Genomic DNA, 72089 nt, shown 5'->3' with positions numbered 1-72089 from the left:
CAATGTGGCGTTCAGAAAGCAATTAAAATTTAACAGTCTCCAGGCACTGTGCAATTAGTTTCATGATGAAACACTGGGGAAATATATTGGTATTTTCAATCAGTTTGAAAATTACACCATTGACAAATTCCCTGTAGTTGTATACTACTGAGATTGAACAGAGAGTGGAGAGATAAACAAGATCTAGATTTAGTGCTTTAAAACATGTCGCAAGTACATGTACATAATGCTATCAACTCTACGTGAAAATGAACATATACTGTTGTAAATATTCCCTTGATAGGTTATCATATTCAATAATATCAACTGGGCATGTCAGATACAAACTAGTGCAACAAGCTGCATGACCATGTACAAACTTAAGATACCGTGTAGTGGGAATGATATTTCAGTGTACTAAATGATAAAATCCAGTTGGTTTCTGTATAATAACTTTGGTTGGAGGTGTTGTATATTCAAATTATGTGTGTAGATAATTTAAATGGAGACCTCACAATAGAATGCATTTAGGGCAAGGTCAAGGTTATTGTCAATATAGGAAAATGGTTTTCTTGCAATAAGTTTAGCTTGTAACATGGTGTTAGTTGGAAACTGTGTGTGTAGCTAGCTTATCCACAGACCTAGCTTGGAAATGCATTTGGGATCAAATGTTCATGTCAAGGTACTCAAAATATCAAATCTTACCATTCAATAGCTTTAGTTGGGATGAAGATATTGCACTGAAAGTGTGTGCATGTTGTATACATGTATACTTAGCTTTGGATTGCATATGGGCCATTAAAAAGGTTAAGGTCACTGATTAAAAAAAAAAAGTTTCTGCTCACTAAGTTCAGCATGCGAAGAAATAATATACTTAAATTTTGTATGTAAGAAGCATACATGTATTCCTAGGACTGAGAACTTTTCGGTCAAGGTCACTATTACTATAAATAGAATAACAGTTTTCACTCAATAACTTCAGTGTTATGGGGAATTGTGTTGATCTAAATTCTAATGCTCCTTGGTTGCTTACAATATACAAACCTTGCTTGAAACAGCATTGTTTACCAGTCAGTGGGATCAAGGTCAAGTCATTGTTACTTAAATAGAAAAGCTATTTCTTCTCAAAAAGTTTTTAAGTCAAAATAGAGCCCCCATAAGAAACTTAGCTGCAGAATTCAAACTTCTTTTATTAGCCGGATTTTTTTCGAAAAAATCTCGGCTTATAGATTGATGTTGTCGGGCGGGCGGGGGGGGGCGGGCGGGCGGGCGGGGTGGCGGCGTGCTCGAAAATGTTAAAGTTCTTATTTCATGGTATAACTTTGGTATGCTTGGACCTAGAGTCTTCAAACTTGACATGAAGGTTGGCCAGGATTAACAGATGACCACTGGTCATTTCAAGGTCATTCATTTGAAGGTCAAGGTCACTGTGACCTTCAATATAAAAAATGTTAAAGTTGTTATAACTTTGGTATGCTTGGACCTAGAGTCTTGAAACTTGACATGAAGGTTGGCCATAACTAGTTAGTAACCACTGGTCATTTCAAGGTCATTCATTTGAAGGTCAAGGTCACTGTGACCTTGAATGTAAAAATGTTAAAGTTCTTATTTCATGGTATAACTTTGGTATGCTTGGACCTAGAGTCTTCAAACTTGACATGAAGGTTGGCCAGGATTAACAGATGACCACTGGTCATTTCAAGGTCATTCATTTGAAGGTGAAGGTCACTGTGACCTTCAATATAAAAATGTTAAAGTTGTTATAACTTTGGTATGTTTGGACCTAGAGTCTTGAAACTTGACATGAAGGTTGGCCAGAACTAGTAAGTAACCACTGGACATTTCAAGGTCATTCATTTGAAGGTCAAGGTCACTGTGACCTTGAATGTAAAAATGTTAAAGTTGTTATAACTTTGGTATGCTTGGACCTAGAGTCTTGAAACTTGACATGAAGGTTGGCCAGAACTAGTAAGTAACCACTGGACATTTCAAGGTCATTCATTTGAAGGTCAAGGTCACTGTGACCTTGAATGTAAAAATGTTAAAGTTCTTATTTCATGTTATAACTTTGGTATGCTTGTACCTAGAGTCTTCAAACTTGAAATAAAGATTGGCCAGTACTAGAAGATGACCACTGGTCATTTCAATGTCATTCATTTGAAGGTCAAGGTCACTGTGACCTTAAATGTTAAAATGTTAAAATTGTTATAACTTTGGTATGCTTGGACATAGAGTCTTCAAACTTGACATGAAGGTTTGCAAGCACACTTAGATGACCACTGGTCATTTCAAGGTCATTCATTCTAAGGTCAAGGTCACTGTGACCTTGAATGTAAAAATGTCTGGATTTCTGTGTAGGTATGTGAAAGCAAAACAATAAATAGTATTATTTCATCTAAGTTTATTTTCTTACATTTGATAATGAAATTGATGGAAACTTCAAACAATATGTTACTAATTTGCTAATAAAAAAATTGAGATCAAACTTTCCTAATTGTCAATTCAAGTTCATATTTGTGACCTTAAATGTTATTGTTGTTCATGTATATGCATGCATTCAAAACATAACACAAGGTTTGCTCATGCCTTGAAAAGTACTTACATTTCATTTTGACCTTTGAACAATATTTCAGTAATTTAAGTATTGCATTGACAAAAACACGAAAGGTACTTTCCTGTCATTTAAATCAAAAATCCGGCTTCAATGCGGTCATCTCCGACCGCGGAACTCTTGTAACATTAGATTAAATTAAACCTTGAAGACCTGGTGTATAGACTTTGCCATGTTTAAAGTATTCTCCATTATTTCCTTGGCCATCATTTCTACAACTAATCAATACATCCTTCACAGATCAACAATATCCATGCAGACCTTTAAAAAAAGATATATATCTACATAGAAAACTAAAAATCTAAGCAACTTCCTAGTTCAAAATTAACCAATTAAGGGTTTGTGGACTTGCAAGGTTTATTTTTTCGGGGAAAGGAGGCGGGGCAATTCAAATGAAAACTTGTATGACACGGGGTTATTTTTTCAGATACACATGATTACTTATTTTTATTGTACTCTGTTACAAAAAAATAATATGTTTAATGCTTAAATACAAATGTTTAATTAGATAAATATTAAACTTGCTTTGATAAAAAAAAAAATTAAATGTCTCTAAATTCTGTCAGCTTGTCAAGGGTCATTTTTTCAACTGAAGATTACATTCAAAGGGACATTTTATTGAAAATTTAGTGAAAAAGTATGCACCTTTAAAGAAGAGAAATCAGGCCAAATTTTGGCTCCAAATTAGCCCTAAAAATATCACTGGCCGGTACTACTTTTGTTCACTGTTGTTTATCTCATTCTAAACCTGAAAACAAAATACAGACTTAACAACATGGGTCATCTGGTTTGAAAAAGGACGCATTTTGTGTGAATTAGATAACAGAATGGTGGAACAAGATTACAAAATAGCAAATCGGGCATAATGAAGCATTAAACTTGGCAAAAACACAGTCGCTTGCTTTCAAGAAAGAGTAGCCTAGCGCCAACGACACAGAAAATGAGAATAACACAATTCCACGTTGCATCAGTTGAAACCATACAATGAGTTTTGCATACTCTGTTATCTTGTTGACTTCCTGCCTACTTGGATACTGGAATGAAAAATCACTTGTTTGTGTCCCTCGGAGCACAACCGATAACTTTGTTCCACCAAATATATTTTAACAAGACATGAATATGATAAGATATGCTGTGATTAGCAAATAAAAAATATATATTATCACAACAGGATACATAAAGAACTACATGTAAAATCACTTGACTTCATTTCACATTTTACGTAAGAAAACAGATTTGTACCCATGGAAAGCTGATTAGGAATCAGTATTCATAAATATACTGAACAATTGAGCCACATTGGAACAAATTTAAAATATATATTATTATCAGACATAGAATTGTATAATAAAAATCAATATACAAGTTCATTTCAGCTTTTTTTTGTCCAATGGGGAAAAGTACCGGTACCAGCCCAATTGGGGAAAATGTCCGCGAAAAACCCTGAAATTGGGAAATTTCGCATCGTGAAGGGTTCATTTTGGGAAATTGGTGTATTTGGTTTTTTGCTCCCAAATACAAAAAATTTATAATTCAGTTTTTTTCAAGTTGTCAATATTATTTTTACTTAGGTTAAAGGTACAGAGCTGCAAAGGGAAACTTACTTAATGTTGCATTTTATTTATAAAAAATATATTTATTTTTTTGGAAACCTGGGAATTTTTTTGACAGCAATTAGAAAATGTGTAGTTTTAACCTTATTGGGAAAGTGCCTTTTTCCAGTACTTAATAAAGAAGGAAAATAATCGCTGCATTTGTATTATCATTTGGGTATATTTAAATAATTCTATGGAAAAGAGCAGTGAGGTTGTTTAATTTCCAAAGTTTAATTGTCTCACTCCCCTTACAGAAATTGTGTTAAGGTGGGTTCCCACTGCCGATCCGATCAACTTGATCATCCCGATCACTGGTGTCCGAGTACTGTTTTTCTATACTTATTCTATTAACAGGGCACTGCGGTCTATATTTATACTGAAATAATGTAATTTATTTGGAAAAACAAGCCAGCATTAAATTTACAATATGTATTTTCTCACATCATATAACCATTTTACAAAAACAATTTATTTCAGATAGGGTGAAATATTGTAGGCCCCTCTCAGAAATGATAATTGCAAACTGCCAACAGTGAAGCACTCAGACAAACTGTAAAATAATAATTGTTACAGGGGTCTTGGGAGTGGGCAAAGTGGGCGATTTGTTCGCCCAGGGAATATTAATTTCGCACATTAATTTCATGAAGGCGAAGTAACATCTCCCACTTAAAATTTACTTTGTGCCAGACAATGACAGGAGGATTCTCAGCCATAAGTTGCACCATTTACAGGTCATCTAAAGTTGAACATTCAAAAGAACAGTCTGGAGCTTTTAGACTTCTTGAAATTGTTCATAGATGATGCCTTGATTAATTGCCTTGTGCTGGCTACAAATAACTATGCTTAAACAAAGTTAAATGGCCCCTTATAAAAACAATACTCAAGAATGATCAAATGGGAAGAGGTAACCTACGCCTAGCACTGGCAATAAATATGGGGCTCATTTACAGGTCAGATTTGAAATCTCTGCTGTAAAATGAGATGCATTTTAATTTATAACAAATATTTGTAACAAAATATTAATTTGATTTAATGTTGAATTGCTTAAAATTAACAAGGAAGTAAAAAGATTCTGAACATTACTGGTTTGTAACAATTGAAGTTTATTTGATACACCTGTTCAGGAAAAATAATTAAAAGTACCATCATTATCAACAATCAATGAGAAATAAGAGAAATTTAGGTTTTATACACTTATGTCTTATTGTATAAAACAAGTGAAGAGTTGATTGAACGCTGAACAGAAACCACTTATCCTTAAAGTTGCCGCAAAATATACGTAAAACTAAGATATATGACGCAAATGTACCATTTCTCCCAAAGATGTTACAAATTCTCCCTATTTTGGCTTTAGGAAGAAGTGACTTCTCCCTAAATTTTGAGCCTAGCTAGACCCCTGTAATGTTTCTAAAGTTTCTCAGCCTCTTGTAGTTTCCACAGCAAAATTATTTTGTGGTTACCAGTTCTGTGATTTCCAAACAGTATCTAATCATTTTCAACAACATCTGTTACTATGATAAGCGTATTACGCTGAATCAACAGTACATTACAAGAATGATTTCTAAAGTTTACCAGTCAGCTAATAAAAAAGTGTATCCAAACAAATGTCCCCAGATAATTGTCCCTAATTGTAATGGTCGGATTGTGTACATGCAGATCATGTCACAATTGATGACTGGTATTGATGAAAGTTAACAATAGAAGTAGTACGTCCCAAAAGTGATAGTAACAATTATAAAAGTATGACTTCTCTCTGTGTTCATATTTAACAAAAGCATTTTTTTCCTTGTAATAAATAAAGACATTTGAAAGTGTTTCACTGATGGTAGTTAACATTTTGTTTATAGCATTAATGGTGTAGTTTTGTTTATCTTTTTTTAAATGGTTACTGGGAGAATAACACAAGAACTTGCTTTTCTTGCAGTAAATACCCAGGGTTAAAATAATGGTTTAATAAAAAAAAATTAATATATAAAGTAAGTGTCAGCTATTTTTTTCCTTCTTTATAAAATACTGGAAAACATCACTTTCCCAATCGAGAATAAACTAAAAATTTCCCAATAACTGTAAAAAACAAGAAACTGTCGGTGATGCTCCCCACAGGTTTTTTTTGTCACAATATTGCACTATATATTCAGATAAAAGGAAACGTCTTGAGGGCACAGTAGTTGGGGGGACAATTATTTTTTTATAGAAAATTTCAAAGGGCCATAACTCTGTGAAAAATCATCCGACCAGAACCCGCTGATAATATGCACATCTCCCCTTGGTAGTGAAGCTTCCCATAAAGTTTCATTGAATTCCGGTCATTAGTTGCTAGACTATATGCTCCCCCCAAAATAAATTAAGGGGGAGCATAAAAATCCCACTTCAAGTCTTCCAAAAAAACACATTTTTTTGTTAATAAAAATGCAACATTTGGTGCAGCTTTATGGCTTGAACCTTAAAGCAAATATATTATTGACAACTTGACAATACTAAGTTATCAATTTTACAATATTTGTTAGCAAAAAATAAATTACACCATTTTTCCGATCTGAAAACTTCACGACCCAAATTTTCCCAATTTCAGGGTTTTTCGCACTTTTTTTTCCCTATTGGGCTGATAGAGGTACTTTCCCAATTGGGCAAGAAAATCATTGACATATTTTCCTGGCAGAATAATGATATGAATCCAAGTTTCAAACATGTCAACGGTTCATGAAAATGTGTTCGGTTTATGCAAATGAAAATGCTGAGTATTCAAAATATGCTAATTTATTCATCAACTAACTCTGGAATCATTGGTAAGATAGATCTCGTGTCTAATAAACCAATCGTGCCACACTGACCTTTTCCCTAAGACTGTAAGATAAATTGAATTGTAAATTTAAAACTTTGGCTTTCAAATTGATTATGTTTTTTTTTATTCATTTTTTTTCTGGTTTTAGCATTCATTCACAAACAACATGCAAATGGATGTCGATGGTAACAGGTATTGTGTTTGTAGGTATGTACTCATAAAAGCTCAAAGCATTCAAGCAGAACTACACAGTAAAACTGCATCACAATATTCCAGATTGAGAGCTAAATACAATCATTTATTTTTAATTATATTTTGTTTAATTTCAACTTATTTTGCTAATGCTATAACAATATGTGAAGAGGGTGATAAACACTGCTTGCGATGGTTTAAATGGTACAACTAGTGCACTCAGTGCCTTGATTTAAATCAGGCGCCAATCTGAAAAATAAATAAAGTAAGTGCAAATAAAATAATAAAATATTATAAACAACAATAACATTGTTTGTATACTTACTGATACACAAGCCAACCAGTTGTGTATGGAAAGCCACGTTTTCTTGAACGCGTTTAGTAATCAAAACAAGTGCCAAATCTAAATTAAATAATGAAGTTTTTGTAAATAAGGGAAGTGAATGTGGTAAAACAGTATTATGTTCAGTCATGAGTTATCATCCTTGGAAAAACTTGGAAAAACTTATAAGCACGAACTCTTTTTTAAGCTTTGTTACTAAAGACATACAGTACTTGTTAATATGCATACAGTAACAGCGTTTTATTTGTTGCTCTTAAATTGTGTTTTTTTTTAATCCTCCTAGTCTTAATTCCTTGAAATCTGTGATATATTCTATGTTAATCTGTGATATACAGTATGTCTTATGTGTCTTATATGTGTACGTGCTATTGACCTTAAATTTATGTAAATAAATAAAAAAAATACATAAATAGACTACTCCTATAAATATGAGGTCCATTTTGTTCCTACGTCAAGAATTATGGTTGCTATGGCAACACAAAGAATAAACTATTCATACCCGTAGCCAGGGGGGGGGGGGTGCGTTGGGTGCGTTCGCACCCAATCTTTTTGGACATGTAAAAAAATTGTACTATAAGTTGCATCCAACTTTATTGGACGAAAAACGGTTATTTATTTTTTCCATGAACCAAGTGAGTCTTCGTATTTATTAAAAGCGTTAACATAATGTTTTATTCAATATGCAACCGACAGGTCACCATATAATTATTTTTTTTTGATTAAGTCATTTCCAAGATAGCGCGTGATTTTTATTTACAAGTTTTAACAGTAGAATTGCTGAAATCAACAGAAGTTGTGACAGCAAAATTTTAGATCTAAGAAGCTGGTCCCCGCAAAATGGAATTGGAATCTTTGTTAAAAATATATATTTGTTTTCTGTATAATGCAAATTTATTAACCGGGCTCTCTTATCCGTACACAATCGATACTTATTTATAGATATTTGATACTAAATGATTGTTTTGTATTTTTTGTCATCGTTATTAATGTCTATAACTGTAAAAGATATCATAACAAAATGTAGAAGCCTACTTATTGTGGGTTGAAATACCAGCTCAAGAACATTTTTTTGACAATGTTCTAAATGGCTGGAAAAAAAATTGATTAACTTGAATAAAAACATAATCTAATAAAAAAAGAAAATACATTTTAGATGATAATTAACGGAATGTTATGTCAGCTTCCGAAAACTTAAGATACAGAAAGCTTTTTGGTTTCACTGGTCATACAAATTGTGTAAAACCGCATTTTTTTAGCATACTTGTATGGGTGCTTTCTAAATAAGCCTTGTTCCAATATCCCATTACCCTCGTTACAACTAAATAGGATATATTCAAAACAAATAAATAATTAATTCTTAGCATTGGCTGCGTCTCTCTTCCAGACAGTTGATGTTATGTGCCTTCAACTGAATCTTTACTTGACTGAAATCAAATAACACCCTTCGACTATTGCTGAAGACTACTGAATCACTTGGTAATAACTTTGCATTATACCACGATTTATAATAAGAACGCATTGTGCACAGTATTTTCGACAGACTGAGTTGTCGTTTTGTTATATCCTGGTACAACCATTTTCGGATCCCTTAAAGTGTTTTCCAGCAAACAATATCAGCTATGCTCAAGACGTGATAACTTTTTTGTAAATATTTATGGGCAAATAAGTACATATATTTTCTTCAACTTCCTGTTATACATTGTTAAGGACTTTGAGACCACAGGGCCAGTAGTTTGTGGTTATAGGGTCTTAATGAAGCCTTGAGTGTTGTATGTTTCTGAAATTCGTTTAGAAAAAGGTAAATCATTTGTGAAAAATAGTAAAAAAATATAAAGTAACCATATATACCATTTTGATTCCTTTATAGTATTAATGCACATTGAAAAGACCCAGTTTTGTTAATCGGTGTTTGTTGTACAATACACTTTTAGCACGTTTAGAGCAATGCTAGACCTTTGGTACTATCCATCGTAGCAGACAAACAATTGTTTTGAAAAAAAGTCAAATAATTCCATTTTATTTGCTCGATTTATAAATGGTAGAATGTTAGAATGGTAAAACACACCAATTTTATCAATATTCCAAGACTCCAATAAATAATGATATTTTATACCGTTCTTATTGTTGATTTTACATTCTATACATTTTTTGTTGCAAATGTATATATAAACAAAGTGTGTGCGCGCATGCTAATGTTGGGTTAAACACCGTATAAAATGATGTATTTCCGTGACTGATCGAAAAAGGTGGTTATTGAAAAATGTTGTGGGGTATACATGTATGTCATATCGTATTCATGTCGATCAGCCACTGAGGTCAATGGTCAATGAAAGTGAAATTTCATATAAAATTGCTCTATAACTTCAGTCTCTAAATACAGTTAAAAAATGACCAGAATGAAGGAGTTTAAGTTTCATTTTTTTAAATTGTCTAGGGGAAGAACCTCCAAAGCCCCCGATTGCATGAGGAACATCCCCTCCCGCACATACCCCCTTCGCCACTTCGTTGCTCAATAACAATCGTCGATGGCAGAAATTCGCACCCCCTTTTCAAAATCCTGGCTACGGGCCTGCTATTAACAAATAGACTATAAATATTGCTGAAAATAGTGGTTCCTGCGATATGTTTAAAAGTTCTTCATATTTTTTCATGAAACTTGAAACATGGATAGATGGCAATATGGAGATTATGCACTTCATTTCATTGTATTCCTACGTCAAGAATTCTGGTCGCTATGGCAACAAAAAGACTAGAAATATTGCTGAAAATGGTGGAGTTTCACCGGTAGGGGACTTACATTGCTTGCCTGCTTGGCAATGGTCTTGTTAAAAATTTATAAAATATGAAAAAATATTTATAAAAAAAAAACAACATGAGCAAGAGTTTAAGTCACATTTTGCTTTGTAAATTGTATTCGAGCATTTTGCGACGTATTGAATGAATATGATACCCGATATCAACATATCACATGGGAATTGCAGATCACCAAGCTGTCCTGACAACATTAATTACAAAGTCTTTACTCATATTACGGGTTTGTATTATTTCTTCTTTCTTTTTTAGTACAGTCGATTGGTGTATAGCGGATTTTAGTGAGTAACGGATAGTTTATAAGTTTTTTTGCAAAATACTTTTATTTATGTAAAGATTTATAGTGTTCTATGAATTGAATACAAAATGCCTATCATTGTTCAGTCGATTCATGTTTTAGTTGACGTGTGCCAATGTTTTACTTACAATTATTTATTTTTTCTAAAGCCAAACAAGGTCACGTATGTACGCACCGTTTTTGTGACGAAAGGAAAAGTGAAGTGAAGTATGGTTTCCTGAATTTTGCAGATTTTGTTTGGTAAACATTATGTTCATTGATGTAATATTGTAGTATAATGTGTCCTTTCTAAAAGTAAGAATGCTCAGAAACCAAATTGATGCGTACCACATAAAATAAGCATGAGAGCTGCAACTCGTGATTTAGTGAATAACGGACATGTGGCGACACATATTCGGGAATGTTGGGATTGTCTCAAACTAAATGAAAACTCAATTGAAGTTGTCCAATACACATGTGGGTAGCTCGTGGCTATGATATTTATTAGTAAAAACATCATTTTGAATGAAAAATAATAAAATTATAACGAAAAATCGATTTCTCTGAAGTTTTTACTATCAAATATATATATAACAAGGTATTCAACTCAAAACGACCCGAATATAGGGTGCATCGCTTTGAACAGCCATTACTTCATCAATTGTGCAGCGATTTCCATGAACTCGGTCTTATTAAACGCAGACATGATGTTCCTTTTCTGGAAATGTACATATCTTGCAATATGTTTTACAAATGCTGGGTAAAAATTCAAGAAATAACACGATACACATGTAATCCGATAAAGACCTAAGCGATCCGGTAACTGCTGAATCAGTTTACCCTGAAATTTGCGCTGTAAACAAAAAATATTTGTCGGAATTTTAAAACCGCTGGCATGTTTCAATAGGAAAGACATTTGTCTTTCGAGCTTTAAAGGTTTAATTACTGAATGCATGGTGTTTACGTTGAAATGAGACTCGAAGTCCTTAGCTATCCGTTATACACAAATCGACTGTATTAAATATCATTTTTAAGTCAAATGAACTGTGTCACAGTAAAAGAGACATTAAGGCGATTGTGGCCAGTTTGGATCCAGATCAGCCTGCAGTCGCTTGAAAGCTGTTTGCTTAAAAGCGGTTTACCATTATTTGCATTAGTCAGAGGTTAATTCCGCCACGCCAGGTCAATAAATACGCATAATATCTATGAGTTAGCGATCGATAGTCGCATAATTTGGTATAAATAATAATAATAATGTTCAATAAATACGCTCAATATCTATTAGTTAGCGGTCGATAGTCGGATAATTTGGTATAAATAATAATAATAGTAATGTTCAATGTAAAATATCTCTAAAAGCAACAGATGTAAGGCGTCTTCTGATTGGCTAACACTCAAGGGCCAGTAAAGACTGAACGACGAATTACAATTTTGAACATCGAAGTACAAAAAAATGTACTTCGACGTACATATTGTAGGTCAAAGTGCATTTATCTTTTTGCCTACTAGGTCTTGTTGACTTTCGACCCAAATGGTACGCCATAAATGTGTATTCATACTATTGGCTTCGAGGTACTTATCCGATGTTTGAAGGAAAGGGCCAAGAATGTGCGATTGTGAGTCAAGTTCCCAAGGGGTACTACGTCCCCGTACCCCCAATTTTCTTCCGTACCAAATTTTTTTCGTATCCAATTTTTCTTTCGTACCCATTTTTTTGTTTGTTCCAAAAAAATGTTCGTTCCCAATTTTTTTGTACCCAATTTTTTGTCGTACTCTATTTTTTTGCGTAACCAAATATTTTTTTTGGCATGATTTTTTCGTTTCCAAAATTTGTGTACCAAATTTTTTTTTCGTACCCACATACACAATTGTGATGATGTAGATCAACTTAAATTGATGCTTTTATATATCCATCCTCTTCAAAAGCACCGTCACACCAGTTCTGTCAGTACTTTGATTTTGTTCTACAGCCCGATGCCAAAGTTAACAACATTGTCTACTCCGTTCAAGGGTGATCGCCTCATAATTCAAGCCGACAATTCAAAATTTTAAAACATTATCGTCTGCAACATTATTTGCCAGAAACATACGTTTAATAATAAATGTTTAATATAGATATCGAATTCGGTGCTCAATTTATTAAATTGAGTATTGGGAACACGGATGTGTTATTGCTATAAATTCTTCAAACGCATAAAATGTAGCTATTTTCAGCATACATATTTTCATTTCATTGTGTGTATATGCCTATAAATGTGTATATTTGCTTCTTTTCGTTTATTTACTTTTGTGTGCATACTTATGTATGTGTATATGTAGATAAATTTAAATTTTGCTTTTTTGTTTATGTACCGTCTTGTGCATAACATTATAAATTCAAATTAAATTAGGAAGAATAAAACTATTTATAATGCGGCTGTCGTGTTTTATTCCATTCAAAAAATCTAATTCTAATAAATATAACTTACGAATGAATATCCGAGGCATCAATATTGTACGAAACAATGTCCAGGCTGTCAATACATGTAAGAATCCCTCTCCGGGCTTTCTAAAAAACGTTGTGTAATGTCAATTGTTGGTATTTAGCTTCACCATCAGAGGACCACAACTAAAGTTTGCGTATAATATAACTTAATATTTTCATCCACTGAGATCTGATATGGTCATACACAATGTGTGAACATTTCGTATACATTTCTTGGGAAATAACCTCATATCAAAACATTTATTTGACATGTTTTGCATTTATGTCGCTCACCTGAGACCCCGTCGAACTGAACTGTTCTGAAAAGTTTATGTTATAATCCCGGAAACATGTAAGAAGTCGGTTTTGATGCATTTAGAATAAAAATTGAGGTAAGCTCTTTGTGATGTTTTGAATATCATTTGAAACTAAAGTCTACTAGAAAATGAGTCTTCTAGAGTTTTCACTAGCTTCTTACCTTTCATCTTGTTTTTTACCCAAAGCGATTCAGTTTTTAAGTCTGCATAGATAGCATTAATACAAATGTTGTGACCGAGTTTCGTGGAGATTCATAGCAGGTCTAAACCTTTACAATTGCTTATACGTTATTTATTTGATCATTAACGTGTACAAACGTTGAATTTTATGTTAGGGTATTCGTTGTGTGTTTGTTTTTACAAATTTTGGATACTTATGTTGAAAATGTCAGTGAACGCCGCCTGTTTTAATTAAAATATGTTTCTTACAAATGCGGAATCACAGTCGTTTGAGGCAAGTATGTGGAGCGATAGCCAGTGTTCTGACAGTTATATTTGCTCAGCCTTGACGATAACTTATTTCTGTAATCTTTATTAATAGAGATTGAAGTATTTGAAAAGTATGTTCACAGAAAATCTATGACATTGCAGATTCATGTAATGTCTGCCTTTTATTTAAGTATCATGCTAATTACCCAAATTGAATAATATGTCATAAAATATCATATGATTTTAAATAACTCAAACATCGGTTCAACCCTTTTTATAATCCCGCAAAATGAAACAAAATATATTGTTTCAGTTAACCCAACATGGAAGGCTAAATTTGGCTCTAAACCAATTAGCAATAGCATGCATGCAGAGCGCATTTGTTTGAGCTTTTTTGTATACACATGTACGTACAATTTTAACGCGAAAATAAATATGTATATCCCTTATCAACCCGATTTATGTTACTTTCAACAGTTTAAATAATAAGATTTTAAAAGCATACTGCAATAATTAAAATCATTTGGTGGTTTTACATTAGTATATGCTTCCAAATCGTTCAATTTCTCTATATGTGCGTTTGGTTATTTTTTAACTTAACATTGAATAATACAGATAATACTATATTTTCTCAATCGTATGTCAACGAGGAATGATACATCGAATGTATTAACAACTTGATAATAGCATAAGTAATTAAAATTTACATCAATGAATTTGAACTTGTTTCCGCTGACGCGTTTACTCTTATTTGTTGTAGTATCAAAAAACTGTGTCGTATAATCACATCTGAACAGATTTTGTTTTCAAAATATACCTAATTGCGCATAAATTAGTTTTTACTGTGCAGTAAATAATCGATAGCATAAACACTTATTGTGTTCGTTTTCTAGCTGAACTTCTTCAACAAATTTATTATAGCTTTGTTTTCAAGGTTTTATATGTTAAGAAAATATATTAAGATCGCATGTGCACTCCCTTTCAGATTAAGACTCTATGTGCGAATTGTTATAAATTAGAATAAGGACGTTGTGCCAGCTGATAAATATGTTCTATATTAAAATCATGTCGTGTCGAATGAAGATTATTATCTTTAAGTGTTTACAGTGGTTATCCCGTGATCAAGGAAGAGAAATAAAGTCAGACACTTCTTATATCGTACGTTTATAATCCTTTATCAAAAGATTCACACGTCTGAAATGCACCTCCCAAACATTTTCTGATTTCAGTCGGGCGCATCATGGGATGTTTAACACTCTGTTTAATATTGGCCGTTTTCAATGTTCAGCAATACTTTCTTGACGTAGACAAGTCAAACATGTACAATGAGCAAATTTGAATCGGAAACAGTTAACAAACGTGTTGAAATATTTTGATAAGATTTATTTAAAACCATCTGCATGTGGGAAAGTGCAATATATGGTTTGTTAAGAAAAAGCACCGCGTGGCATTGAAGAAATAAACACCCCGTGTAGTAAACTTCATTCATGTCCACCATACAAACATACGCACACGCGATCGCACGCACGCAAAAATTATTACAACACATTTGTTTTTAAATTGTGGAGTCATTTTATGTATCATCGTCATCTGTGAGTAATACAATTTATTCTTAAAAGAAAGATATAATAAAATGATGGAAATGTTAAAAAAACCCTGGCAAGAATGGTTAGTTCTTAGACTTATTGGCTAGAACATCAAAAACATCCGTTTTAACGCATAGCACAATAAATTCAACACTTAATTTAAAAAGTCTATGTAATACAGTAGAAAACACTAATAAGCTTAGAAAAAATGACGTTGTTTTGTCAACTAGTACCTGGTACTTGCTATAATACTCAAACAAACAGACACAATATAATTGACACTTGTATATCAATCTTATCTCTCTTCATACCAGACACGTTTCCACATTGCTTATTTAAAATTTACATGTGCTATTCTTATTCAATTTGTCAAATTTTAGTCTGTTTTTCCTATAAACGCGGTTTTCAACTGACTGTTTTCTCCAATGAGGTTTATTATCTCATTTATTTACTCTGGCTATACAATCGCCAAGGAAGAAAAATAAATAAATATTCGTTCGTTATCGTACTTTTTTATTGCTTTATCTGTATACGAGTTGACTTTCCGAAATACACCTCACTATATGTTTTGTCATTTACAGTGGGACGTCTTATTAGATATTTTGGGTTCACTTAGTTATTGATAATTTACAATCACCTACTAATAATCACTACCTAACGCTGATAAACAAAACTTGAAAACTGACATGTTTGAATTGGAAATCAATTGACAGAAATACAAACAGTTTAATGTGAATTTTTTGCAATTCTCTCGAATCTGGGTGTACTCAAAATCGTATTTATTATGCTATAAAACATAAGAAAACGTATTCGATCTAGGGCCACTGCATATTTGTTTGTGTCTTCTAGTCTATACAATGTTTACTTAAATACAATTATATTCCTGACTAGCCCATAAATCAGAATAGTGTAGGTCCTACATTAACTGACAAAACGAGATTTGTCTATATATACCCATACAGGCTACCTACTCACAAACATAAAATTAATATTTCATTATAACGTTAAAACTGATATGAACGATACACTTTTTTTAAATATAGCAACAATTATTTAAGCGGAAGAAAAATATCAAATATTGATGAAAAAAGGAATCATTAAAGTTTAACAGAATTTCTTCAAAAATCTATTAAATAAAGTTTACAACATTTTATGTGTACATTATTATATTCAAAACACTTGTTTTATTCGATTGGAAAAAATAATTATGTTCATTACATACCCAAATGGGAAATCTGCAGTATTATGTATTTTGCCTTGTGTTTTCGTCCGACACGTTGGCACACTATTGTTCCTATCACACAAACGATGAAATGTGTCTGTATATGCTTGATACATGTGTCGTTATGAAATTTGTTAAACATTTAAATCAAGATATATTTAAAATATGTACTTTATTTGATTTTTTATACATGTTGTCTTATAAACGCGAGTGTATAGTCTCGATATGAAATACGACCTCAACGAGGATATGTTTATGTACGAGGCATATTTATTTTTCATCGGCAATAGTTTTCTGTACTTGCGTAATGTCTATATATCAATTATGAGTCCACAGAAAACTCCATAAGTCCAGATTCATCCGATTATAACTTGAGTCTAATGATTTAATCATGTCCAGCTGTTTCAGAAAATTCTGGGAATTCGCCGTTAGCTTTAGTTAACCAATTTCATAGGTTTCACTTACTCAGGAAACGTTCAAGTAGTTTGACTCTCATGACAAAACTGAAAGTCTATTATTTAATTGATGTGTCACACGCTCAACAAATAACTGAGTTGTACAAATATTTTTTAAATAGTGTGAGTCGTTTTTCGTCATTTCCCATATCCTGTTATATTCCTCTAAATGATCTCTTCAAATTTTGTATTGTCAATTCATGATTTGAACGGTATTGTGTAATAGGAGCGTGCAGAGGATTCAAATCGGCATGGCATATAATTCATAAAAAACTGGGAACGCAGTGTGTTGCAATATCAGTTACTACACCGTTACATATTTATACACAACACTGCTCGTAAGTATTTATCCAAGTAATTACCATGATACGATTTTGAAGTTCACATAAAGGAAGTGAGCCCAGCTTTATGCCTGTTTTGATCTCATCATATCAATCATGTTTGATAAATATTGATAGGAACATTTATTTAAAGCGCGAAAACAAGGCTAACAATGAGCTTTGGCATAGAGACATCGGAATTCATCGCCGATATCGACATAACACATAGCTCTGAATGGTAAAACTGTTATCTCGAGCCGTTTATACATTTCTGAAAGGCTAATCTAAAAGGGGAGGTAATTGTGTAATAATCAGCTAAGATAGGCGCGGTTGGATTTCAAGTCAAAGCAAAAGGATGCATGCGGCCTGACAGGACATCGAATTGTGCTCGTACTTTGTATTTGTGTTTGATTTGCCTGAAAACGTAGGTACATATGTTATGTTTCAGACTCGTATTACTTCAAATGGAAATAATCATTACGAATCGCCCATATGCGATTGATTTATTATCATTCTGTGTACAGAGGTCTAAATTTAAATTGCTAGGGTTACCATTGTTTCAGTTTATAACACTTACTATTGGACGGCACAATTAAAAGTTCACTTAAGATATATATATGTTAATTTTATCGAAATAATAATTATCTTAAAATAAATATTACTACTACTAATAATAATGTAAATAATAATTATCTTTATATTTAAATTAATTTATAATTCTAATGGTTGAAATATATGTGTTCACTTGTTTAACAAATCGAACAGTTTCAAATAATACTTAGTTGGCAGTGTATTAATTATTGAAATATGTTTTAATTCACGATCATTATTTGAACTACCCCGGTATACACATTTCACATTCTAAATTGAAAAATTTAACAATCTGTATTTTTTTTTTCGTAAGTGCTTTTTGTTGTTCAAGCCTTGTGGCTGATGACAGAGCTTTACTTATGCCGTTCATTCAGACACTAGTTGAGTGAAAATGCAAATTGTTTAATTTGTATGCAATTGTTTTACATTGCGTCAAGCGGATTTATCAAACGTGAAGTTGGTATTTGCGATACACACTTGTCTATCGCTCCTTGAGTGTTTATAGGCAGTAAGAACAAGCACATGTTAGAATTATCAAATCGATAAAATGTAAACCCTTGGACACACAACCGACAGGTGTGGCTGTACATTTCTTTCATCTGTTTTATTATACTTTGATCTCGGCGACAACATCAACCATGCTTCGCTTTTTGGACGTGCGTACATGTGCTTATTGTTTCCCATACTAAATGTTAATACGGCATCATGTTTAGTTTCTAAAATTATGATCCGTGTTTATTTATAAGTGATGCATTTAGTTTTTTATGTGTTAACATCGATTTTACAAATATTATATAAGCATGTATTCTAAAGCTTGTGTCTGAAATCAACGCACATGGCAAACGTTTTTTTAATAACAACTTTTCACCTGTAAAAACTAATCAATAACGCCCTGGTTACAAAATGCTCGAGCTGATAAGGGTGAAAAGTAATAAACGTTCATCTTAAACACACGTCAATTTATTATTAAGGCGGTGGTCGATTTATTGACGAAAATGCAGCACTTTACACATTACTCGAATTTGTTTAAAATGCATTACAACATTATGTTTGCTTTGATAGTACATTTTTATAATTCACTAATAATACTTAGAGAAATAGATATAGTCGAGCTACATGTGTGCCTATTCTGTCGTAAAACTTCAATAGTAATTTACAATGGCCTGTTTGATAAACAGCGAAAACACTTTCGCAATTCTTATATGTTTGGAGTATTAATAACACTACTGTCTTCTGTTGTCCACATGCAGAGATTTGATGCATTTGAGTTGCGCCATGCGATAATGGGCCTTATTTCATATGCGGCTAAAGTAGCTCCAGACCATCCAGCGCATGCGCGAATTCTGGTCAGGAGTCCTGACTTAGCAGGCTGGTTTGAAGCTACGCTTGTCGAATAATGCATAAGGCCCATTTTCTTATGAAGTGGCTCAAAAAATATATGGAACAATATCCAAAATCATAAACATACCGAATGGTCATCCAACGTTTAATAAAAATTTAACGGTATGTTTTAATTACGTGGCAAATATTTTTACCGAACATTTGAAAGTTAATTTCAGTGCGTGGACATTTAAATATGTTTATGGGTGTATTTAAATTATTCAGAGCTATGTATCAGCTCCAATGTTGGCCATCAAACAAAAATAAGAGCACTTCACTTGACAATGCTAGATAACACTGTTTGTATCTCAGCCGAAATGTTTTATTGAGGACCGCATTCGAATGATATAAATGGGCTGTTCAAACGTGCACGTGAAATACGTGCTAACTGAAATGCGATGCAGTTGGCTGTCAAGATAATTTGATAGTTTGATAAGATGTCAATATCAATAAATGTCGGCGGGACGGCCTCTTGAAAATCTTGTTTACAGTGCTACAAGGAAATAAAACGAATAGTAAAATAAAATGACAATCAAACCATTTTAAGTTGAGTAAAAAGCAAAAAAGAATGAATAAGTAAACAAACATGTGAATTTGAGGATTTACCTAATACCGCAATTGTTAAAATTGTATATAATTTGCTTTATGCCGCTATCTGGATGTACTGTACCGAAATCGGATATAACTTCAAGTAGGTTGGATTGGTAAGTTTATTAATGAATTAGAGATACTGATGTATTCATTTTTGTATATTTTTATAAATTATATTTGCAATCAAGATCTCCGCATCTTTGGCAAAACAACATCCGTAGGTACTAACAACGCTACCTCATGTACTCATTTCGACCAGATAATTTAGTTGATACGACATGCGATTTTAGGAACTTTAATCTATTTTTTTTTCGAATCCCCATATTTGATGGTAAGCGTCTTCAAAGACGACATCATTCATAAGTATGTAAACTAAACGTAGCACGTTTTGAAAATGAATTTCATTTAGCCGTAAGTACCCGTGTATAAATAAAAGCTATTGCATTGTAGCAAATAATAAGAAACGGGTTGATCTCGAATACTGCCTTAAATACAGAAATCTGTCGTAGTTTAAAATATTTTAATTTGCTGAACCTACTTAACGAATTTTATATAAACGTAGTTGAGCATTAATATTTAAAGATTTATTATTATAAAGAAAGTTGTCCGATAACCACTCACACACATACACGCACGCATGCACGCATGGACGATAGTTTTTGTATCACTGACCATAAGATATTATACAATATCATGATGGAAATATTTATCTCTATAACACGAAAATTAAATGTTTTTTTTAATTTTCCGTAAAAACAACACTCACAATGACACGAGTCAGGAAATACCAGATTTCAGTTTAAGACCTTGAAGTACATAATGTTAAAAAGCGAGAAAAGAAGTTCAAATTTTACACTCTATTAAATTCGGAAACATATAATAGAAAGTCGCGCATTTGCGAGAATAAGGATTAGGTGTATGCTAAGCGACATAAGACCCATGATAATTGCTTTTGTTTTACAAGACATGATGTACCTTTCCCCGAAACGGACTCCAATTCTTCCATTTTGTCTCAAGCCAAACACATTTATCACTAAAGAGTTAATAATAATTATGACTAAAATAAATAGGCACACACCTTGTATTAGCACGTCATTTATCATAATGTACAGTTCAGTGTAAACAATCAATACAGGAACAAGATGACGTGTTAACATAAATGAACATATCATGAATTAGTAAAGCACTTGATTGAACCGAACGTGACCAAGATACAAATACTGTTAAACGAAACAAATATAAGAAATTAAAACGTGATCGCTTACATTCGTTACATACACGCTGATGTCGGAAAACATGTTTCTGAATTGTTCTTTGGGAAATATGTGCTATTGATTATATCAGTACAAATACCACACTGATAACGTAACCAAAAGAGGGAGTTTACCGGCCCGTCAACAGAGAATAAAAACGATCAGTACACATTGACTGATAAGGCACACAATACGCAACAAAGATAAAACACTGCACCCATGTGGGGCATTATAAACATGTGCTTCTGCTTATCTGGGATCACTTGAGTCACTGTTGACTTTTGCTTGACTGGAATGACGTATAATTCAGTATGGAAATCAATATTTATACATTGACATTTTTATGTGTTTGACAGTTAATGTTTTTTATGGGAATATTGATGTAGATTTACATGTTCTTAGCTAAATTTCTTGACTTTTGTTGATTCTTATAGTTGGAGTTGAATCGCATGTGTACATAAAGGTATATATAACTTGTTTCGTTGGTATTTCTTGTGATAATTAAAATATCGATATTCAAATACACATTCAACGAACATCGTTTGAAAATTATGTGGTAACTTAATTGAGTCTTGACTAAATAGTTTGCTAAATTTTTAGTTGGAACATCGCCTTCAATAATGAATCATCATAGTCATGTGTGCTTTTATGAAATCAATGAATATGATAACAATAATTCTTCAAAAATATATACATTTATACTTCAGAGTGCAATTTACTTTTAATAGCTTTTTAAGATCAACACGTAGGATAATACGCGTTGAATTGGATTTAATAAATCAAGTTTTTAGTTTAGATAACATCTCTATTTAAACTTTGTTTTCATGACTAAAATACTTTAAACATAACATATTTAAACGGTTGTCAGATAAACAGCGATAGCAATTATTAAGACATGAATATATTTACTTTCTTAGAGTACGTCTATATACTGGTACCTTCTCTAGAGATGCCTTGTCGTTGGTGCGTTTTATATAAATAATTTTTCAAAGACAAACATCTCAATTACAGTATACAATTATATATATATATATGATACTTCTTTTTCAGCAACTATGGTTAGTTTTAATGCAGTCGTGGTGGCCATGTCAAGTCTGTTCGTACACATACCCGAAGGTAAGTTAACGAACTATACAAACTCCTTGACTACTCGGATATTATTTGGTGCTTTATTGACAATTAAATATTTCCGATAAAAAAAACACACGAATTTGGCAGTAGTAGTGAAATCTTTATGATCAATTGCAATGCTGTTATAACTTTAAAGTATAAAATGAAAGTGGATACTGATCTTGAGTAACATAACTCCTATTGCGTAAATATATCTGGTTAAACCATATACACGTATGTGATATATATATATATATATATATATATATATATATATATATATATATATATATATATATATATATATATATATATATATATATATATGAATACTGATATTCGCAGCAGACACGCCGCGTTACAGCTTAAAACTTCTGTCTTACCGTGTCTCTTTAATGTATAAACTATCTGCAAAACCCTTATCATCCAGAACATAATGTGCAAATCGAATACCGATTATGGACTCGTTCATCGTATGCTGGCATTCGTCATAATAACAAAAACTGAATATTGATTAATTAATATTCTTTATTATTCGTTACACATTAACTCGCCTAAACATTAAACAAGAATATGACATCTTTTTCAGGAGCAATTTATAATTGTTCAGACATTTTTCACAAGGTTGAGGTCAATGACACAACACCCATTGGTAAGTAAATTCGCACACGTCAACTAGGAAATGCCTTTTTATTTAAGCTTATAATGTTATAGCGTGTAAACATTGTGCGTATAATTTGCAAAACTTGTATATTGTGAACATTTCAATAAATAGAATTTTGCAATTTGACATACAATAGCGAAATTCTTTTCGATTTATCGTTTTTTATCTGTCATTAGAAAACGATCGATTTTAAGTTCAGTAGCCCGTATTATGTAATATCCTCAAACATTATTGTATTTTCCGGAGCATACAGGCTTTTTCAAATAAGCATACTGGCTTACCAAATAACTATCTACTATTGACTATCTTAGCATTCATTTTCTTGAAACCGATTCTTGATATGTTTACATGATAGTTCTTTTGGTCATATTTACTCAAGACATGAACATCCCATCGCAATAGACATACAGTATACAGTTGTAACTATGCACAATATAATGCCGTATTTTTCAGGGCATGTAATGGTTACTGCCACTGGAAATATTACACAGTATAATGGATGCGGAAACTTTTTGGAACTATCGAACGGGGAACTTGTATTGAAATCAAAGCTAACGACGCTTTGTGTAAGCATACAATTACACAATTAAACTAATCATATATAACTTGTGTAATAGTATGGGAGAAAAAGCAAATTGTTAATCCCTAGAAAAGTGATTTCAACCAAGGCCATAAGCGCTCATTGCTATTGAATTGTAAAATATAGTTTAATTAAATACCGCGTACATATACTATTTTGATTCTAACATGAATGGAAAAATATTAAACTGATGATTTCATCATGTAAATTATAATAGAATGTGACCATACAAGAATTCTTTCTGGATTGTTTTCGAATTGCTTTATTATATTTTATTAGCGCTACTTGTGGGAAAGGACACAACTAAACACTGCTCGCAACAATTGTTCACTTGATCTCTTTGTTGTATTTCCATGTTGCAGGCAGACGAATTGCCTCTATGCCGATTTGATACAAGCGACTGTTCGAAGACGGTAGTGTATACAATTTAGAAATAATATTTGTAGGTCATAGTCTGTTGTAAAATAATAAACGGTCGGAAGTGAAGATTGGCAGGGTTTAAAGGAAGAAGAGTGCGAAGCACGGCTGATTTGATTCCACGCATCTAAACGGCCGTTGGTAATATGACAAAGAACTATTACCAACACGCATAATTAAGATTATAATACGGCTTTATACTGAATATTAATTCAAATACGGTTTTTTCAACGTACTATTTTTGACGAAGCACCGCGCATATTTTTGATCTACGGCTGTACCATCGATTACTTGTACTAATTTCGATTAAACTCGTTAATTCGTTGGCATGCGAGTGCATGATCTATATGCACGAAAAGTCGTCTTTTAAAGACAGCCTCAGCGAGTTGCCTGTCAGAAATTTTGCATTAAATTATATATAATAGCAAAAAACCAGTTCATGTTGATAATACATGTTGATAGTATGATCTTAACATTATCTATATTTATGTATATGTATTCATTTGTGTGTTCGTTTTTCTTTAGAATATTCTACTTCTACTGACCATTGTGCGAACCGCATATTACAACATATCTTACAAAGAAGAGAATTATAAAGTATCTATAAAAGAGGTAAAACGCATTGCGAACACTTTTGCAACTTAAACGACAATGCATTAATCATCCATAATCTAACTTAAACCCTATGAAAAATGGTATGTAACTTAGATTCATTCGAATTTAAGTACCCAGCTTAATTTGTAATTTATAATACATCAGCATATTATCGCAGTAGTTTTTATTGCATTTAATAGATAAAAGTCTATATCAAAGGCATAACTTTTATCCTTTCTTATTTTTATGCTCGGTTTATTTGAAGAATACAAAAAATGCAACATTGCTGCAAATCGGTTCCGATAAACTGGGAGTAAATCTCGCGATTGGAAACTGTTATAATGGAGATGAAACCTCGTGGGAGCGTCAAAAATCATTCGCACTAAAGGTACGTTTATTCCAATCAACTAAATGTACTAGTAAAGACATTTTCCAATCAAAATAATTATTTAATGAATATATTCGTATAAAAACAACAAATGAAAAAAATAATATTGATTGATGCATGTATGTCGTTAAAACAAAAGGAAACGTTTTGTTCAAATAAACATATAGTATTACTTAGATTGCATTCATGTATTATTTATACCCAAGTCATGAGTATAACAAACTTTTATATAACTGCACTAAGTGCTTCAAAGAGGCCTTTTCACAGATTTTGGAATGTTTTGAAGTTTGTCATTAAATGCTTTATATTGATAAATGTAAACATTGGATCTAAAAAGCTCCAGTAAAAAATCTAGAATAAAATTTAAAAAAAGTAAAAAAAAAGTAGACCGGGAGTAAAAAGGATCGAACCAGTGACCCCCCGAGTCCTTGAGTAAAAACCAATTAGACCGCTCGGCCAATCTGCCAAATATGTGTGAAAAACGTATTTCATACTTTATATAAGCAATCTTCGTAGATTCACAAAATTAAACAACAACAGAACTCTCCAAATTATTCAATCGTTTCGCGTTGCAACGCTTTATAATTTTAAGGTTTTTTAATCGTCAAAAGATGCATATAATGGATATATTAGACCATGGTAAATGTTCAGTATTACTGTTTCCTCACAAATATCATAACTAAAACGAAAATTTGCGAATCTGTAACATCTTTTTTCAATTTTGTCAATTTACCAAAACGTGAAAAGATCCCTTTAATTAAAACGTGCTCAGTTGCTTTTGACGTTTTATTTTTTATTTACGCTAACATTTCGTCAGACTGAATCTGTGCCGTTTTTCTGGTCGGCCTCAAGAAACAGAAATTCCTTATATACATATGGCAATATCGATTATGAGAAACGCACTGAATATGCCCTGACAATCGAAGGAACATATGTGGTAAGTTTTATTTTGTGATTGGAATTATTTTGTTCTGAAATGAATAGGCTGCGTAAATGGCGCGTATGAATATTTCAAATACACAAATTAAGAGTATATAAATGATCTAGTGATATTTTGATTTAACAAACTGTATGTATAATTTGACCATCTCACGATTAGAAGAATTTCATTGGTTATCTAAGTTGATTAAATTATTGATAATTAAGTTAACAATTCAACCTATTTTCAGTGTTGGTTGATCAAGATCTTTATGACAGACACATGCAATCTTGGTACGCTAATTTCTCATTACAGGGTATAAATGGTTCAGCAACAACGACGATCTTTGTGGAGATCATTGACGAAGATGACCAAAATCCAACATTCAACATCACCGACGGTATTGACTACAGACTGGATATCGCTGAAGGGGTGATGTTACTTATAGACTTGTGTGAAGAACTTAGATTAAAAACAAAAGACGTAATGCTGCTGGAAATTTGCCGATCAATTTACACTTGTCAATAACCGCTTATAACGTTACACATCTTGAGCATTTTGTCTACCGCAAACAACAGACCGTTACATTTACTGTAATCATGTATTTTCGCACCTGGTTTGCTTATGTCTATAAAAACCGTGTTTATAATTTAAATGATTTCAAATATATCGTCATGGTGCACACATTGTTGTTAGACAACATAAAATTGTTTACTGTTGACTTAATAACATTATTTATGATTGATTTAATAACATTGAAGTACAAATATCAATTCGTAAATATGTGGTCGTTCCGGATGTTCATTGCACAATTCCTATTGACGAATAGTTTTCAACATTTATTGATTACCAGTTTACATAAATAAATATTGTTCGATATCTTTGTCTTTTCAGGACAACGCGACAGTGAATAGACCATACACTACAACGCCGGTTATATCCGCATATGATCCAGATTTCGGCATTAACGCAACCATTAAATACAAACTAAGAAGTGAGTGACACGTGTTTTTTTTTCTCTACTAACGAACGCAATGTTATGGGGTATGAATTGTAACATTGTTGGTTCGTTTCTTAGTTGGTCTCGTGGCTTATTTGTGTTTCAAATAAGTTCTTCAATATATATTATATTTACATTAAACTTCGCACGCCTTATGTAAAGACGACGTGGTAGGGCGTGACGTATTAATGCCCGTTAACTTCATTACGGTCATCATAGTTTTTCCGTAGAACAACGTTATTAATTTCAGGTTATAAACCTGAACTTTATTAGTTTCAGGTTATAAACCTCGAACATTCTTTTATATAGAGATATCAGTGAATACAAATCTGATATTTCACTGTTTCTAACAGTGAAAAATAACAGTGAAAATTATCGATAGTTTTCATTGTTTGACCAAAACTTTTTTTTAGATATCTTTGATTTCCCCATAATCGCCCACCAAGGGCGACTACTCGGCATTGATTGTTTATAAAAACATACGGATAAGCTTCCATTGAACATACATTTAATAAAATTTCGGGGCAACCAACGGTAAATTATATTGTCTGGAATGACAAACATACAATCATAATCATTTGTAAGCATAAAATAAAAAGAAAATGTGTTGAATTTGGTGGAATATAGGTTTTAATTCACTCGTGATCATATAAAAAATATATTTTCACTCATGGCTGCGCCACTCGTGAAATGATCATTTTCTATGATCGCTCGTGAATTAAAATCGATATTCCACCAAATCCAATACATATCATCTATATATTCAACATTAATATAATTTGCATGGTAAAAGCTTGTGTTTTTGTTGTAAAATAAGTGTAATAAAACACAAATATATTTGTATATGAATGCATGTTAAAAGTACAACAAGTACCGGTACATGTATGTATCCATCAAGTAGCTGTACATAAAAAACAACGTTTATGGACTTTTGTATACTATAAGAAAAATGTGTATGTAAGTATGTAATTTGCTACGTATGTATGTTATACTTGTCGTGGAAAATAAAATTTGGAAAAGAAAAAAAGGTGTATTATAAAGATTATGTTGTTGTTTATAATCTCATGGTGCAGCTAGAAGTCTTTTGTTACAGCTATTACCCCATCTGCTGGTGCTTATCTTTTTACTATCGACCCTGACAAAGGGACAGTCAATGTTGCGGAAGTATTGGACTATGAAACGCAATCGAATTACCGACTCATCATCGAGGTAATCGTCGTTGTTCAACAAGGTGGTATTGATGCATTCAATACAGTTCTTTTTCAGACAACATAATTATGGTATCCGTTCTATCATTTTGTTTTGTAAAAACAAACCTGCTGTAACTCATTAAACAAATAACATGATGTGTATGTTTTATGAATTTTGAGAATATGTACTGAGTTTCTTTCATATTTTAAGACTCCGTCATGTTGTATTGAGCATGGCATAAAAAACACCAATGCTCAGTTTTATCAAATATTATTGAGATTGCATATCAATACAATACGAAATAATAACACAATAAAAACATTGTTTACTTTATTTGAGTATTTTTTCCAAAAGAACATATTTTTATTGTATCGCAAAATTCTTTGAATTCATGTTTTTGATAATTCCAAACTATATTTTATTTATACTTTGTAAATTCATGTTGCCTGTTTGCCTGTTAGATTCCCAGAGGATGATGTTCTTGTGTTAGTGAATATAATAGTTGCATTTTATTGTTAAGGCTTATCAAGTTGACAACCCACAGTCGCGCACCGCTCAAGCAACTATAAACGTTAACGTCATAGACATAGATGATCACAAACCATTTTTCCGACCGGATGTTGACGAGGTGGTGTTATTAGAACATTCAGCCGTTGGTACACACGTGTATAACGTGAAGGCCTTGGATACCGATGCAGTATGTGTATTGTGTTTACGCAACCTTAGAGAAGGCGGCACATAGCACATTTGTATCGCGTTTTGAATGTCCATAGACTCTCTATTGACACAAATTGATGGATTTCAAGTAACAATAGTAATTTGGCAATAAAACTGCTTTTTTCAAAGCCATAATTTGATTATTTTGCATGGTGTTTCAACCTTGGCCAGAATTTTACAATCATGAGATCTCGTGTTGTGTGTCACACCTGTCTACCTTACTCTATGTTCAAGGTCACACCTGCAGGTCAAAGATCAAAATTGGCCTTTTGTCATAAGCGGAGATTTGAGACACAAATCAAATGTGTTTGGTGGGGGATGATTGGCATCTTTTTCCTCTGGACTAATGTTTTGTTGTGTATTGTTTCTCTTATTAATTTACAAAGACATGTTTATTTGATTCAAACTTGTGTTTCAAAGTGTTCTCTTAAAATGTATCGACGTCTTATTTGAGGCTTTTATACAGCTCGTGTTCCTACCATGTAATATCGATATTTCTTTTTCGGCGATGGACATTACACCATTCATTTCAGGGAGAAAACGGATTCATTACTTATCGGATCATTGGCAAAACCGAGGCGTTTGAGCTTCTTAGAATTGACAACATTTCGGCAGCATTGAATGTTAAAGATCCGGCGAAAATTGATAGAGAAAACCAGGAAAATATTACCGTTATTGTAAGTATCAACTGGGTTAATTTTTACATGTTTAGGATGCTAGTTAAACATTTATAGACTTGGAAACTAAAAGCAACATGAAGAGCACTTATATATGCATGCATTACGGCATAATTGCGTTTCTTCATTGTAACATGACATTAATGTACTTATTATTTACTAATTTGTATGTATTTTTCTAGATTGAACCGTTAACACATCATGGTGAAGCAGGTCAAAACAACCTAACAGTGAACATTCGTCTAGAGGATATCAACGACAACAATCCGGTTTTCGGTATCCCTGATCTGTCTGAGTTCAGTTTCACGTATGTGAATCAGTCTGCTGGAACGTCTATAGGAAAGGTAATACATGTACTAAAGACAATTTCACCAATGTCCATTCTATGCGAATTAAACATTCTGTCATTGAGTTGAAATTCTAAAAATGCCTTATCATAATGCTTGACTATGTGTGAGCTCTCATTCTTTACCAAAGCTTTGAAGTCCTCAGTATATTGCGTTCCCATATTCTTTCAAGATTCACAGTCTACTTCTTGTTTGTGTTTCCCTGTTGATCAATATGAAGTTTGGATTACTAACTATTGTTTCGGTTTTCGTCCTGCTGTTTTTTGTGGTTTTATTTCAAATCGGCATCCAGCAGATTTATTTTTTGATGAACTAACTTAAATCCTTATGAGTTGTTGATCGTATAGTGACGTTTGCTTTAACGAAACAGGTTGAGGCAACTGATAAGGATACTGGCGATAACGCTCTTCTATACTATGAGATAGTTAACGGGACAATGAACGCAGGGAATTGTAATAACGAAAGTCCATTTATTCTCAACAAAACAACCGGGGTTATTGTTATGAGCAGAAGTAATCTCCCATGTGATGGATACCGATTTGTTGTTCAGGCTTGTGACAATCCTAATAATCCTATTGCGAGGTCAGTATCATCAATTGGTTTCTTTACATTAAAGATAAACATGTCATTTTCAAAAAATTATACATCAGAACAGTATTCAATTTCATGGTGAGAAATGCTTTTAAATATTCGATCAACTGCAAAACGCATATAATTGGATGATTTACAGTTTTCATAATGAACAAATATGCACATTAATGTAAAAAAGTATTTCTTTGTTTATTCTACTTACGTATTTAATGTTAGAACGTATCGCTTCAGGCGATGCTCAATTACTACGGTTGCGGTTGCTAGGATAGCCAATGCGACTGTGGATAACCCTCGTCAGGACATAAACGTCACGGAATCCGTAACCATCAATACTTACGTCGCTCAACTGATGGTAAATCTAGAAAAGCGATGTCCGTTGAATTGTTCGAAGTGTCTTTAAGTGTTAAATTTTACTGTTTGATTCATCAATATTGCTGCATGATGAACAACTATAATACATAAGAGCTCAATTTTTCACTAATTTCTTTTATAAGAATAATACCGTTGCCAATTTACACAAGTTACATGTTTGCCTTCGTGTTGTTATTATTTGTGCATTTATTTTTATCTGACAGTTTTATAGCAATACCATTTGCAGAATATTTTTCTGATGTCTATTGATTGATACATTTACTGTACGTTTGTCAGTGTGAAAGTTTCGTATTACGTAATTAATGAATGTTTAAATGTTCAGTTAAAACTTACTATTGGTCAAGAATGTTCAAACGCTTAAAACTTGTATTTTACATTCGATCGATAAACAGCAAATTCAGAAAACGAAATACAAACAATAATCAATACAATGATATATTTTAATGTTATAATTACAACATTCTTGACTTTATAAATAAATAAATATATATATATATGTATTATGTTACAGTGTGGTGGCACAGGTTTGACGTATAAAGTAATACCCAATATAGCTGCAGTGCCGTTTGGTGTATCTCCCAGGTAGGTCTTGTATTACGTATGATTAATTGTGTCGTGATATTGGTAAAGATGAGTACTATAGCATTACACCAGCGCTTTTATAGAATGACCATACTTACAATTTGACAACATGATATTGTTCTTATCATTACTACAAGTTCTTGTATCTGAGGCAAGTGACCGATCGCCATACGTTTAGACAATGACAACAACACAAACTGGTGATACATACTTCTCAACAATTATAGTAGCTTTATTTGTGCTCTGTTCTGTTCAACTTTAACACAAATAAATAGTTAAAAAGAATACGGTTACGATGAGTGCTTAGTATATAGAAAAAGTTGAAATCGGCTGATTCATAGGACAACTTTTGAAGGGTTGCTTATTCTGGTTCGGCCACTTCGAGAAAATATTCTGAATCATTCTATACTTAATATTAAGACACACAGCTGTAACCTCAATCCACATTATTTCTATACTTACTGAAGCACTTTAAATCATTTGGCAAATTACAAAGAAGGTGCTTCATAAGATTAATAAATTGTGCTTTTAAAACGTACGGTTAAGATAACGTGTTTCAAGCATTTAATATTTGAGCATTGTTTCTTATCTGTATACAAATTAGAATAATACGAGTGCATTTGAGGTTTATTTGAATATTATCGAGATACGAAATGTTAATGCAGCGAGATAACATAATGTTAAATGAAATAAAATAAATACTGTTAATATTAATTATCAAACATCGCTCATTTGCATTTTGGCAGTATGTATATGAGTGTACTATATATATATATATATATATATATATATATATATATATATATATATATATATATATATATATCAAATTTATCAAGTATTAAAATTTTTGTAATTAATAAAGTACCGTCGCTTTTAAATATCGAGTATATGTAAGCTTAATTTGCTTGTTTATTTGAATAATTAAAGTGTCGTCTGTTTATTTTTGCGAGCTAATTTATTACTTAATTTCATTTGATTATTGTATAAAATAAATTCACAGACAGAACAAAGTCGTTAATAAACTTCACGAACGAAAACACATTCACGACTCGGCTTACCAGTACACTAAAGACCCCATCACACTAGGCCTCGTTCATGAAGACCGCGCTGCGTCCTGTTACTGTTATAGGACGTAGCGAGGACGGGGTAAAAATTGTTAAAAAATGCGTTTCTCAATTTATTGATACGGCCATACGACATTGCGCTAAGTGCTATCTACGTCCAGCACGTTCCCACTATGTTCTTACTGCGCGTGTATTCAGGCGGGTACCACGTCCAACACATTCTTGCTATTCTGTAACTACGCTCGTACTAAGTTGCTACTGCGACCGCCAAGATAGCACTGCGTTCTTACCACGCGCCATCACGTTCTCACCGCGTCTGCATATAAATACTGCGATTCGGCTCGATCGGCGACTTTCTTCTGAGTAAAAGTAAAGTATATTACATCAGAAAATATGCCGAGAAGGGAGGGGGCTGCAAAGCAGCTACGAAAGCAAAACCGAGAACTCAACGAAAATTCAATGAAAGAGGAAAGTGGTGATCCGGATTAGCCTTTGCGAATTGCACAGGCTGATCCAAGGCGGCATTTTACGTAGGTATCACTAAAACAGCTTTTTTCATGGAACGACGCAGTTTTGTTATACATTAACTGCAGTATGACCTATGAATGAACAGAGTTAGGATTTTATAAATTAAGTCGTACATATTTATGCAAATTATATTACATAACCAATTTAACAAACCATAATTTAATTACCAATACAAAGTAAATTTTACACATCACATAATGTCAAATGTAATCATTAGTAAAACCAGGAAAACATTTAGTTATCAGTCTTAGTAGGTCCAAAACTCTTATCCAACTCTATTGTTTTGTTACCATATGTTCTTCCCATGGCATCGATCCTGCTCGACTTTTTAAGTACAACTTCAGATACTCCCGTTGCCTCTTCCCTGCTACAGTATCCCTCTTAGGTCCGTTGATTGCTTCAACTTCATGCATGTTTGCATTGGCTCTCCAGAGGCCTGGTACTACATTATGCTGATCATCCTCCGCGTCAAGTTGGGCATTCTGCGTAACGGGATACCGTTTTCTCATTAGATTATGAAGGCATATGCAAGCCTCGAGTACAGTTCTCACTATGTCAGGTCCTTGCATCATTGTGGTCAATACTATCTGCCATCTCTGTGCCAGTATACCAAAAGCGTTATCTACGACACGTCTCCCTCTTGAAATTCTATAGTTGGTTATAAACTCTTTCTTCAAAGTCCTCGGTGGGAATACGGTTTCATCAGGTGGGTTCGTAGTTAAAACGCGTCATCACCCAAGATAAAATATGGCATGTCCTGATCATCATTGGGTATTGGGTCTGGATCTGGGAATTCGATTGTTCCATTTTCCAAACACTCCTTCAATTCGAACTCGTTGTACATCTGAGCGTCAGACATGGACCCGTATCCACCAATATCTGTCCACACAATCTTACAATCGGCGTCCACCAAAGCCAGAAGAACCACCGACAAGAAGCCTTTGTAATTGTGATCCAATGTTATGCGGGCATCTGATAGCCACATGTTTTCCATCAATTACTCCACAGGAGAGTGACACATTCCACATTGTCTGAAACTCTTCCGCAATAGTGCGCCATTCTACTTGTGATGTTGGGCATGATATTACCTCGTCCTTATATTCGTCAACAATTTCCCGGCACACTTCAAGAATAAACAAAGATATTGTGTTCCTAGCAACTCTTAAGGCGTACTGCAAGGACAGGTAACAGATGCCTAGTGTCGTAACGTAATCGCAAGTTTCAGACCTTGATTCAGCGCTTTTCTGCAATGGGTGTCTGTCTTCTGACATCTTGGAGCAACTTGGTTGAGAAGCTCATAATTTCAGAAGGCATTCTAAGAAAATTAAAGAATGACCGCTGATCTTCCATTCTTAATTCCGCCATTAGTCGGTCATAATGGCTGAATTGCAGCCTTGTTTCTGCTGAGAGCCTAGGCCGCATCAAGCAAGACCTGGGTTGTCTTCTATTTGCTCTCTACCCTCTCCTTCTCACAAGCAATAGTGCAACCTGTCCATCGAGAAAAGCCTGTTGTCCAGCCAATACAGCAACATGCTGGAGACGTTCTTTGTTGTCCATTCCATATTTAAATGGAAGTGAAAGTGAAATGACTCCAGTTTTATACTCGACCAACAGAACGTGGCATGGTCGTGGCTAGAGCCTGCTTCAAACGTACATTAGACGTTATAAGCACCGGTAGAACGTACTTAGAACTTAATGCGGTCTTTTGAAACGTAGTAGGGACGTATATTTGTAGCTACACTAGCGTGAAAGGGTCGTAGTGAGAACCCGATGGACGTAGCAAGAACGTAGTGACGATCTAGAGACAACGTGATGCGAACGTCACACACTCGTCCACGTCTGCACTACGCGTGTATTGCGCCAATGAGGTTCTTACTATGTTTAAGCTACGTCATTACTACGACCTTACCAAGTTCTTACCACGTCCTGATTTGACCACGTCCTCGCCACGTAAGTTTTGAACAGGTTCAAAGTTCACCCACGTCCTTCACGTCCATGAAAACCGTACCACGCGCAAAGCCGTGTCTACTGCGTCGTTGCTACGTTGTACACGTTCGCACTGCATCCTCTCATATTTTTGACGTACTGGGAACGTGGCCTAGTGTGACGGGGGTAAAAACAAAAACTGAATTAAAAGATCGCGAACGAATAAAAATAACGTCTGCATTATTATTGATAAAAAATCAATGCATCATTCTGATGCTTTGCTATGCAATCACCCTAGCTAAAGCCCCTAGGGACTAGCTCATGCGCAGCAAACCTAAAGATGTGTTTGTTTGTAGGATAAACAACGATAACAATAATAATACATGAATTATTTAAGTTTAACTACTTAAACTGGCCTATTGTTTTTTAGTAAGGTCTTTAAATAAGAGCATGCACTGATATTAATAGCATTATTACGTATATGACGTTGTATTGACTTTTGTGTGTTTTAGCGGAATTTTGAAGACGACTGGAGTTTTAGACAGGGAAAACATTTCGACGTATGAATTTCTGGTGCAAGTCTACCAGTATGGGCAGGTTGGTAAATCACTGATCACATGCTGTTATCGTGTTCTGCTTGTAGCACATACATACCGGATACGAATATTTTTCCCTTATGTATCAGCACGTCGTGAGTAATTCCATTTCCTTCCTATTCTCTGAGCGACAAACCAGATGACGTTGTTGGGTTAAATAACATGACGTTACTGATACATACTAAAAGCCAAAGGCTGGCCTACAAACTTAATTCCTGAAATAATTTAACAAAAGGATTGCAATGACAGTGGGTGTCAGAACATTAGCACGATCCTCTGTATGCATAATTAGCATTTTTACATATTGTGTAACATAAGCTTTATAATTTGATTTATGCGATACAGTTATGTTTTTGACAACTTTAGTGCACGTAAGTCCATACAATTGTTTTTTTTTCTTATGTTTATTAAATAAATAAAACCATAGACGATAAATTATTTTATGTGTATTATGCATTAGTCATTTACAAATCATTAATCTCAGGTGAGATACGATATATTCCTGTAGTACTTTTTTAACATACACTGTCATTATTGCAACGACATTTTGCTAAAACGTTTTGTCAGTTTTCTAGTGTTTATTGCATAGGAACACAACAATATTTTAACTCTAATGTAGGTCAAATGCAACTTCAACATAAGTATAAACATCCTTGATGTGAACGACAATGCTCCTGAATTTCACCCTGACACGTACATACTATACGTTGGAAACCCCACTGAAAAGGGGCTAATCGTCGGCAGAGTTCGTGTAAGTATGGTGAAACATTTTGCTAAAGCTCATTGTTTTAAATTATAGTTGTTTCTATTATGTGAGGATTTCAATTTGTGTTTGAATCTTCATTTACTATCGCAAGTATGAAATAATGTCTCAAGCATAATGTTGTCATTGCATATGAGAACGGTCAAATTTTTCACAAAAAAACATCGTTTGTTACTCTTACAACTTACTTTTGCAAAGGCGGTAGAACAACAATTTCTTAAACGTACATTTAAGTTGATTGTTCTTACCACAGTCATAGAAATAACGTATAAAAATTTCGCAATTGTTTTAACTCTGATAAATAAGATTGTTTTCAGTTATAGACTATTGAGATATTAATGAAACAAGTTTTTTTTTTTCATATAACGCAAATTATATTATTAATTGTTTTAGTTGGATCATTGAGGGTTTAATAATATTTCAGGCAAATGATTCTGATATCGGCGACAACGGATTTGTGAATTATTCGTTCAAAACCAAAAGGTAAGATCAAAAATAAATATAGACATTAATTTCTAGAATAATATGTAACTGCCCTCTCTGCATTTCAAGCTCTTTCATACACATATTTTTTACATTATCGGTTTGTCGCAAAAATATGAGAGTAAATACTAATCCCCTGATTTATTTATAGATATTAAGGAAATGTATTAATACTCACAAGTAATTTATTGTTTTGTGCTCATATGGTAAAAATGTTATTTCACTGTGCGAATTGTCGAAACCGGATTTTCTATCTTTATGTTCATGTATTGCTGTTATTCAGCGGTCAATCGTACTTAATCAACGGTTCATCCGGGGAAATCAGTCTTGTTAGTCCAGACCATGTCAGGGATATTGAGCAACTTGTGGTCATTGCGGCAGACCAAGGAACACCAAGATACGAGGCTTCGGCTGTTGTTTATGTAAGCAATCTTCAGTTTGAACTCATATTTATATAGAATATTTATTATAAATAACCTCAATCGAGCGAAGATAAATATCGATCTTCTATTGAAACTATCTTGTTTATCACGCTCGAATATATACACTTGTATCGATACTATTCTGTAAAAAAGTTCAGACAATTCATTTTTGGTTCAAGCTAGTATACCCAAAACAACGTCTTAACTATGCTAAAGTAATTCAAAGACTGTGTACCATTGAGCAATTAAGTAAACAACCTCTTGACATAATATTGCATGTTATTTTATTTCAAAATGGATGTTTTGCCCATAACAAGAAATAAATAAACACAATATAAGTGAAACAGTAAAACTTCGCTTGCCAAATCAAAGACCATTTGCCTTATTTGTTTCAGATCATATTCACATTCAGATCATAGTCAATGACTGTTTCATTATTTGACTTCTATATGCATATTGGTGACCTGACATTTTCGGATTAATTATTTTATTCTCTCATACGTATTAGTTTATTAAAAAATAGGTAAACAAACAGTTCGGCAGGGTAGTGATACTCATAACGTATCCCAAAACTAACTCTTTTCAAGGTCCTCAGTGGAGATGCTGGTACAAGCTCGGTTCCACTTAACACGCCTCTGCAAAAAGGACAGATAACAAACAAGAAAGAATCATTTGAAAGGTAAAAAGGATCGATATAAACAATTTGCATAATTGTGTATATGTATATGACATAATTGTTAAACAATATTCTTATGAAAAGTAAAGGCATATTTTCGTTGACGATAAACTTACGTTATAAATAAAACATTTATGGTCAGAAGTATGGTTCAGGGCAGTGGATCATTATGCTCGTTTAATTGCACGATAAACTAAGCAGTTTGAAAGCCAATGCCATAAATAATAGTTGATATTGTTTATACCCTAGTATTTCTTTTTTGTTTTTCAGAGGACTTTCAGAGATATTAAACCAGAGTGTAGTCATTTCGCATGTGGACGCCTACGAAAAGTCTCCGCACAGGTGAGTAAAACATTTTCTGTTATAATTCAATTATATACTTGTTTTTACCACTCTCTTGCACATATGATTGGTTTACGTACTAGCTCAAACGCCTGTTTAAATTAAAGCAAGAACCGTTAAGATTGCAGCATAAATAAGTACTGAAACAACACTTACGTTTGCTTAAATAACATTTGATGTCAGTGATTTGACATTTAAATATTCTAGCATTCCTATAAGAACCTTTGAGATTGCAATATTTACGAGTACTGAAACATCGACTGGACTTCCGTTTGTTTTAATGATATTTGTTGTTCGTGAATTGACTCTATTAAATATCGTTTTAAATATATAAACTAAGAACATGCATTCAGTTGTTCAGAAAGTGAAAGAAATCCAAGGCATTTTGGAAAACAATTTCAGTTTTATTTATATTTAAATCGCGTTAATTCATGGCGAATTGTGTGCCTTTAAATTGGTTTGATCATCATTTTTTTCTTCAACTTTATTTAATCATTGTTTTACGATGTCAATGGGATGTCCCTTGTGTTTTCTAGGTCTAGAATCTTCATCATTGCTACAGAGAAGTCCGTCGAAACCAGCACATTGGTCAGGTATAAAGACATGTCGTTTATGTCATTGTGTGCGTGTTAAACTGACACATGATGTAAGATTGTTGACAGGACATGCGATTGAAAATCGTATTTTCATCGCAATGTTGGTGTAGATTTATTTGTTTTTACTTATAAAACGTGTGGTTTATAATGGATATGATGTATGTGTAGTGATCGGGAGGTCACGTATTCGATCCCCACTGTGGGATCATTCTTAAGATCTACACCAAAGGCACCAAGCACTGGTTCTACCCAGGGCCCAAGACTCCTTGTATACTAAAAGTGCGTCGATGCTCCAGATGAACCCCAAACTAAATAGGAAAGACGAGGAAGAAGGAAATATAACGAAATATTTGCATGGAGTTAATCCTGAATCAATGACCTTATTTTTATTTTATATCTCGTTTTAAACGAGAAATATATTTTCTTAATACAGTTATAAAACAAACCGGAGTGCTAAAACGTGATTTTTTTTTCAGACTGGTGTATAATAACTACGAAGAGATACGGACATTATTCTTTTCTGCACTCGAGACTGCAGACACCAAATCTTCCCATTCGGACCTTGGGGCACCAGAGATAGGTCTTATCGTAATGGCGGTTGTGATTCTCGTGGGAACAATTATTGCGATTGTCTTCATAAACAGGCAGTTTAACAGGTATGAAGTAATTTTATGTCGTTGAAACACTGCTTTAATACCGAATGGTCACATTATGAAACTGACCATTTGCACAACTGTTAGAAAACATTGATATTTTGGATGGTTAAATAATTTTCGAAAAGGTAACCGTTTTAAACTATACATAATATTGAATTGATCATTATATCATAATAAAGAGCAGAATTGTTTAATCAGACTTAAGCATGTCAAGCACATCGCCATTAACAATCGTATACAATAACAGCATGAAGTAAATACAAAACATTTAATAATATCGAAGAAAGATCAATTTACAATATTAGGAGTAAACATGTTATCGTGTTTTAGTGAGAATGTTATAACATAATTTCAAACGTAGTTTGATAATTGCAGCACTCATTATATTATTCTGCAACAAGTTTCACTAGTGAATAGAATTTTTATCTCAAACTTCATATGGAAGATATTACTCGTTTTTTATGCATTCAAACCTTTGAGTCTTTTTAACAAATAAACATATATTAATATGAAGTCATATGATGGGCATATATAACCGCATAAATCCAACTTTATATTTGAATGTTACTTTCATAATATCTCTTGAGCTGTACTATGACGAATAGAAAATAATGAAAGTCATGCATGAAAAAGAGGACACACGGTACGACATATCAATACCATTGTGTGCATAGGATGCTTCAAATGAAATTATAATTCTCCTGTTATCACTGACATTAAGAAAAAGTATTTATTTTCACAACAATGACATGGAGGGAAATGCTAAGAAACTATAATTTCCTATTTCGTCATTCCGTTTCTATTAAAAAACTTATTGACGACATTTCCTGTTGTTTAATCCCTCGCAGAAAAGCGGGTGTTGAAATATATGAAGGCCCATTTTTTGTCCGTAAGTCCGTAACTATGTCCGTAGCTCTTACATATCCGCCCCATATCTTCTATAAAATTTGATTTATTTTCTTAAAACAGGCCTTAACTGTCAAGGTCATTGAGATACTTTGCAGAAGGGTTTATTAAGTCTTTCCGGCTAAAGGTAAAGGCCGCACTTCAAAGGCAATGCTTAAGTTTCCATTTTAAGTGTCCACTCAATCAGGCATTTATACCGTATGCAAATTAAACGAATACGTCAAGCTTAAGCCAGCTTAAGGTCAATGTCGTACTTTAATGTTGAAGGTTTGACCATCATTTTTTTCGTTCGCTCTAGATCACCTATATGATTTGAATTATTTTCACGAAATTCAACTAAATGTAAAGGTCTATATAAAGATGTGCAGGAGGCATTCGTTAGGCCAAGGTCAGTACTCAATATCAATTGGTGAGCCTGCATTACACCATTGGTCCATTTGACTTATAAATAGAGGATTTGTTCATGAAACTCGGGTAACTGTGTGCAGTAGGTATGAGTCAGACATATCATATCAACGTCGTAAGTTATTGTAAACTGTTCGAGACTCGATTTTCATGTCCGCTCCATATTTTATATACCCTTTAGAGGATTATAAAGACACTCAAATATAATGTAAAGGTCACTATGACGATGTGCAAACGGCACGAATCAATCACGATATATGCAGGTCAAAGTAAAGATAGAAGATCAACTGTTTGAGCCTTCATTCTTCATAACAGCTATATATGTCATATACCATATATAAACGATTTTCCGTAAACTTGGCCACAACGTTTATTACCAAAAGTTAATGCGAAAAAGATATGTCTTAGTTATGCCGGTGTAAGTTTAAGGCAATATTTCCAGGTCAAACTTGTGGGCTTCCACTTTTATGTCTTCTGTTTGTTTTCTACACGTACTGTTTGGTTAACACGAGCATTTGCTATTAAATAAAGGTCATTGAAACGATATGCAGAAGGCTTGAGTCGGTCGCATCGGTTCAAGGTCAGGTTAACACTTAAAGGTCGATAGTTTAGGAGTCATTGTTTAACAATGTTATGTCTTCATCTCATTTGTACCCATAAAAGGGCTGTATTGCAATGTTAATGTCAATCAAAAAATTCAGATGTCATGAGCCAATCACGCTGGCTTAAACTAAGGTCACCACTCCAAGAAAAAAATCAGGGCGCTGAATATAACTGTTGCTTGGTGCGCCCCGTTGTTTACATAGAAGGCATGTTTTTGTTTTATAAATCAGTTTACGTCGCTCGTTACAAATGTTGCATTCGTTTGCTATGTTAAAACTTTGCCCAACGGTGTGCGTCTGTTACCTATTGACTATCACGAGCAATGTATGATATATTTCTTCGCAGCCACAAAAGATACAAAAAGCTCTATGAAACGCTAACTAAGGACAGTTCGATGTACGAGTCTCAAGAAGTCAATGCAACGATGGAAAGCGAATCTGGATCGGCGAGCACAAACGTACGAACTTTAAAAAATCATTTTACTTCCAGCTATGGTTTACAATTAAATTAAAATATAGGTGTTCAATATACATGGTTTTATCAAATATATTGAGTATCAATTGAATACTCGTTTTTATTTAAAAGTTGTTTCTGTTGGAATTGTCTACTTAAACTACCTTTGTATAATACAGGAACAAGCAGTTATTAGAGAAAACCTGCTGTTTTCGGGGGACGACAATAACATTGCATCGGAATCCAGTTACAATGTGGGAGAAACAAGGGTTGAAGAAAGCACGTCGGTAAAAGAGGCGATGGACAGTCTTGATCAGAGTCTGTATAGCGAGGAAAATGAGCGGCAAACTGTTGTTAATTCTGAAGATTTAACTGATGAAGCAATCGAAAGCAATCAGGAAACACCCGGCAGTAGTGACAATGTCATTTACGCAAATGTAAAAATGAATAAAACGGAAAGTGATGGCAGCAATAGCCTAGGGAATACAGACACGCTGTCTAATTTCAAGGCTCAAGATGTTATGATTGAAGAACCTAACCCTGACTACGATCGTAAAGAAGTGAGGTTTAGTGCCGAGGTGCTTGATGCTGATGAAAACAAGATGACGCCACTGAAAGTAAAGGATGAAACGAATAGCATCGGAGAGGGTGACGACAAGTCAAATATAAAGTCGGTTGAGGAGGGTGAAGATGTAAAGAACAAACAAACTATCGAAGGAGATGAGCGTGAAAGCGATAAAATGCATAATGATTACAATCCGACCAAAGATGTTAATGAAGGAGCAAATGAAAACCTAATAATTGGCCATTTACTTAGTCCTGACACAGACGTTGAAGTAGATGAAATTGTGTCACCTTCGCACGACATTAATTCTGACAACAACAGTCAGGTTGACTTTTACTTTGCTTCAGAAGTATCAACACACTTTTAGATTAAGTCACAGGTGCGCATAAGTAGATGCGATGTTGATGTAATTTGTGTACGGAACGGTTTGGTGACAGAAACATTTTTAGCTGTATCATTATTTCGTGCTATTGTTCTCAGACCAACATAAAACATGTGCTGTTATTACGTATCAAGGGTCTAGTTATCCAATCAAAGTTGTATACTTAATTTTGTAATTTTTTACTAATAATAAATGTTTCCTTATTCTAATTGATTTACAAAATTAGTCAAATATTATTATTTTTGTTTCTACAAATCGTCATGAACATCCAATATCTTGCTGTATTCATGTTTCATATCGATAGCATTTCGTGATAATATATTAGAATGTTGAAATTCACAATAAAACAATCTTCACGAAGAGTCCTCTACTCCTCAAAGGTAAATGTGTGTTGTGATTGAATTTTATAAATATGTAAATGAATAAAGAAATTCCTGATAAGTTATTCTTAAAGGCTCTATAAAGGTGACAAATCCAATTATTATGCATATCAACTGGTTACCGTATTTCAGTTACTCTTGCATAAAAACTGCTAATAACACAGCTTAGGTACAACGTTGTCAAGAATTATGGAAGGTAAACCCGTTTCATTATTGGAAAAAATGTTTACATTTTTGCAACTTACGTGATGTGTAGCCTCAGAACGGTGACAAATGCTAAAAATAGCCTAAAGAAAATTCAAGTTTAATTCTATTGTAAACAACTTTTTACCAGCAGAAAGTAAAGTATCAGATCACTACAAACGTTTTAACCATTTAGCAGAGATCTACTTTGTGAGTGATACCGGAAAACGTTAAAAATCATCGTCATATTTTTGGTGACCTGAGTCACTTTCACTTTCTCTTTCCCGAGTAAACAGCGATGTAAATAAAATGATTGTTTGTAAACACAATTGACTTGGAGGGCACTTTATTTTTAGCTCAAAACAAGTTGTATTGCTCAGTTTTTATGTATATGTCTAATTGCATATATATATATATATTGTTTTTGATAACCTTTATAAATAAAATATGAAAAAAATATTTAAAAATCGGTAAATAATAACGGATCTTCACCTTTATAGAGCCTTTAATTTCAACTAGAAAATCCCTTCAAGAGACAAACTGTAAAGTATAAGTATTTTGTATATGATTAATAAGATGTATGCATCATTTGATTAATATAAAATCATTTTTATAATGTCCTCATTCCTGATGTGTTAAATTTTACGCAGAAATTATTGTTTTTTCTTTGCAAATAAGCATTATGAAATGTTTTGTAGTGTATATTATATCTGTATCTGTATTGTTTCGTGTTATATATTTTTTAGAAATAATATTCAGACAATGCATTCGAAATGGGTTTATATGTAAACGCTTCAATGTGGGCTATCAATATTAGTTATGCTATTTATACGTATAGTAACATTTATCACTGCAATACTACTAGCAAACATCGTAAAGCACGTACATGTTATTACAATTTGAACGCTTTAAATGTACTTTCGAGTGATTACCTACAAAAGTATGATGAAAGTTTCCTACCACTGAAACAATATTTACAAACTGTTGTTTATGCATATTTTGGCGAATTTAAGGTGTGCTTAGTTCTTGATGAATATGTGAATTATATTTGTTGGGAGTCTTTGATTTTTACCTTTAGTTTTGTGAAACATGTAATAACCGTTTACCTTATAAATTGTAATATTCGAATAGTATAACTATTTAAACAAACTAGGCATTTACTGTTGATTTACTGATGATTTACTGTTAACTGTATTTCTCAAACAGCAAATATGAGCTACGAGAAAGGTAAAACCTTTGCGCAAAGGCTGTTACGAAGAAGCATTATGCCAACGATATACCATAACAGTTATGCAAATGTTTAAAGAAGCGGCTTGAGAATCTTAATAGGGCGGTATTTCTTTGTCAACACTGTGGTTAAGACAAACATTTGTTATCCAATTAATGGATGCCCTTTTCTCTTATTATAGAATGGCATTTAAGACTATTCAGCGTAGTCGGTATTAAAGGGATCTTTTCACGCTTTGGTAAATTGACAAAATTGAAAAAAGTTGTTTCAGATTCGTAAGTTTTCGTTTTAGTTATGATATTTGTGAGGAAACAGTAATACTGAACATTAACCATGCTCTAATATAGCCATTATATGCATCTTTTGATGATTTTAAAACCTAAAAATTATAAAGCGTTGCAACGCGAAACGATTGAATAATTTGGAGAGTTCTGTTTTTGTCGTTAAATTTTGTGAAACTACAAAGATTGCTTATATAAGGTATAAAATACGTCACGTATGTGTACTCGGCGGAATAGCTCAGTAGGCTAGAGCGTTTTTACTTTAGGACTCTGGCAGGACTCCAGGGGTCACTGGTTCGAAACCTGCTCCGGGCAATGTTCTTTTCCTTTTTTAATTTTTTTTCTTGATTTTTTACTGGAGCTTTTACGATCCAATGTTTACATTTATCAATATAAAGCATTTAATGAATAAGTTAAAAAATGCCAAAATCTGTGAAAAGGCCCCTTTAATGATGGTTATACAGCGCTTTTAAACAAATGTTTTGATAAACGTCGATGAATATCACACGAATTATGCATGCAAAGTAATGATAGATATATACACTCGGTTGAGATTTCAGAGAATATAGAGAATACTAGGTTAGCGTTGAATACAGAGAAGTTTATGTTGCGAGGCTTAGAACGCCGGAAGCGCGAGCCTTGGCGAGCGCTTTCGCTGTTTGAGCCGAGCAACATAAACTTCTCTGTATTCAACGCTAATCCTAGTATTCTATTTATCCCATTTGATTTTTTCAACGTGACATTTAACATAAATAGATCTAATAACCTTAACAATAATTTTAATTCAGTCATAAAAGCGCTTAAAATCTAACAAATGTAACCATGCGTAGTGATATACATGTATTTGTTCTGGTACGCAAAATAGTCTTTAAAAAATTCACACACAAACTGTAAAACAAGTAAAAATATCACCATATGCCTACATTCAATTTTACGCAGTATGCAAATTTTAACACATTACGACCGCGAAAAGAAGATTTTACTTTACTATAATTCATTTTATTTTGGAAAGAAAATGATCAAAATCCAATATGGCGGCGATTGCTCCTGACAAAATGCTGTCGATGTCAACATACATGTACACCATCGACGACCTAGTTCTGGCTACCATAACTTTAAATGTCGCTTTTTATGATTTTTGACTGGCGCGACTGTGTACAGATCTGTCAATACTAAATAAACTGTACGCTGAAGTTTCCTAAGCTATCGAAGACCTTGACAATTTTGACGAGTAAACAGACAATAACAGCGACTGACACTTTATTTGACAAAATATACAGGGCAATACGTTTTCCGACTTCGGACGACGAATTTAAGGACGCGCAGAACGTGTTTTTTATATAATGTTATGGGTATGCCGTGTGTGATCCGATGCATCAATGGCGCCCATGTTAAAATCATTTCCCCGAGAACAGGGAACGACAAAAGTACAAACAAAAATCAAAACACGTAAGAACGAGTATCTTACCTTTAATTATCCTTTAAAATCAATCTAATAATCCATTTAACTCAATAATTGACGATTTTGCATCTAGGGTCTTTAATAATTAATATTATTTTAGCATAGTTAAATAAAGACCCTTATGCCATTCTATCACTTTATTCAAATGAGTTTATGAACGCGATAAACTTTCTTCTTCGTCACACGCTACGTCATGTACTCTACATTACTGCTGTTCAAATGAACCGGAGCAGTTTATCTAATAATAGCCGTTGGTAAACTCGGTTGCATTTGCAGATTTCTGCATACAAACATAATTATGTTTAAACTTGCACAATGTTTTATTTATCTATGGTAAATGCCCTTATTGTACGAGAAAATAATTTAATATATAAATACACAAAGAATGGAAAACATTCCAGTACACAACAGATAAATGAGTAGAAAATACCCGTGTACAAAATGGGACGTTCCCAATTCCAGTGTGGTGCTATTTTTACCATCTTATACTTTACACAGCTCTATGCCTAACGTGAATTAAATAGGAAAGCAAACATAGCCGATTATTCATGAACTGTGCGATATGTGTATGGCTTGTTGTACATTCTTAATATTTAAGTTAAATGTCAAAAGTATATGCTTTGGTTATAAACAATGCACATTACACGAAATAAGGAAAATGTGATCAATTGACAATTCAGATATGTCGACATACAGTACATGTAGGAAACATGTGAAATAAGTCGCGTTTATAATAAATCGTCGAAAAATGGGGAAAATGACGCAATAAGTATGTCATTTTATGACGCCATCAATCAGCTGATTCATTATACGGATGACGAAAAATTATGTCATATGACTAGATTTAAAGGTTGAAGGTCGTATAATTTTGAAGCTTAAGTTTTGTCGACTTTGTTATAAATAAAAAAAAATAAAAAAAAATCGTGTAATTTCATATTTTATTTCAACATTTCTTTTGGTGAATATGTCATATATATGTTTTTCTGCAAAATATGCACATTTTCTTCTAATGGGTGACCTTAAAATTCGATCAATGAACCAAACAATATCGACCTAATTTTAGCGCATATCGCATGACGTCATTTAAAAAGTAGTCCGTGCACGCGACAGGTATATTCCACAGTGTTGAATACAAGCAAGTATATTCCACAACGTGTTATACCGTCAATGTCGCGGTGAAAATGGGATAAAATGATAATCTTGAAACAATTCATTGTTCTAAAAGTTACTTTTGCGAGCAATCGGTCTTGTAATAAAGTTTACAAAACCTAACATAAACAGTGCCAAGTTTCATCCGATTTATTTTTATAGAGAGTTACTACTACTACTACTACTACTACTACTACTTCTACTACTACTACTACTACTACTACTACTACTACTACTACTACTACTACTACTACTACTACTACTACTACTACTACAACTACAACTACTACTACTACTACTTCTACTACTTCTACTTCTTCTATTATTATTACTACTACTACTACGACTACTGCTGCTGCTGCTTCTACTGCTACTACTACTACTACTACTACTACTACTGCTACTACTACTACTACTACTACTACTACTACTACTACTACTACTACTACTACTACTACTACTACTACTACTACTACTACTACTTCTACTACTACTACTACTACTACTTCTTCTACTTCTACTTGTACTATTACAACAAAGTCTGCTTCTACTACTACTTCTACTGCTACTGCTGCGGCTGCTGTTGATACTTCTATTAATCCTTTTCATTCTCCTACTGCTACTTGAATTAATGATATCACTACGGCTTTGCATAGTGCTTATTGCTATTCCTCGAACGTTCATATTTTTGCATTCATTTCATAAGCGAGCGGTAACCTTGTCATCCCTTCCGGAGATGTATTCTACGACGTCATGCCTGGTAGATTTGTCGACCTATCGACGCTTACATCCTTATGATAGATCTGCTCACCCATTTTACGCGCGTCAGGACATCAGACTGACCTCTTTTGTACACAGTCCATTCCACGTACAGGCTCTTGCGCATGCACTTTGCGAGTCGGGATTCTTCTACCTCGGTAGGCAAAACAAATATGTTTACGTTGTTTATGTCCACATAAAAAGTCTTATAACTTTAATTTACGCATATTGTTAAACTGTCTAAGAACATTTTATTCAAATAATTAATCGAATTTAAGCACTTACTATATTTAATTGATATACATTGCAATGGTTTAACTGACCATTTGATTCAAACGAATAAAATCATCATCGTCAGATGTTCGAAATAGTTTAAATGAAATGGTTTAAATGAATTATGTTACAAATCGTAACTGCTGAAAGCATACTTGTTTACATTTAAAGTGCTATTTCTTTTGTTATAAATTTGGTTGGTAGGGGTTATTAAGCTATAATCATTCAAACATCGCGGTAGAGACCAAATAAGTTATAATACTTATGAACATTGATAATTATATTTAATAATTTTGATCCAGCAAGAAATTAAAAGAAACATTATAATCTTATAGATAGAGTATATATCTTGTTTACATGTTCATTTTTAAAAATGCAGAATAAATAATGTTTACTTATGTACTTAAGGATGTTTGATCGTTTCCACTTTACGGTAATTGATTCTCTATATGGTAAAAATTAAAAACCTTTATATATTTTCACGGTTTCAAAAGATTAGGTTGGAATAAACGAGTGAAAATTCTAGTTTAACTGTTTTGATTATGTGCCTATAAATTTTCGGCATTTACGTATTTTCGAGATTTAATGCAATGAAACCAAGCGTTCGATTGCTTGACGTCACTTCGTGATCGACATAGATGAAACGCTTGCTTACGCTGTAGATGTTATTTTCTGTGCAAATACAAGCGTCTATTGATAACGAAACGATTATTTGTCAACAATGAGAATCAGATACTTGGCTTAATAATTTTCATTTAAAATGTCTAATTTGGATATAATTCGGAAAACAAAACGAAACTTAAAAGTTTTTTTTAAACGTTCCAAAGAACAATATGGATTTCAATAGAAATACTATTTCCACCGACAATCAAGATTTCCGGTATGACCACTGTTATTTTGACGATTTTTCTATCGGATCGTCGGTACGCGTGACCACATGTGACAACAGCGATGCCAGTTGGAAAATTAGTAGACGTGTCATTGAACTCGACACATTGGCCGAATCGCTTTCAGCATGCAGATCTTGCCAAGTGCCCATGAATTTACTTAACACAGTAGGAAGCAGGGATTTCGGACAGGCATGCGTTTTGGAAATACAGTGTAGCAATTGTGGTGCAATAAATAATGTGGCTACTGGACGGAAACATGACAGAGTTTATGACATGAACACAAAGCTTGCATTGAGTAAGACTTTTTTTGTCTTTTTGGTACATTGGTGCATTATATCATGATTTATTGTCTAAATTACTGATACGTTTGAAGACATTTAGATAGTTATTTCAAAGTACATGTAATTCCTGTGTAGTCTACATGCATACATTTTTTTATATTGTACTTGCTATATTTTTCCTTCATATTTTGTCTGATTAATCATTTACTGCCAGTAAACACAATTACAGTAGAATGTGAATGGTTCATTGGTTGTCCTTAGTTAAACATGTATATTTTAAAGTGACATAAGTTTATTTTCTTCCTGGAGCCCTATTTATTAATACCGGTAATAAAAATGCAATTTTGCAAGTTTACAAAACATAAATATTCTCAATTCGTCAAATACCTATTGGTTTTGAAAATAAAGGGCTTAAATTAATTATGATTTGTGTGTATGTAGATCTCTAGGTCTTATAAAATTATGTAACTTTTGTAAATTAATGACATTATTTCATATTATTTTATTCCGCATAAGCATATTCTAGCATTGTGGATTGTAAACTGTTCTGTCATTTACTGCAATCTGTTTCAGGTAAATCATAAACTGGGTGTTTCACCTGGGACTTTCACATCAAAACTTGCCCTTTCCCGCGACCTTCAGCACAAAAAAGAAAGGCTATAGCTGTTGCTCGTGCAGCAAAACAGCGACGCATAAGACTCAAAACTTGAACGGTTTTTTTTAATTATGGGCATTTTATTTTTAAAACACAGTATTCTTCATGTGTATGCCCCAAATTGGCGACTTAGTTTTCGCACTGTCCGTGGGTCGGTCGGTCAGTCCGTCATACTTTTCGTGCCTGCTCTCTAATTCAAGTAGTTTCCATCCGATCTTCACCAAACTTGGTTAGAAGCTGTGTCTAGACCAAGTTCGAACATGGCCATGTGGGATCCTAGGTTTCTTACAATTGTATGGATTATTTTTTATATTGTTACAAAGTTGGTGTTTGGGGCATCCGTGTCGTGTGGACACATTTCTTGTTTGAGATTGTTTCAATAGATCCATCAATTATATATGCAAAGTAGTAGTAACATTTAAAAGCATATGCTAATGTTTGTTGATTATTGTAAAAGCATTAATGTGCTGTGTAATCATTTCTTTAAATAAAAATCGGAGATAACCCATGAAGGTGCAAGCACATTTTCCAATTTGAAATTCTGTTTTCCTGTTCAGGCATTCAAAGGACAGTGCAAGAAGTACGAGCGGGACCAACATACAGTTCAAACATAGAGGACCAAGATGTTGAAGTTACAACTTTACCCCCACCTGTACCCAAGCCTGGTCCAGCAGGGCTAGACACTACTGGGAAGGAATTTGTTTTCTTTGATTTGGAAACAAGAGGGTTAGGTAAAGTTTATTTTTAACATATTCCTTATTCACAGTGTTGCACATACAGAAGTTTATCTTGGTCCAATTCAGGTATTTAGGTACTCTTAATCTCCAAAATTCAACTTCTATTAAAAAATATACATATTTACTTTCATGTGTAACATAATTCAACCTGCTACTGCTGAGTAACTCAATGTGAGATATCGTGTGAATTGTTGGTCAACCTAGCATATGATTGAATTGCAACAAGAGTTATGTTCAGACTAATTACTCATTTTGCTTTCATATAATAAATCATTCTTAATCTTTATTGATAAAATGATAGTAAATACCACTTAGATGATGCAATGTTACATTACCCACAACTGGCTATAGTATATTATTGTGCATCATTTAAGAACTTAAACACTCTTCTCTTCGCTTCTTCAGATTTATGAATAAATAAGATGCCAAAAACCTTACTTTGATATATCCATGAATCGAAGAAAAGAGCGTTTCAATTTTCATAATAACAGTTATTATGCCCCCCTCGGAAGAGAGAGTTAATATTGTATTGCTGGATGTTGGTCTGTCGGTAGATCATTTAGTTTCCGATCAATAATTTGTCAACTTTCTCACGGATTGGCTTTTTACTTTCCATGTGCATAGGGATTGGACAGTATATAACTATGACGTACCCTTTGGGTCAAAAGTACATATACGCCAACAGCTAAAAATAGATATCACCGCGGTGACAAAATTGTAACCGCGGTGACAATTTTGTCACTGCGGTAATAAATTTATCACTGCGGTGATATATTTGTAACTGCGGTGGTACTTTGTCTGACCCAAAGAGCTTGATAAGAGCTAAACCAAACTGACCAATGAAATAACGTCTTGTAAAACGGCAAATCGGCGAATAGTTTAAATGAAGCTTTATTCTTTTTAACTTAAGAATTGTCACTTTATGTTTATATAATTATAACTTCATAAAAAAATTATAATCTAGGTGACAATTTCAGAAACCTTATTATTTTCCGTTGTCTCAACGTCTGTGTGTGTTTTTACAGCCAGATAAGTGTCATAAAACCGGGTATAGCGTGAAGGCAGTGGACCGTTAAACAAACGATAACAGATTAATAGCACAAGTCTTAAACAATGGATTCCCTATGATCTAATTGCGATAAAGCAGATGATATGCCAATAAGTGTAATTTAACAAATAAAATGTACGATTCACTAACCATTTATTTACTCAAACCGATAAGTGTGACAAACAGCTGGCGATCTCTATTAAACTCTTACAAAAGTTGCTGGTTTACTAAGAATAAATCAATATCAACTTAACTTATCAAGTGTTTATTTATTATTTTGTTTTGTTTTTTGTTTTAAAGATCCATGTATAAGTAATTATACATGTGTAGACCAAACTCGACAACAAAATAAAGGTTGACACGATTTTGATATATGATAGTCGGTTTGGTACGGGGAAAATGATTGGTTGAAAACTGACCCAAACAAATAAATGTAAAAGCAGGCATAAAAATGTACCAACAGTAATAATTTGTCACCGCTGTGACAAAATTGTTACCGCAGTGACAAAATAGATATTACCGCGGCGACAAAATTGCTACCGCAGTGACAAATTGTCACCGCGGTGATATCTATTTTTAGCTGTTGGCGTATATGTACTTTTGACCCAAATGGTACGGCATATATAACACCTATTTAAATTATGGTCACTTTGTCAAATGTCAAGGTCACAATAAGTGTGAAAATTGTTTCCGATCAATAACCCTTCAACTGAAAAACTCTCTTAAACCACAATGCATAGAGAATGGATGTGAAGGAACCTCTTCTACGATTGTTCAAATTAAGCTTCAAAATAAGTCCTGTCCTGGGGAGGGGGGCAATGTTTTTCCGTTTTATGTTTATTGTAAACACTGCAAAAGTATTTTAAGAAGTTTACATTGTACTCGGGCGAGCGACCCAAGGCTCTCTGATTACTGGAGCTAAAATGGATTTTGTGCAATTTCTATGTAAAATTTTTGTTTTGTTTTTTCAGAGCGTACTTCTCACATAATGCAGATAGCTGCAGTGCATTCAACTGGTCAGTTTTCAACATATGTGATGCCTGAGAAGAAGATATCCTTGAAAGCGTCAGAAATAACTTGAGTGACAGTTGTTGGCGACTCTATGCTTGTCAAGGGACAAACAGTAACAGCTGTCCCCATCAAATCTGCATTGACAAGTTTTATAACATTCTTACAGAAATTTTCACCAGTTATTTTAGTTGGGCATAATATAGAGTCTTTTGATTGTAAAGTGTTGCTCCATGCTGTCCATACTTGTGGAAAAATGTTAGAGTTTCAGCAAAATATTTGTGGCTTTTTAGATATTTAAAAATGTTAAAGGAAATATTACCAAATATGAAATCATATAAACGGGAACATTTAGTTAAAGACGTTATTGGTGAATTATACATGGCACATGGAGCAATGAAACCAAGCGTTCGATTGCTTGACGTCACTTCGTGATCGACATCGATGAAACGCTTGCTTACGCTGTAGATGTTATTTTCTGTGCAAATACAATATAACGAAACGATTATTTGTCAACAATGAGAATCAGATACTTGGCTCAATAATTTTCATTTAAAATGTCTAATTTGGATATAATTCGGAAAACAAAACGAAACTTAAAAGTTTTTTTTAAACGTTCCAAAGAACAATATGGATTTCAATAGAAATACTATTTCCACCGACAATCAAGATTTCGGTATGACCACTGTTATTTTGACGATTTTTCTATCGGATCGTCGGTAAGCGTGACCACATGTGACAACAGCGATGCCAGTTGGAAAATTAGTAGACGTGTCATTGAACTCGACACATTGGCCGAATCGCTTTCAGCATGCAGATCTTGCCAAGTGCCCATGAATTTACTTAACACAGTAGGAAGCAGGGATTTCGGACAGGCATGTGTTTTGGAAATACAGTGTAGCAATTGTGGTGCAATAAATAATGTGGCTACTGGACGGAAACATGACAGAGTTTATGACATGAACACAAAGCTTGCATTGAGTAAGACTTGTTTTGTCTTTTTGGTACATTGTTGCATTATATCATGAATTATTGTCTAAATTACTGATACGTTTGAAGACATTTAGATAGTTATTTCAAAGTACATGTAATTCCTGTGTAGTCTACATGCATACATTTTTTTTATTGTACTTGCTATATTTTTTCTTCATATTTTGTCTGATTAATCATTTACTGCCAGTAAACACAATTACAGTAGAATGTGAATGGTTCATTGGTTGTCCTTAGTTAAACATGCATATTTTAAAGTGACATAAGTTTATTTTCTTCCTGGAGCCCTATTTATTAATACCGGTAATAAAAATGCAATTTTGCAAGTTTACAAAACATAAATATTCTCAATTCGTCAAATACCTATTGGTTTTGAAAATAAAGGGCTTAAATTAATTATTATTTGTGTGTATGTAGATCTCTAGGTCTTATAAAATTATGTAACTTTTGTAAATTAATGACATTATTTCATATTATTTTATTCCGCATAAGCATATTCTAGCATTGTGGATTATAAACTGTTCTGTCATTTACTGCAATCTGTTTCAGGTAAATCATAAACTGGGTGTTTCACCTGGGACTTTCACATCAAAACTTGCCCTTCCCCGTGACCTTCAGTACAAAAAAGAAAGGCTATAGCTGTTGCTCGTGCAGCAAAATAGCGACGCATAAGACTCAAAACTTGAACGGTATTTTTAATTATGGGCATTTTATTTTTAAAACACAGTATTCTTCATGTGTATGCCCCAAATTGGCGACTTAGTTTTCGCACTGTCCGTGGGTCGGTCGGTTTGTTTTTTCAGAGCGTACTTCTCACATAATGCAGATAGCTGCAGTGCATTCAACTGGTCAGTTTTCAACATATGTGATGCCTGAGAAGAAGATGTCCTTGAAAGCGTCAGAAATAACTGGAGTGACAGTTGTTGGCGACTCTATGCTTGTCAAGGGACAAACAGTAACAGCTGTCCCCATCAAATCTGCATTGACAAGTTTTATAACATTCTTACAGAAATTTTCACCAGTTATTTTAGTTGGGCATAATATAGAGTCTTTTGATTGTAAAGTGTTGCTCCATGCTGCCCATACTTGTGGAAAAATGTTAGAGTTTCAGCAAAATATTTGTGGCTTTTTAGATACTTAAAAATGTTAAAGGAAATATTACCAAATATGAAATCATATAAACGGGAACATTTAGTTAAAGACGTTATTGGTGAATTATACATGGCACTTGGCGCTCTACAGGATGTTTTAGCTTTACAAAAGTTAGTGAACTCTGTTCCTCTTGACCAAAATACTGTAAACAAATATTCATTCAGCTATGACCGAGCAGTATTAGCATACAATGTGTAACTAAATGTTGCTTCCAACATCAAATCTTTGCAAACCATGATTGATACAAAAGTTATAAGTCAAGGTGTTACAGGGAAAGTTGCAGGAAGTGGATTGCAACTTAAACATTTGAGTATTGAATCAAAAATAAACGGACTGAGTGGTTTGAGGAGCCCCCTGTCAGAGGTTACAAACGGACAAATCAGAGTAACAAAATCAGAGAAAATAATATGTGCAATAGCGAGTTATTTGTTGCCTGACATCTAACCAATTGTAATTTGCATCTTGTATATAGATTAGCTATGAAATCTAATAGCTGTTACATAATTGGTGTTCCTTCTCGATGACAAACATATTTGTGATTCTTATGTCAGTTGTATTTCTCATGTTTCACCTACGTTGTAAGATATTTTTGGCAGTGCATTAAACCACAGATGGTGTGTGAAACATAATTTCCCCGCTTATTGCATTCTATGTTGTTTTCAGCTCCACTGGCCAAAGGCCAGCAGGGCTTATGTCATGATCCTGTGTCCGTCGTGCGTGCGTGCGTTAACTTTTCCTTTAAACATCTTCTCCTAAACTACTGGTCCAATTCTGATGAAATTTCTTCAGGAATGTTTCTTGGGTGAACCTCTTTCAATTTTGTTCAAATTATGCCCCTGGGGTCAAATTTGACCCTGCCCCGGGGGTCACAAAATTGAACATGTGCTTATATAGGGTCTATTTTTTGAAAACTTTACAAATATTCTCGTCCATAACCATTGGACATAGGGCTACCAAATTTGGTATGTAGTGGCATCTTATACTCCTCTACCAAGTTTGTTCAAATTATGCCCCTGGGGTCAAGTTTGATCCTGCCCCGAGGGTCACAAAATTGAACATATGCTTATATAAGGCCTTTTTGTGAAAACTTTAAAAATCTTCTTGATCATAACAGTATTGCATAGGGCTACCAAATTTGGTATGTAGTGACATATAATAGTTCTCTGCCTAGTTTGTTCAAATTATGCCCCTTGAGTCAAATTTAAAACTGTCCCGGGGGTCACAAAACTGAACATATGCTTATAAAGTGCTTATTTTGTGAAAACTTTAAAATACTCTTGTCCATATCCATTGGGCCTAGGGCTACCAAATTTGGTATGTAGTGACATCTAATAATCCTCTACCAAATTTGTTCAAATAATGCCTCTGGGGTCAACTTTTACCCTGCCGATAGGGGGTCAAAAAATTTAAAAACGCTTATAAAGAGCCTATTTTGTGAAATCTTTAAAAAATCTTGTCGAAAATCATTCGGAATACGGCTACCAAATTTGGTATGCAGGAACATCTTATAGTCTTCTACTAAGTTTGTTCAAATTATGCCCTTTGGGCCAAATTTGACCCTGACCCGCGGGTCACAAAATTGAACATTTTATACGCTTATATCTTGCTTATTTTGTGAAAACTTTAAAATACTCTTGTCCTTAACTCTAGGACTTAGGGCTACCACATTTTGTATGTAGTGAGATATAGTAGTCCTCTTCAAAGTTTTCTCAAATTATGTCCCTGGGGTTAAATTTGACCCAGCCCAGGTGGTCACAAAAGTGTACATGTGCTTAAATATGGCCTATATTTAAGTATTTGCACATGCGTAGAATATTTGTTTCAGCCTTTTTTTCAGCAGTGGAGCGATACAGGGCCATCATGGCCCTCTTGTCTTTAGATACACATCTCACAGTTCTAAAATAATAATTTTAAAATAATACATATGTTCAATTTACAACCCACAACATGGGTAACAGGTGGGTGGGGTAATTTAAGATGTTTTTTGAATATCAACATTGTTTTTTCATTTGTTACATCTGAAATATTTTCATAACAATGTACATTATAAATATTTCTACGTGTATCACATTTCAGTTGATAATTTGATTGTTATGGAGCAGTTATTATATAGATATGTTTTAATTACTATTACAATATTAGTCATCATATTTTTGAAAGTAAGTCCATATTAAAATGTATGTAGCAAAAAAAAATCCACGGTGACCTATCAATTTCTTTACTTCATTTTAATGCTAAGCTAGTTTCCTTTAATTATTGAGAACTTAAAATGAATATGAATATTACATCAACAGAAATATTTATCTGTATTGCATATCTATTTTGAACTGTGCAATAAAAAATTCAAAACAAACAAAAAACTAGTCATACTTATTTCTCATTATTTTTTACGATTTCCAATATTTTTGGTTTTTAAAAGTGTTCAGTATGATAATACAAATGTTACAGTTGCTAATCTAATACAATCTCCATATTACTATGCCATTTTAAATGTATTACACACAAACATTTTAACGTACCTCCAATTTTATGCCCCGCAAAAATGACCTTTTTTTCAAACGCACATGGCATTTAAAAACCTTCGTTATCTCAAAATTATTCACGGTGACCTCCCTTTTTTATTTTATATTTATTTCAGATACAGATCCATTAATCACCATACAAAAAATTATAGCATTCCGGATATTTTGAAAATTTTCACAAAACGATCGAACATCCTTAATGTTCACTTTTCACTGTGTAAGTCAATCCGAATTATTACACTGTCGGTCTTGATAAGAATGCACGAGTCGATGACTTCGTTCGTGGTTCATATCGAAAGCCCTATGTGTTAATGTAAAAACGCTTTTATTTGCCTATGCAGGAACCAGCTCAATGTGTCTTTTGAAATATCTCGATAATGCTCGAAAGGGAATCAAGCTCGGGACTTTACGGTCGCAAGGAAGGGTCGTACGAACATTGACATTATAAGCGCGGATATACAAGTAAAATATATGTCCTCTTTATGTGTTTGTTGAAGGACCTCCGGACCGCGTGCGATGTTTCCACTGTGGCTATGAAGATAACGTCCGTGATGACGAGGTTAGCTTATGGAGGATGCATGCCCAGAAGTGTCCCGATTGTCCTTTCGCCCAAAGACACTAACATTAAACGACGAATGACATTTGTGTTTTAGGTATCTCATAACTGTTTGTTTCCACATGCTTTTGTATTTAAGAAATTTGATTACACTGATGTAAGAAAAGTAAGAACGTGTTAACAATGATGTAACGTTACAATCTGAGCGACATTACGATCCAATGAATTACATTTATGACGTCTGTTAAAACATTTTCATATTAAAGGTGATATGTGCTTATTTCTCTTTTATATATAAGTTTTTGATGACATTATTAATAATTATAGTTCAATTTATATTGATGATTTCGGAAACGAAATCAAGTATCTTACACTGACGCAGAAAATTACTTTTGAATTTGCTTTTATGATCTGTACAAGTTCGCGTTTTCCATATGACGTCATAACGAGTAAGCATTACTGACCGTTCACAGTTGAATTGGTTACCCTGCCCGCGCTTTCCAAATTGATGCAACTATATTTTATTTTTAATAAAATGCAATTAGGTATTTTAATTTCTTAAAAATAACCGACAATGATTTGTATAGCATAGGTGAAGCTCAAACAAAATTATGTGATTTATTATAATTATTGATATAGAGTGAGTTCAACAAATGCATCATTTCAGTTGAATGAGGCAAAGTAAAAATTATTCGACTCTATTGTCATTCATTAGTATACTCCACTCATCAACTCATTGAAATTTATTGTGTCATGTAAAACATCGATTGTGTATCTCATTGTATGTCTTTTAATATATTAACAACTGACTGATTTATTTTAATATTATACCCTATCATTGAAGTGTGATATTAACTTCATTTACCATATAGTCGTTGTATCCGCGGTATATTCGATTGGGCGCATCACCTCTTAATATTCATTTAATTAAAGATCGCTTTTTAGCGAACGAAACTTAAGGTTTGAACGATATTTTGTATTATAAAAATCCTGAATATTTCTTTCTAAAGTGTTGACGCTTTATGAATGGCAGATACATTTTGAGGATACCATAACAAAATGTAAAGTCAAAAAAACTCAGCTTACATGTCTCTCTAATAAAAACGGTGTACGAAACAGAGTTCCAAAACAATAATGGGTTGTGGAAGAAAAGATTCTAGAAACCAGCGTTCTAACAGTGAATTGTGTACTTTATTTTGCAAGAAAGGGGTTCACATCTAACAAACGGGACTTTTTGGTAAAACGGATTCACATGTTTTGTCTCTGAGAAAACATTTGCTCCATGATAACTGCTTAATTTGGTGATCATTTTTAGTTGCTTTTTATTCACAGTGAAAATGAAAACGCAATAATATAATTAAGCATATTAGCCATCCATAAAGGGCATTACAACAAATTCACTGACTTGAGCGAAATCCACCCCAAGTTGCTACGTGTAATTGTGGTGTTTGTTTTTACATAACAATATTTTACTGGCGAGTATCGATGTTGTTTATAAGCAAACACATGAATACAAAATTATCATCCACGTGTTTCTAAAGTAGGATATCGATTCAAAACTGTTTTTCCGGGAAGATAAATACGGCGCAATATTTTTATTTACTGAGATGATAATAATTGTATATACATTTGCTTATATGACATTTATTTATCTGTATAATGGAAAGTTTGACAAACACAATCAGTTTGGCAATTTTCTGAAGTTGTTGGACGTTAAATATCGGTAATTATACTCACAGGATTTGCTTGTCGGGATCACGTTTCGGCTTTGGATATTACAAAAACTCATGCCTCCAACTAATCTTTCTTGATACCAATTGTCCTAGTTAAACACACCCCCATTGACACCATTAAACTACGTGTTTTCGAAGAAAATAACACAACTCATTAAACAATAATGCGTACCTCAGCATTAAGCGTGTCACCGATAGCAACTTGCAGTTGTAACTGCTCCTCCTATCTCAGAAAAGCTAAGATATATTTCGTAGATCGAACGTCGTAACATAAAGGAATATCCCAGCATTCGCTGCAACCAGATAACGTCCAACGAACGAATGTGCTTACATAAATATATATAAGCAAAGACCTGTTATCCGCATGTTGTATAATTGATTTTATCTCAAATAAAACGTTTTTGATTTCGTTGCATTTGCTTTCTAAGAAGCAACTTTTGTTGTTTTTTGTGCAATGGTGCATACGGGAGTTTAAACATCATTTGTTATTGTATGTTTAACCGCCAAAATGTTGTGCCAAAATTGTTGTCAGATCAGCGATAATACGCAATAGTTACAACATAAGTTATATGGAAGTACTCTTATAAAAAATATGTTCAATTATAACTTACAGTTAAGTTAATTAACACATATAGCGCATAACATGGATTTACAATGAAATGAATGTTTGCCATTGAAAAGGAAGTTAAAGATTTGAAATGCTGTTTGTCAAATAAATAAAGTATATAAGTTTTAAAATAGTCGTACCGCTCGACAAAAGTTTTAAAGTTTAATCAAGAACACATCCTTACAAATGGAAGCGAATAACTAAGCCTTTGTTTTAAACTAGTTAAGTTTGATGATACGCATGTTAATTTTTTAATATTTGAAAAAAAAAATATAATACGAGTTATTGGTAACTATTTTGAAATGTATTTTTACGTTTCAGGTCCTCCTTCGCGTTCGGTTTATTTTTTAATACAACATGGCAACTCATTGCCTTAATAACAACTGCGTGTGTGTAAAATATACATTATAGACTTAGGCGAAAAGTCACTACTGTGAAACCCTTCGTTAAACTATTTGGAGTAATATGATATATGAGACTTATACATATTTGCGTTTTGTATTTACAATATGGGAAAACGAACAGATCTTAGTAGGCGTTTAATGGGCTATATCTCCCTTATTTTTTATTCACATATTAAACAAATTAAGCTAGAACTAAACAACAGAAGATCAGTTTTATCATCACTACGAGGTCGAGTTTTGAAGACAAGCGACCATTCTACATAAACACAAAGATACACGAAGAAAAAAGTCTGGCAAAAACAAACACCAACAAAAAAACTGTGATCTCCACCTCGAAAATTCGAATACTTAAACTGTTTTCAGGCGCTCAAATATCACACTGGCCCATGATTTATTAATAAAACAAGTGAGTGTTATTGAAATTAAAGTTGAAACGCGACAACACTGTTTTAATGTGATAAACATTTATTTTCGCAATGGTCGAGTGGTAACCAGACCAACAGAATGGTATCTTTTATAATTGTTTAATTTGAGTTGCAATGCTATGAGGTTAAATTTTATTAACACTTATATGTATCATGAATATAGCTGGGCCAAGTGTGAGGTCTATGATAGATCTGCTCACCCATTGTACGCACGTCAGGACATCAGACTGACCTCGTTTGCATACAGTCCATTCCACGTACAGGCTCTTGCGCATACGCTCTATGAGTCAGGATCCTTCTACTTAGGTAAGCAAGACAAGTATTTTTACGTTGTGAATGTCATCAAAACAATTCTTATAACTTTAATTTACGCATATTGTTACACTTGCTACGAACATTTTATTTAAATAATACAGCGAATTTTAGCATAAACTATATTTATTTGATATAAACTGCATTTGGTTTAACTTACCGGATTATTCAAACGAATATAGTAGTTCAAAATGGATTAAATGAAATGAATGAATTAAATGTCATTAATCTTATCTGTTAAAAAATACTTGTTTACATTTGAAGTGTTGTTTATTTTTTTATAAACTTGATTGGTTGGGGTTATTAAGCCATTATCATTTAAACGTCGCAGTGGAGTCAAGATAAGTTATATTACTTGTGAAACATGATAATTATATTTAATTCTTTTTGATTCAGCAAGAAATTTAAAGAAACATGAAACTCTTATAGATAGAGTATATATCTAGTTTACATGATCATTTTTTTTGAATGCAGAATAAATAATGTTTTCTTATGTACTTCGTGCTTACTTTTCACTGTGTCAGTCAATCCGAATTATTACACTGTCGTTTCCGTTAAGTCTGGAACTTTTTTAGACCTGGGTTTAATTTTTATTCCATGGTTTGAAAAAAAAAGCTATTATGTTATCTTAACGCGCGGTCTTGAGAAGGATTCATGAGCCGATGACTTCGTTCGTGGATAATATCGAAAGCCCTGTGTGTTAATGTAAAAACGCAATCAAGCCCTTTCCTGGGAAGACCCTGCTCAATGTGTCTTTTGAAATATCTCGATACTGCTTGAACGGGAATCGAGAACACGACTTTCCGGTCGCAAGGAAGGGTCGTACAAACCTTGATATTATAAGCGCTGAATTAAAAGTCAAAATATATGTACCCATTATATGTATGTTGAAGTAACTCCGGACTGCGTGCGATGTTTCCACTGTGGCTATGAAAATACCGTCCGTGATGGAGAGGCCAGTCTATGGAGGATGCATGCCCAGCAATGCCCCGATTGTCCATTCGCCCAAAGACACTTACAATAAACGAATAATGACTTTTGTGTTTAATGTATCTCATAAAACTAATTACACATGCTATTTCATTAATGCAAAATTAGAACTTCGATAGTTATAATGTTAGCAAAGTAAGAACTTTGAGAACAATGATGAAACGTTACTTAGTGAGCGAAATTTCGATCCAAATAATCAAATTTATGACGTCTGTAAATATATTTTAATATTAAGGATATGTGCTTATTTCTCTTTCATATATAGTTTTTGATAACATAATAAACAATTATAGTTCAATCTATATTAATATTTTCGAAACCAAACTTAAATATCTTACACTGACGCAGAACACTTTACTTTTTAATTTTCGTCTATAATCTGTACAAGTTTGCGTTTTCCATATGATGTCATAACGAGTAAGCATTACTTACTGTTCACAGTTGCATAAGTTACCCTGCTCACGCTTTCCAAATTTATGTTACTTTATTTTTTTTTTAATTAGATGGTAGTAGTTATTTTGATTTCCTAAAAAGAACCGACAATGATTTGTATAGTATAGGTGAAACGCAAACGAAATTAGGTGATATATTATATTATATAGAGTTATTTCAACAAATGCATCATTTCAGTTGAATGCGACAAAGAAACCATTATTCGACTAATTTGTCATTCATTAGTATATTTCACTAATAAACTCATTCACATTTATTGTATGAAGTAAAACATCGATTTTGTATCTTGTTACATGTATTGTAATATATCATCAATTGATTGCTTTATTGTAATAACCTACCCTATCATAAAAGTTTGATATTAACTACATGTACCATAAAGTTGCTGTATCCGCGCCATATTTGATTGGGCGCATTACATCTCTTTAAGTTCAATTAATTATTGATAATTTTGCAGCGAATGCATATAAAGGTTTGATCTATAACAATAACAATTGTAACAATAATCTCATCACGATTACCAGCTGGTTCAGTTGCTAGAGCTATTGATTCAACCATGATGATGTGTGAGATATAATCTTAAAATGCGTTTGGATTACTCGCACATTTATTCCTAACATCAATTCAACTATGACAGCTGCCCATTATAGAAACACTGAGTGCACTTATACTGGTACCTCGCTGAAAGCAGCCAATGAAGAGGGTGCATGTGAATTTATAGTATGATGTAAACTGGTTATGACTGATTACCTGCACTCAATGATAAACAAGGTATTCGTAAGACTCATTAAATAATATTGTGTCGCAGACCATATATGATTTATTGGTTTTGAAAAATAGTTTAATGGTCAAATACTTAATAACAGTTCAGATCGTTTCTAGATGAACTTAAATGTTCAATCGATTTTGTCCGAACAAATATAAGACAATTTTAGTCAATGCTCAAACAGTTGTAACTATTATCTTGACATGTGCATTTACACATCTTGGTATTAAGCTTTTGAAAAGGTATTGTTCCTCCTTCAGTTGAAACCGCAGAAGACAACTCTCATCATAGAATGTTTTTCAAAATTTATGGTAAGGAGCAAACATCCAAACAATTTGACAGAAGCAACATTTTTTAAGAACAATTAACATCATACAAACTACAATTGTTTAATAACTTTATTAACTTACGGCACATATTTCGTTGAAAACATAAACAACCAGAACTAAACACACTAGATGACCAAGACGGATTCAAACCCGCAACCACATAATCCGTAATCTACCGCCTTTGCCTCATAACTATTGATTCGTCAGTAATATGCCTGACTCATTATATATTTTATCCTGTTACCAGTAATCGCTCATCAACCTGTCCCGCTCCAATCATACGGAAGCGAACCGAAGATGAGTTTATGTTTAATAATGGCTGCCTACACAAAACGTTAACTCATCAAACATATAACAAATAAAGCTTGAAGCACCTAGACAATGATGGCAGTTTCGTTCGCTTTATAAACCGGGTCCTGTTTTGCTCAATAACACGTTTTGTTCAAAATGTTTTTATATTTTATCGTTAAAGTAAATATTGGTGGGACTTAATCTCGATGATTTTGAAAACATAAATAGAAAGAATACGTCATTTCACATATATGTTGGGTAATAAGCGCTACTTATTACTACTACTACTACTACTACTATACAACTACTCAACTACTACTACTACTACTACTACTACGACTACTACTACGACTACTACTACTACTACTACTACTACTACTACTACTACTCCGATCTACTACTAACTACTACTACTACTACTGCTAACGATGCTACTAGTCTATACGCTACGGTCGACGACGACGAACGACTACTACGACGACGACTACGACTACGACGACGACGACGACGACGACGACTACTACGACGACGACTACGACGACGACGACGACTACGACGACTACGACGACGACGACTACGACGACTACGACTACGACGACGACTACGACGACGACTACGACGACGAGACGACGACGACGACGACTACGACGAGACTACGACGACGACTACGACGACTACGACGACGACGACGACGACGACGACTACGACGACGACGACTACTACTACTACGACGACGACTACTACGACGACGACTACGACGACGACGACTACTACGACTACTACGACGACGACTACGACTACTACGACGACACTACTACTACGACTACTACGACTACTACTACGACTACTACTACTACTACTACTACTACTACTACTACTACTACTACTACTACGACTACTACTACTACTACTACTACGACTACTACTACTACTACTACTACTACTACTACTACTACTACTACTACTACTACTACTACTACTACTACTACTACTACTACTACTACTTCTACTACTATTACTACTACTACAGCTTCTACTACTACTACTACTACTTCTACTGAACTACTATTACTACTCTACTACTCTACTACTACTACTACTACTGCTACTACTTACTTACTACTCTACTACTTACTACTTACTACTACTTCTACTACTACTACTACTACTACTAACTACTACTACTACTACTACTACTACTACTACTTACTACTACTACTACTACTACTTACTACTACTACTACTACTACTACTACTACTACTACTAGCTACTACTACTACTACTACTACTACTACTACTACTACTACTACTACTACTAACTACCTACTACTACTACTACTACTACTACTACTACTACTACTACTCTACTACTACTACTACTCTACTACTACTACTACTACTACTACTACTACTTCTACTACTACTACTACTACTACTCTCTACTACTACTACTACTACTACTACTATACTACTACTACTACTACTACTACTACTACTACTACTACTACTACTACTACTATAACTGCTACTACTACTATTACTCTTACTATTACTACTACTACAAGCCTGTTTTGTTTAGCTAGAAAGTCAACGAAACATGATCATGTTATATATTAATTTTATAGGTCAAAGGTTATATTTTCATGATAATGTTAAAGATGTATTGTAGATAATGTTTGCTCTTGTTATTTATGCTCTCAATCCTTTTAATCCGTGCATCCGAATTTTATAAGAATGTTATTCTGTTTAGTTAAGAAATTATTCATTATTGCATTGAATTGTTGTTGTGACTTGTAATTCCTTTACGCTTGGTCTTTATAAGATTTCAAGACCTGAATACTTCGTCTCAGGATAATATCGAAAGTCCTTTGTTTATGTAAAAACACCATCAAGCCTAACCTGGGAAGACCCTGTTCTGTGTGTATTCGGAAACATTTCTATACTACTCAAAGGATAATCGATTTCGGGACGTGATATTATAAATCGTAGTGAACATTTTTTTTTCTTTCGCAATTAAATAAATGCGCGTTGATTCACTTCCGAAAGTGTCTCGGTGTATGTTCATTAGATGCCGTATGTTACATCCGTTGCACATTAAATCACGTCGCTACTTTCTTTAGTTGAATATATAAATTAGGAATTTATATAATGAACACATTTAAAGGAAAAAAAGATGCATGCTGTTGTGCAATGTAATCAAATTGTTGCTAATTAATATTGGTTCAGAATGTAGCCTAATGGATGAATCTATTTCTGAAGGAGAATTCTTAGGTTGCGGAAACATTAATGTCAAGTAAGGATGCAACAATATCTATACATCTATTTATTGGAATACGCAAGCAATAACATATTGTATAGAAGCATATTGCATATATACTATATCGCATTATTAATGATAATATAATATTATGAATATGGACTACTTTGCAAGTTTCTCTACATTTTAAAATCAATGTATAATAAATTACAGTTGTATGACTTAAGATTTATTTCTTAGGAAGGGGTGATGTCTTCTGATGCATAGGAACCAGAGTTTGTTCTCTGCAAAATTGGCACCGGACAGGGAGTAAAAACAAGTTCGACTATCTTCGATTTATTTAATGATGAATTATCTGCCCTTTTAAAAGAAAACAGTGCATCTGGAATTTGTATTAATTACCAAATACCTGATATAGTATGCTCAATATTTGGAGATCATATATCAAACTGTTCAGAAATTGTTTAAAAGTTAAAACACCAATTAAATATCATTTTTACATATTGCGAACGTACTGGAAAGGAATTCAATTAATTAAAACCGAAATCATCGTGTTTTGTAAAGGTGGTGTCTTGAAATTTGCAAACGTTGGTTTTTAAGAGAACAGTGCACAATTGGCACGACTCTATACAAAAGTGTAGTTGATTTTATAATTATAAATGCTTTAAAATGCAACTAATTTCTGAGAGATAGCTCTCCCTGAATATCCAAATAAACACTTTAATTGCTTTTTTCAAAATGTCGCATTGGTGATCATAAAATCGTGATTTAACTTGAAAGACATTTTAACTTATCAGTTAAATCGCGATTATATACACAATGTTCAATTGGTTACATCGAAATAATTGATTGTGCATACCACGCATATTTTCATTGTGATATGTATCGTGATCTGAGGTATTTATATTTATATTCATGGTACTCATCTGAAGAGAATTTAACCGATGTTTACATCATGTCTTCGAAAAATGACAACACGATTAGGAAATTACCACGTTACCTATTCCATCTTTACAGGCGATAAACATTTAGGAAGAATACTATTCAATTTAAAGAAACGAATGACAAAACTTTGAAATTAAATTATATTGTGATATTGTATAATGTATTATGGGCCGTATGCCTTGATTTACTAAATAAACTTTTTCTGTTTTTTTTTTCCTATAATCGTTGCTTAAAAATAATGAAAACAGCGATCTTAAGGTACAAATTGACGATGTGAGCTCTAATATTCGGATTTCCAAGGGGACATTTTCTAATAAATAGGAACACATTGACACACAAGAGCATTTTAACTGTTTTATCAGTTGTAAGTACCTGATTAAAGGTCTGGAGTTTTACTTTCCTGTAAAGTAAATACTTGTCTCTATAAAGTGTGAAAGTTGCTCAAACGCTTTCTTAATTGAATGTATCATCGATGCGTAGTAATTTGTTCAACAAATCATAATTGCAGCGCCATAGTTCATGAATATTATTGGATTTCACACGTCACGTGTGCTAGCTGCTCTAATGGTGCTATCAATTTCCATCATGTCTAGGGCTACCATATGAAATGAGTTGTCTAAGACAGAGAAGAAACATCGCATAAATGAACATTTGCAATATAGAATGGGTTTTGCCAAAGTTTACTATGTCACGGTCAAAAATTGAAGATGCAGATTTGTTTTCGTAAACAAGATAAACAACTTTAAATTTGAGTAAATAACATGCAAAACAGTTGAAGATTAACGATTGAAGAATGATCTACACAGAATTAAAGATATGTTTAATTTACTTTGTGCACTAAAATTTCCGAAATGTCGACTTGAATAGGTTGGAAAAGCATCCTTGAAAATACGATGGCGGTCATTTTAACGCTGATCCTAAATATGAATTAAAAAACAGTGGAGTATAAAATAATATTTCTGCCAATATAACCAGCTTCTTCGTCTGGCGGTTTGAATCAGTACCCTCGACACATTTTATTGCAGTCAACGTGGCTCGACATATCAGATGATACTTAAATATGTGCGTATAAACGAGGTCAGACGTAAACATTAACAATTTCTTATAGAGACTAAATTGTGATTACAATTTGTCAGCAATTAATGTACTTTTTACATTTCGTGATATTTGTTTTCCATTATTTATGGTTACGACCTCAAATGCACGTTTCTAGACAAAACTGCATTCTTAAAATAACAAAAAAAGATCTAATCAAATTTAAACTTTAATTGGGCTCTCTAGTAAGGCTCATAATATACTTATTTTTCTAATACTCTTTATTTAATATTTTACAGCGTATCATTATGAATGTTAAATAGTTAGATCGTAGCTCAGTACGATGGCTAATATAACGCACACCTGATATGGTAACGTAATGTGTTCGTGTTTTGTGTAAACATTAAAAAACACCATAATTAACACCGTTACAATATACACGTATCAATTAACTCAATCATGGTACAAAATGCATTTCTCATAGAAAAATGTGTACTTTTTGGTAAAGTGTGTGGCGTTTATTTCTACCAAATACAACATTTGAAAACGTTTGCTATATGTTTCCCTTGCTGTTAAAATGCGATGAGAGTAATAAACACGATATCGTTTTCATGATATTACTACTGCAGAGTTGCAAACTAGGGAAGAAGGAATGGTTGTTTCCATCATTTATATTTATTGCATACTCTTGTAATAAATACAGTTTCACAAGCATGTTAACTACAATCATTTTATGCAGAGATGAACACGAAACAGCTGCTAATAATCGTGAAGAAGTTAATATAAGAAACAGTGTTTAAGCTATAACTGTTAATCAAGACTAGCATTGTAAATATGGTTAAACAAAATATATATTTCAACGTTATTGATATACCATCACATTACTAGAAATCATTTATACAACATATATCAACTTAATCTTCTGATGTTGTTTCTAGGTGGTGTCACTAATTCTTTATTGGTTACATTATAATATATTAAAAGTACATGTGTTGCTTACTTCAAATCAAAGCGACATACATGTGTTTTTTTTATATGTGTTTATAAACTGAATGCTGGCGTGAATATAGAATTCGCATTAATACTCTCACGTTTTATTTTCAACTGTTTATTAATGCATGGATAATGATTTAAAGACGATACCGGTCCTATCAAATTTATCAATATTGATCATGATCCTTTAGATCTTCATTTGTTTGAATTTAGTCTTATATACCTTGTGTTCAGTTTTTCGCTTGCGAACAAGAACAACTAATGTAATGAGCAAGTTTAACAGCCACTTTTGATGAAGACCCAAAACCTGTTCTCTGCCTGCATTCGCTCCGAGAAATTATTCGCGGCGTTGTTTCAGCTCTTGAACTACACTCATTTACAAATTTAAATAGAATATCAATATCGTGCAAAATGAAATAATTTTGAAAGGATCGTATATATAAACAGTTAAAAAAACTATTTTGTTTACCTATACGTGCCACAGAAGAGTAAGTTTATGAATGATTAAAATAGTCCACTACGTGCTACGTCAGGCAAGTGGTGTTTTTGCGCAGCACAGTTCATTCCAAATCTGAGGCTCGTAATAGATCAGGGAAAATAAAACGACTGCTGTCGAGATTGCAATACACTATCCTGCGTCTCTTGCGTAACCACGTTGAAAGCGCTTGACTGATTTCTGGTAGTACAGCGGAAGGGGGGATCGGATATGACGGAAATCTGCAGTAGGACTTCTAAATGCACTTAAAAATTCACACATACACGTGCGCAGATGAGGTTATTAGTTACTTGAACGGCCGATTCTTTATAAGATGAACGGAAGAAAAACTTATAAATCAAGCAAAATAAACATTAAACGAAAAACGTTTTATTTAATATGCAGATAAATTCCATTCATTATTGTTTTATAATTATAATACAAAAAGCAGTTCAACTTTCGCTAAAATTCAACAGAAAACAACAAAACTGTTTGGGTAGATCATTTTCGATATTATTGTGTGTGTGATATATGTTTAAATAATAATTTGCATTTTGACTCGTTACTAAAAGACACAATGGGCTATCAATACACGATGATAAAACAGTATTTTTTTCAAGATGAGAAGCACAAACTACCGAAAAATATAGTGCCATGATCAGACGGAAATCGTTCCATTATCTTACCACAAATGTTTGCCGTATTCTTCAGTCGGTATGGAAGTCGTTCTTGAAAGACTGATATGCTACCGAAATTTGCCAGTTCGCTAAAAAAACACAGTTTGACTTCAATTTCCTGTCAAAAAGTACTGTGCTCAGATGTTCTATTTATAAGAAACAATGATATTTGTATAGATCCGCGTCATGCGAAAATGGGTCTTGTGCCACATGCGGCTAGCGTACCTATGGTCAAGCCTGCGCATCTCGCAGTTAGTCAACAGATACATTATGAGAACACGAAATCATGCGCAACTGCGCAGACATGGCTTTAGCTACGCTAGCCAATTCGCCATAAGACCTATTGTCGCATGATGCGGCTAGAAAAGTATGTTTTGAATGTATCGAAAAATGCATGTCGAAAGAAAAGTGCATGCTTATACAAAATATTTGAATACGATATATTTTGATGGTGAAAAAATAAACTCATAATAAGCAAATTGAGGACAAACATCATAACTTAAACTGAAATTTGCGAATCTGAAACAAGTTTTTTTTTTATTTTGTCAAATTACCAAAACGGTGAAAGGCCCTTTTAATAACACACATTTCAGCGGTGATTAAGCGGCAAACAAGTGACAAATAAGCAACAACAACAACAATGTAAATCTGTTTGTTTAATTAAATTATTGAAAGCGTATATTTCTATCTTTATTTAAGTCACGATATTATACGTAGCATTTCCGATCGACAAAATCGCCAATAGCAATTGAAAATGTCAGAAATATGGTGTGGTTCATTCTTTGATAGACTCACAGACTTTTCCTTAGCGCCAACTTAGACATACGTTGATTTTTTTTCATCTTTGTAATCATATGTGGACATTGTGTGAATCCTATATAAAGTTACGAGAGATTGTAAATCAATGGCATGTTCCTCTTTTTTTTCAAAATCTCACCACTGCAGACAATTACAAATAAATAACATGGGTGATCAAAAGTCGAACTTCATTTCCTGTTACTGTAAGTAATTTAACCACGTTAAAAGAGCGAACAACTGCAGTGCCTTCAGCGCTTTGCTTTTTCTTTCTATATATTGCGTAAACGCTCTTGTTTTTCATGACAGCATATGCATAATTTACTTCATA

At 33.4% G+C, this 72089-nt stretch overlaps 2 protein-coding genes across 2 annotated transcripts in view; one reads left to right on the top strand and one right to left on the bottom strand.

Moving 5' to 3' along the window:
• LOC127853253 (arrestin domain-containing protein 4-like) overlaps positions 1 to 7585 on the bottom strand; it is a 154249-nt gene extending 146664 nt beyond the window's left edge. The window contains exon 1 of the mRNA XM_052387594.1: positions 7485 to 7585. The gene's annotated coding sequence lies outside the window, so the exon portion shown is untranslated. The remainder of the gene's footprint in view (positions 1 to 7484) is intronic.
• Positions 7586 to 17794: 10209 nt separating this feature from the next.
• On the top strand, positions 17795 to 44428 carry LOC127853081 (protocadherin Fat 3-like). The gene is made up of 27 exons (XM_052387274.1): positions 17795 to 17811; positions 22249 to 22314; positions 22898 to 22960; positions 23426 to 23538; positions 23915 to 23965; positions 24495 to 24581; positions 24829 to 24951; positions 25769 to 25888; positions 26186 to 26302; positions 26765 to 26864; positions 27964 to 28079; positions 28582 to 28758; positions 29312 to 29455; positions 29638 to 29799; positions 30173 to 30384; positions 30625 to 30745; positions 31277 to 31347; positions 35381 to 35465; positions 36084 to 36215; positions 36652 to 36710; positions 36994 to 37132; positions 37720 to 37811; positions 38079 to 38150; positions 38687 to 38743; positions 39223 to 39402; positions 41662 to 41773; positions 41949 to 44428. Exons 2-27 carry the CDS (start codon positions 22254 to 22256, stop codon positions 42699 to 42701), a joined length of 3519 nt encoding a protein of 1172 aa, XP_052243234.1. The 5' UTR covers positions 17795 to 17811; positions 22249 to 22253; the 3' UTR covers positions 42702 to 44428.
• Positions 44429 to 72089: the final 27661 nt, after the last annotated feature.

This window comes from Dreissena polymorpha, chromosome 12 (genome assembly GCF_020536995.1).
Source record: "Dreissena polymorpha isolate Duluth1 chromosome 12, UMN_Dpol_1.0, whole genome shotgun sequence".
NCBI classification, from domain to species: domain Eukaryota; kingdom Metazoa; phylum Mollusca; class Bivalvia; order Myida; family Dreissenidae; genus Dreissena; species Dreissena polymorpha.
Note: the sequence above shows the minus strand (reverse complement) of the source record. Positions and strands in the feature narration are given on the sequence as shown.

Coding starts and splice junctions, on each gene's coding strand:
- LOC127853081 (XM_052387274.1), top strand. CDS start 22,254: ATGGTTAGTTTTAATGCAGTCGTGGTGGCCATGTCAAGTCTGTTCGTA. Junction 35,466..36,083: donor AAGTCTACCAGTATGGGCAG/GTTGGTAAATCA, acceptor ACTCTAATGTAG/GTCAAATGCAACTTCAACAT. Junction 38,744..39,222: donor GAAACCAGCACATTGGTCAG/GTATAAAGACAT, acceptor TTTTTTTTTCAG/ACTGGTGTATAATAACTACG.